A 57918-nucleotide genomic window follows, 5' to 3' on the forward strand; every position below is an offset into this window, starting at 1 on the left:
CAAGGGAAACTGATTGCGCAATCGCAGTCTTTTGCTTCGATGTGTGAAGCAAGCTTTGACGAGCCACTTCGTTTTGAATACGTGTACAGTGGAACTTAAATATTGTACCCCTTGTCCTGTGCAGCGAAAAAGCTTTTGTTCAACCGAATGCCAACAAGCAACACAAAATTATGCAGCATTTCATTTTCATTACCAATGCGAATAAGAATGCCTGAATTCTGAACACTCCTTAACATTAGAGTAATTTGTCAACAGGGAGATTTACTGCAGTGTAAGCCGAGTAAAGGGTAAGATGCACCGATTTCTTGCTGTAAAAATACACAAACTCAAGAGAGCGTCAATTAGCTATTTTGATGTACAAATTGAACGTTAACATGCTCCTGGAATATTTAACAGATAACTCATGCATGCATATATGAAATTAAATTACCACAACACAAGCGAACTGGATTCAATTTTTTACTACTAAAGCCAAACACTAATTTTTCGAAGAATTTGTTTGCCTATATACTGAGGAGGCAGAAGAGCAGGGGATGTCCCAACATAGAATGGCCTTATTATTGACTTAAAATTATCTGCCATTATTTCGTTAATATATTCATGTGTACAAATATATTATATGTTTATATATTGATTATTATTTAGAAATTTAGTGTATATGATTATTGTATGTTATATGACCTTTTGGGAGTCCACCAGTCCACGATTTTCCTAATAACATGCATCAGCTTGCAAACTCAAGATTTGCAAAATTCTGGTGATATATTTGACAGAATTCTGCGTGTTTATATATATTTAATAACTTCGGTAATTTAAGTTTGCAAGTTGCTGTCGGTGTCTGAAATTTCATTATCTTTCCGGCAAGTTTAAAAAATTTAAGCGAAACAAGTAGAACATTATATTTATATCGGACTTATAGAAGTCTTTCAATGTTTGGCACCAAATTTATAACTATAATCTTTGTCGTCTCCTTCTTTTCGCAGACGTTTTTATCGATACTTCAGGCAAGGCGAGAAATGCAAAAATCTAGTTCTTAACTTAAGTGTAACATGGTGCATGTTTTACCTTCTTTATAGTACTTGTATTCCTGCTGAAGCTGAGCCAGTACTGCACAACACAAGTTCATGTTTTCCATTGGTGAATTTCACCAGACCTTTTTGTCAAAACCATGGAGTTACTTTGTCGAAATACATATACCTGACCCCTGAAAATCAAGTGTCCAAGAATAACCGAGCTAATAAATACTACGACAGGGCTGTTAGGCTAGGCGAGTCTAAAATAAGCAGCTATTTTCGCGTGGACATCGCAACTGTAAGAAAGTGTTGTCAGGCTTACGCCGTACTACTTTGTCGCTTTTTTTTTCCACGTTGTGATCGAACGCAAAGCGTCTTTGGGAAAGTAAAGGTTTGTCGTCAAGCATGTCTTGAATTTATCGGGATGTGTACCAATTTCTGGAAATTCACGGCAACGTCTTATGCTATTCGACACCCGGATTTAAAGACGAGGAAGCTCCTCAGTTGCGAACTACAACCCGTTAGAAACGGTGGCGATGCCCCAGAATGTCATTACCATCAACTAACTAACTCTACAGGTACGATGTTTGCGTGGAGTTATAGGTAGAGATTAAAAAATCTTTCGAGCCTCGAAAAGGCAGAGACCGTTAACTTTTTCTGATACTCTTAATTAAACGAGGCTCCCAGGTCACGACTTTTCCGCGCTTTTCCCCAAGCCGGTGCGTAGCACCGTGCGAGGTTACTAATTCCTCCCGGAGATTAAAAATTACACCCGGAATCGGGGGAGAACATATAGCGGAATCATTGAGCACGAAAGAATATAGCTTTTCCATACTTATTTGTCAAAATGAAAAATTTTTTTCATGCACGGGTTATAGAAGGATGTTTTGTATCATTGCACATAACTTGTGAGAGTAAAACTCGAAATCCATCTCCTTTAAGGTGGTTCTAAATTTAAAACGATAATGTTGAGACGTAATTACAGAAAAGGTCTATTGTTGAAGCCAAATTTTACCTCCAGACACACGTGTTTTACCTCCAGACACGCATGTACGTTGCGAGACATTCTTGCAAGGCCCTTTTCAGGAGTGAACATAAAGGTGGAGTAGTACGCGCATCAAAATTGCTGCAACTTGCGACACAATCTGATTTCAACGCATGTTAGATAGAAATGTCGACACATGTTGCCTTGTGATTGGAAATTTATGTGTATAAACATTTTTACTTATAATTTTCGAATGCTTCCTGGGCTGCCTATGGTTTGATACAGATGAATTTAAAATTCTGTGGTTTCCATGGATGTTTTTATCGTACAAATGCTGTGGAAACTTGTACTTTATGTCATCTAAAAGATGTTTTTAGTGCTTGCATGCTGAAGTATTATTTTTGAAGTTTCAAAAAACCGGGTGTTTATTTGCATGGAAAGACTGGGCATGACCCCTAAGATTTGGCTTCAAATGTCATGGACGTTCGATCACGTTCAATGGTCATGGTGTTTGTACGCATGCGCGAAATTTCAACAGATAATGAACAGTGATATTGTGAATATTGTGATAATGAACGGTCTTCTACAACTTGCTGACTGGCTAAGATGAAAAGTTTGCAAACGATGTTTTTGAAAACATAAGATGAATTATTGAGTCAAATAAATTATATAAACACTGGGAAAAGATTAAAAGTTTCTCAGAACACAGAAGCAGTTGGTAAAATAGGAACGACTCGTGGTTTCCTTGAAGTGGTAGGTATGTGGTAGGTTTATTCAGTCGTGTATGTTGTAAGAATGCATTATTATTTTCATAAGTATGAGCTTGGTATGTCGTTTTACGAAGAGCTAACCGGCTAACCATCATCCATTTACTTTAAAAAGAGTTCTTAAAGTGTACTTTAAATTCAATAATCCAAAAACTACATTCGACGTTTAGTGCTTGCATGAGTTATTCAAATTATTTCTGCTGTTTTGATGTTTTGAAGGTTTAGCAATAATAGCAATGTATTACTCACACTTAAGCCGTGAATAACTTTATGCGACGTAATTTGCCGCAAACATCAGCTATCAAGTCATTTCATAATATTAGCTTAGAAAGTTAGGTTTGGATAGCTCACTGTCACTGAGGTAATATTTCGCTTCGTTTGAAATGGCGAGGCCGAGGGGTTGCTGCATGCATGTATTTCTAGTAGGATACTCACACAGTTGTGAGTAGATATGGATTTTATGTTCGATTGGCAAAAACAATATCTCACGATATGGACGACTAAATTATGAGTGACAAAAATACACACAAAGACGACAAGTAAATCAGCCACGGAAGACCATTATAAAAGCGAATATTTTTTAAATTATAACCTAAACAATATATTAGAATAAGTTTTACCTATCTAAGGACGTCTTTAAGTGTCTTCGTTTGTATTTCCTAAGTTAATTTCGTTTTATATACGAACCAAAAGCCATTTTGTATTTTCACAACAACAACAATAAAAATGGCCGGATAATTTTTGAAACTCTTTATGTCACTCCTAGACGTGACATACGGAAAATATCCGCATGTACTGTACCTCGAATGTAGTGGCGTATGAGGTGGTTCTACGAATGTTTTATTTCCCAGTAAAATCCATATAATAAAACTGCATATTTGCTAATTTTTATAGATGATACATCTGCACGTAAATGGCTGAACGGCACAGGTATGTATAAAATTATGCGCCGTCAAATGAAATTTGTATTAGCGAATCTAAGTACAATTAAAGAAGGAATTAAGTGTAAGTTTGGTAAAATAGTGAACCAATGAAAACTCGATTACTCGACTACACTATACTAAGTAGTGACTACTTCGCAAAACTTAAGCTCGAAGCATATTTCCTTTCACGGGATTATATTGCATCAAATTCCCAAAGCGAAAGGGCTAAAAAGTATTAAACAGCAGCTTTACTGAACATGAATTCGTATCGTTTTGCCAGGCTTTCGTGCGCAGAAAGTTTTCGCATCGGTTCGCGAACTCGAATAAAACACTGTTGCAATTGTATAAAAGACGCAAACCTTGGCCTTTTATAGTGTCAACCTACTCACACGTATGGGCGTCGTACTTTCCAGTTATTTCTTTTCCTTTGTTTTTATACAGATTGTCTTTATCTAAATGGCAGCAGTTACCATGGGAATATATCAGTAACAGACTCAGGCATTCCATGCCAGTCATGGACAGAGCAATGTCCACATCGTCACACGATGAACACAACATATCCAGAATTAAATCAGGCTAAGAACTATTGTCGCAACCCTAGAAACTCGGGAAGACGACCTTGGTGTTTTACTATCGATAGGAAGAAGAGATGGGAGTACTGTGATATCCCTAAATGTACATCAGGTAATTGTAGTGAATGAGTTTGGGTGTAGATATCGGCTATAAACAATACGCTGGCGTGTTTGCAGCTGTGATATACAAATAATAATACTGAATTGTCAAAAAACGTGCTTTTATCGTGTTTGATCCACCAATCAAGAAGGAGGTTTAAATAAGATTTTTTAAATTTCACGGTTGTCATCTGTTTTTTGATTATATAATAATTTAACTCGTTTGCTGCGCTCACTCGAAAACATTCTTAACACTTGAAATAAATTCCATATTTTCAAGCATCTATGTATTAATAATATTTCTATAGATTTAGGAAAATAATACTTACAACCCAAGAGTTGTAAAGTTTTTTCCATTCTGTAACCAGCTGATGTTACTTCCACTCTGCAATCTAATTGAGCGACAAAAATGTTTCTCCCGAATGATAGAAAATTAGAAATATTAGCTATCGACTCATGTGAGTTGTTTCGTAACACTGGCCGTAAATACATAAGATTACGACATTATGTTTCATGATATAAGCCTTGCTCTGGCTAACTCAGGAAATTCTTTGCTTGGTTTGAACTATGGTTTGAATTAGCGAGAGGTTCATGCATGTATACTGATAAAGGAAGCTCTCTTTGACTTTGTTTCAGTTGCTGGTAGTTATGGCAACTGGTCAATGAAAAGCGCCTGCAATGCGACCTGCGGTCGTGGTTTTGAAACTTGGACACGAAATTGTGATAACCCAAGGCCAAAATATGGTGGACGAAACTGCAGTCATTTAGGAGAGCCGGTTGAATACAGACCATGTTGGACAAAATACTGCCCAGGTACGATGAAGTTGTAGATAAGCAACAACAAAAGCACGCTGGGACAGTAGATCAGAGGGTCGCTTTAATCTTCTGCAGATTAACAGAGCCTAATTTTTTATTCCGCAACGGCATTTTTTGTATTTGTATATAGTTAACGGCGGTTATAGCAAATGGAATTTGAGTATTCGATGCAGTGCTTCATGCGGAGAGGGAGTGGAAATATGGCGACGTACTTGTGACAATCCAGAACCTAAATACCACGGCCGTGGATGCGGTGGGATCGGGAACCCGACTGAGATTAGAAAATGTAGCAGAAAACCATGCCCAGGTAAGCCTGAAATAAACATAACTAGTGCAAGGTAAAGTTCCACCCAGACGAACGATATTTTATGCCAGGCAAGTTAGTAAGTTGAAAATTCGTACAGGATGTTGTGCTTTTGCAGCGTCAGACTGCATATTATATACTGCCGTAAATATCACATGTTCCATTTTACAGTTGACGGTAATTACAGTAACTGGACAAAGGCGTTTCCTTGTAGCGTCACTTGTGGTAATGGTGTAGAAATATGGATACGGAAATGTGATAATCCTCCGGGAAAATATGGCGGGAACTGTGATAAAAGAGGGTTAGCTACAGAAAATAGATCATGTGAAGAGAAACCCTGTCCAGGTAACGTTTGCAACGAACGCTTTAGCTCACTATATGAAGAGCTTGAAGTGGAAATTTCCTTGCAACAACTATATTGTATAGATGTTAAAACAGAAACAAGCTGGCTAGATTAGACGCACTATTTAGGGGGTTGTCATTAATGAAAATGGCGGACCCCTTGCATTGTAGACTATATACCTATCGTTTGTTCAGAGGCAGGTGCAAATATATCCCTAGAGCTGGAAGACATATAAATATGAGTTAGGTTTCATTTAAATTGGTGATTTAACTCAAATAAATAAACCATTTCTTGTTTCTATTATATACTTCAGACACCGTCGACTCCGAAGTGATTGGCCTTATCGTTGGTGTTGCTATCATGTTCGTCGTAGCTGTTACAATTTTCATTTTTGCTTTTCGAAAAAGTCAAAATAGAGGTAAGATCCGAGTCATTTTTTTTCTCTGTTGTAGTATTTACAGTCCTTTCCGCCAGGTTCAACATTGTCCTAGCTCAATATTCTTAGACCAGGTTACCTGTACGATAATTACCTGATTATTAAAGAGGTTCAATGGGTTCAACATAACATCAAGAATTATTATCAAGCGATGCGGACAGGTTAATAAGGACAGACTGAGGCTTGATAATTCTAATTATGTACAGGGTACCCTAAAATAATGAAAACGTTATTTGCTCGCGTTTATGTTAGTTTCAAATTATCGCTCCCTTGGAACGTTGATGCCTTCGCCATTGGTGTGACGCCAAACGTGGGATATGAATATTTAACGCAGGTTATGACGTAATAGCGTGCATAAAAACCGTATCGCAAATGATTCTATTGTGAATGTTTCTAGCCTACCAATACAAAGCCTGTACGGATGAGATTGATTCAGGTACCAATAAACTGCGTGTATTGTGCCATTTGTTACGCCTGGCAATTCCCACAGAGGTTTATAATATGACAAATTGCATAGTATAACTGCACCTGATAAAAGCTTGTTCGCTGAAGATTTTTTAAATCTTCTTCTATGCATCAAGCGGGCATATATGCTTCAACTTCCTACACACTCCGACACTCGAGGCACAAAGCCAAATTAATTAAAATAGTAGATTATAGGTACGACATTAGCAATTTTGCATGCATTTATGCTGCGAGGAACCAATCTGTTCAAAGTATTCCGTATCTTTCGTTAGGATCTTTGTATTACGCCCTTCTTCATTTTTCACACTCCCGCAACCCTCGACAGCTTGAGATGAACAGCCTGTCAGAAGAACGATCGAGTGCGCTGCAAGTAACTCGTTCGACATCTACATACCAAAACATGACAAGCGAAGGGGATTCAGCTTCGAGCTCGCGTGGAGTCGTGAATTTTGGGAATGATTACGTAAATACCCGGCCTTCTCGAATCTCGTGGTACGACAAACTTCAATCATTTCGACCATTGGCTGTTGATTGGCTTCGAAACGCGTGGGGTGATGTCGACAGCTCAGGCCGTCATGCATACGACGTCATGCAACATAATATATGCAGACAGGTTTTTGTGCCATACGACAAGTTGGCTGCGCAGCCTAAATCGCCTGAAAGTGGGACTGGAACGAGTACTCAAACGTACAGCCGAATGGAAAGACAGTCAACAGTCCTATTTCCCACAGGTAGTTAGTTCTCCGACAGGTTTTTCTTGACCAATCACGACATCAAAATATTTTTTCTCAACCAATCATTGTAGGCCGCGTCACAGCTGCATTTTAACTTCATTTTAATTTGCCACCGAAAATGGCAAAGGGCCTCGAACATGTACCATGACGTAACCTGCAAGACTAAATCTAAAATCGCACGCTTATAGCACATCACGGTCCGCATATTGTTGCCACACGCTATACATTTTCACGGAGCAGTAAACGACAGATGGCAAGAGGCAAGTTTTATCTTTATTTCATTTACATTTAATTTGAAAAACTATACGCTTCATTTGACAATATACGCACATTTGGTACAAAGTTTAGCATAAATATTTTGCAATGAGCCGAAATTTAAACCACCATTTCCACGTGAAGTAGCCGAATCATGCAAATATATATTTGTAGCTAAGCTTGTACCTAAATATTCGATCTTAACAAACTTCATCAAAGAAAATGTAGAACATCGTGTATGGAATGTATTCGATCGTTTTACCTGATTTAAATATTCTAAATTCTAATAAATATACGAGTTAGTGCATTCTTTGAGATTATATATAACAGTTCGCTTCACACAACTATCTAATCGGTTATTTAAAAGTTCGCGTTTACGACAATACCAAACTCTGCTAGAAATTTTGAGATTGCCTATTCCCGCGCCGTCCACATATTGGAACAAGAAATAAATAAACGTTTTTCTAGGTTGAATCATTTAGATGTTATCAGCATAACCATTGTATCCATTTGGTTGGTTACCAGAGAGCCGTCTTAAATCTTCATCGTTCGCCCCCACGTACACAGTATAAGGACTGCCAGGCACATGTTCCTCCGCCCACTTTACGCTGATATCGTACCGACCAGGTTCCGTCGGGTTATATCGGACACCGATGTTCCTGTCCTTGGTGTTTTCCCGGAACATTTCCACCTTGAACGCCCCTTTTGGCCCATGAATTTTGATCTTGAGCGTGCCGGCCCCGGCTCCCTTTGTCTCCACCATGAATTTCCCCTCGTAGTCATTAACGACGCCATGTTCAAGACCCGTGCCGTGAGCTACGACCTTGCTTGCGTCTGGTGGCATGGTCACTTTCACCACAAATGGGCTGCCTTCCACAGGTTTCCCTCCCCATTCCACATAAATTAGATGTCGACCTGTAATCGAAGGGTGGCATATTAAAAGAGACGAAGCCTTGATAGGCAAAAATTCATAACTTAGCAAAAAAGATAACCATCTGGGTGTGTTGGACGAAAAAGTGGCGCTAAAAAGTTAGCGACGTACGACCAACATACCTGTTTCTGTTGGATAAATCTCCACACTGTATGTACCGTCCTTATTATCGTAGGCTGCTACGTCGCAATCCCTACTTGGACCCTGACATCGGACGACCAACAGCCCGGAGCCTGAGGATCCAGACACTACAGAGAAGACCATTGGTCGACCAACCCAGCCTCCTTTAGTGAGAGCATCACCACGCACGATACACTGCGAGACTTCAGAATGACCAGTTATATTTACTTTGAAAGGACTACCAGGGACGTTCTCGCCATCGAACAGCACGTGCAGCACGTATGCGCCAGGAATGGGCACAAGATAATGGCAGTCGTATGTGCCGTCGTATTTGTTCTCAACTTCGACGTCCGTCGTATATTTCACTCCTTGAAGTTTTGCCGTGATCACCCCTTCGCCTGCATCACGACAGTCGATATTGAATTCGCCACGTTCGTCTACTTTGCCTGGGATAGTTAAAAAAGCCCTTATAAGACCTTACTTCCTGTGTAAGAAAAATTTATTCTTTCCGTAGAGACCTTTGTTTCATGCCAATACACCACACAACTAACCTATAGAAAACTAAGTTCCTGACACTTACGAATCCTCGTTAAACTTGGAAATATTGTTTTCAAAACATTTTTGCTTATGTTTCGCATATTTTTCAAGATGGAAAACGCTAAGAGGTAGTGTTTTCCCAACAGCAAAAAACACTTGGGAAGCACGGAATGTTTTTGATGAGAATCAGTTTTGTTTTCAAAATAATGCCTTTCCATGGATCGAAAAGCAATGAGAAATGGGGAGAGACATCACAAAATAAAAATTAAATATTGATAAGCATTCCAATACCCAAACAATACTTACTTTCTTTGATTCCTTCACCGTAAACGACGCATTTTGATGCATCCGCTCTCACATATGCATCTTTAACGAAGGCATTCAATGCATGACCACCGACCAGGCCACCACCATAGAACATCTTGATGATGTACTCTCCAGACACCGGCGGAATAAATCGGAAATGGTACAAGGTATCTGACTGTCGGGTGAAGCTGGACTCCACTGCCACATCCCCTGGTCCAGCGATCTCAGCCTCGAGCTCTCCCTCGCCAGCACCTGGTAGGACTTCCAGTGGGATTACCACCTCCTTGTCGACGACCATGGCATTTTGGGCCTCGGTCAGGCTCGACATTTGTATCAACACCTTGCTGGGATCTGCAACTTTTACGATGAAAGGACTGCCGCGGACGTTGATGCCTGCAAACTTCACGTAAATCTTATGATCGCCAATTTCCATCGGCGTGTAATTGACGACGTACGTATCTGGCTCGGAGTCGGACAATTGCAAGTCAACAGGGACAGTCTCGCCGGAGGGTGAAACAGCCGCGATCTCTAATTGACCTTTTCCAGCACCGTGAAGGCTGACGAGGAATTCTTCTCGTTCGTGAAGACGAACTTGGTAAAGACCTAAAATGGGAGCGACAAAAAAAAGACAATTCGCATATCTAAAACGTGGAGGAAAATGTGGCAGGAAACTTTGCATCACGGATTATCAAATTTGGCGAGTTGCAAGAGACTCAATCTGTTTAAAAGAGTGAGAGTACTAAATCCAATCATATGCATACACCAAAGCACTTGGTAGCTTCTACTGTAAATTTCTACTTTTTTAGAATGTTTCGTAATTCGTCGAAGCAGGCTTTCTAGACTCTCACCACTACTCTAAAACACTAATCAAACGTTAAGTTCTAATATGTCTGGCATCGTTTTCTTGCGTCTTCTCGCATCAAATGTGGTATAAAAGCTGCTGAAAATAGTAACGACCACCCTTATTAATCTGGCTGTTATTTACCTTCGCCGTGGGCAACAGCTTTTCCAGGATCAGCAATTGTGGTTGTAAATGGGCTACTGCCGATTTCTTTGCCGTTGTAATATACTTGAATAGTGTATTCGCCAGCTTCTGAGGGCAAAAATGAAACTTTGTAAAGAGTGTCGCCGATTTCATGAATGTTAACGTTCACCTTGTCATTCGGCCCTCGACCAGATGCGGTCAACGTTCCACGACCAGCATTGGATGTGTCGACGTTAAACTCAACAGGCTTGTTCAGGAAGCCTTGTTCCATTGCCTCTAAAAACGTAAATATTTACTCCATGTTACTTTAAATGATATTGAGATCGCTTTCTATATAGCTTTCAGTTGCTATATAAAGTGGTGGCAGAATAGCTACATACATCTAATGGGGTAATCTAATAAAAAAACCTCACGATTACATTGCCAAGCAAGCTTAAGCTGTTTTGCAAAAGTCGTAGATAGAAATATATTTGTTGTACTACACATACATACAAAAATCGTGTGTTCGGGTTCTTAAAAGAATTACTTTCGCTGATTTTTGTAAGATAGCCCATAAGAAAGTTTCCTCCCACCTATACATTCTACACATTTTTTTGCAGTGTACCTGAGCTACCGTGGTAGATTATTTCCCTTGATTTTCTTGTAAATTATTACGAATTTAAGTAGGCAAGTGTCATAACAAAAATCGTACAACCGACGACTCGGCAACAAAAATCGACGACTCGCAGCAAACACTAATCACTACCTGATTCACAGATTCAGACAATAGGCGTGCCAAATCAACACCCTGTCAAGTTAATAGCAGCAGTTAAGGGGCAACTAAAGTCTAATCACCCGTCCTATTCATCTGGTAACCTAAAATAGACCTTATTTGCCCGGTACAAACACCTGATTACTACCAACCTCTTTCTGGAACTACGACACGTTTCGGATCGCCGACCATAACCTTAAATGGACTCCCCGGAACCAAAGTGTCTCCAAAACGGACGTCGACGCTATGTTCACCGACTTCGGTAGGGACGAATGACACCTCGTACTTTCCATTCGCTTCGTTTATCTCAGCTGGAATGGTTGACGTTGGACCATGGACGGCAACCGCTAGAGGCGCGGTGTGCGAGCCAGAAGACGATACCTGAAACTCTGTTTTGTCCCTGTAAACCGCACTCTGTGTAAAATAAAAATTACAATCCCACATTACAATCGCTAACAATTCTCACTTATTCGTCATCAATGAAGTGCATTGATAACAACGAGAGCAATCAGTGCTGATGGAAGGGCGGTAGCGGCCAGTTAGATAATACTAAGATAAAACAAAATTAAAGAAATATGGAAGGAAGAAGCGGTTTAAATATGCAACTGGTGTATATCTGGGGCCGATTGTTCGAAAGGCGTTTAGCTTAAACGGTGGATAAGCCAAAGTTTAAAAGCGCTCTCATAGACCTTGCGAATGACTGAGCCTGCATCTATGCATTTAATATGTACTTCCATTAAAAATTACATCTAAATATTTCAATATAACCAGGGAGCAGCGTGGCAGCGTCTTCAAACAACTTAGCATCAAATGTGCTATAACGACTGCCTAAAATAAGAATGTAAATTTAAAAGTGTTTTGTCTAAACATTTCAGCTAAGTTGTTCTGAATAAATAGATAATTTTGTTTTCCATTTTGAACTTATCCACCGTTTAAGCTAAACGCCTTTCGAACAACCGGCCCCTGGAGTATAGATTGAGGTAAGCTAAGTGTTCCCAATGCAACGTCATATCATATTCAAACATACTTCGTGTTTAGAAGAGCAACTAGGGGTGTCGCAGCAGCTCCTACTCGTAGTTTTCGCGCCAAGCGTGGCTTAATTGATAGCGAGGACACAAACCTTTAATCCGGCACCTGAAATCGCAACTTCCGAAACATCTTCTCGTATAGCTGTGCGGAACGGACTGAGCGGTACGTGGTTGTTAAGATGGCGTACACTGATCACGTGGGTGCCGCTTTCCGTTGGTAGATACGAGCAGTGCAAACCAACTCCGGTCTCCTCGCATGTCACCGGAACTTTATTACCACTGGGACTTTCAACGGAGACTTGCAAGTTTTCGAAGGTCATTCCACGGTTGGCGACAACGTCAAATTCAGCTGTATTTCCTACCATTCCATTTCGTAAGGCAGGCCCATCGACCTTGAATTGATTCGAGTTATCCTGCACCTTCACGCCACGGAATTGCAGGACATAGGCCATCAAGCTCAACTCATCAATATTCCCTGATACAACGTCTTTGGTGTTCATCGTTCTTTTAATATTGACATTGCGTTCAACAGCATCAAAACACATGTCGACATTTTCGGCAGGTGACTGCTTTTCAAGCGCTTCCTCGTAGTTAGGGATTATTCCGGGGCAAACGCTCTCCGAGAATCTCACCAGGTTGACGCCGTTCGACCAGTCCGTGTTGAAATTGGTCACGCGAAGGTTTGGAGAAGAGTCATTGACGAATCGTAACGTGGCTTTTTCGCCAGGAGAGCCGACTTGGGTAAAGTATGACAAATACGTCATCATACTAAGTTCATCCTGGAACTGGCTCACGACCATTTCTGGGGAAATAACTTGCGGGATACCATATTTCTCTTCTGCCATATTCATGCATCTGGTTACGGTTTCTTTATTTTCCGAAACCCTTAGGTTTTTGTAGTCGGGGTAGGTGCCAGGCTCTAGGAATTCCATGAGACCTGCGAATGCTCGCCCGTCGTTCCAGTCGGAGGTCAAATTCTTGATTTCCACGTCAGGGGCAGCTGCTTGCAACCACGTGATCAACAGGAGCTTTCCGGAGACGTTTGAACTGCTACTGATCTGGTAATGTAAGATCATTCGCCAAATGAGACCAAGGATCAACTTCAGGTTGCCACTGTGTACGTCTTCAGGTCCTAAAAACGAGATAGCATGCTGCTTAATATGACCGTTAATAACGGCCGGGAACCTTACATAGAACTATCAACATAACTGAACTTTTTCTCCCTCTCTATATATATAATTGCTAGAGCCCTCCCACATGCAAAATTGCTTTATCAGGACCATTACCTAATAAACTGTTTTGGAAAGATACAAAATTGTGGTAAGTTCAAAGCTATTTCAAACTGAGGATCGTGACAGCATTTCCCTATTTATTGCGTACTACTTTCGCTTCAGTAACCTGGTTTAACCCGGAAACAAACTTTGCACAACTTCCAGCATAATTTCCATTGCAATTTTTTGTTTTGTTGAATATAGTTCAGGACGAGATATAAAGGGCTGTATTTCTAATCGAAAAATGGATTTCCATTTCCTTGGTGTAAGGGCAACCAGTCCATGGTATTCCTTTTCTGCAATGGTATTATGGATGTAAACATGCAATTAACCGAAAGCTCCCAAATTCTAAACAGTGACGTGCTTATCAGTCGAAAGAACGTTTATGGGAACTTACGAGAGATTGAAAGAGTCTTATCTAATCACAAAAACATTTGCTATTGTTGCTTTGATAAAAATTATTGCTCCGAAAATGGCTTATATCACGGCACTCATCTCGGTTAATTTGATTTTGTTATTAATCGTTTCTGTTATAGACTCAAAGACATCGAGGTCAAGGACGTTTATATATACTTACTCCAGCCTACATAAACAATTAACCGTGCAATATTTTGCAAAATGTATATGACCGACTTTATACCACGCTTTTTAAGCAGCTCATGCACTAGCTGGATACGTAATTTCTTTACTATCGTATGAGTATGACGTATTTAAAAGTTAAAACTCTGAAATTTGTTTTGAGAAAAGCACACAGAAATGCCGCCTAGATGCCGAAAGAAATTGTTCGAGAAAAATGTCGGCAACACGCTGAAAGTTATTTAGGCGGATGTAATATTTCAAGGACAAAGGGATCACCTTTAATCTTCAAACGCTTTTACATAGTTGTGTTCGGTCATTTTTTGTTAGGCATGCAGAAACTATATTTTCCTACCATTTTATAGGCTCCTGAGATGAGCGTTATTCAGAACAGAAATTAGCAGAATTAAGCAACTATAGATTCTAGAACAAAATTTTGCGTTGGCTTATTTGTCCAACACCTGCAAGGGTTTTTCAAATTTCTTTTCAGGGTGAAAACCTTTGGGGAGAGTTTAAGTTAATTAATACGTATTGTGAGTATTTGATTCATTTGCACGTCAGCGATGGCATTGGTTGGCACAAAAACATTCGACCTAAAATCGGTATACATGACAAACGAGTTAAGACAATTCTGGAAGGTCAAAACAAATCATTCGGTCGACATTCCAAAGCCCTCCTACGCTCAATAAACGAAGCTATTAAAATATTAGAACATCGATTTTTTTATACTGAAACCACATCTAACCGCGTAGGTTTAGCTACTCGTCCGTCCCTTCGTACATTAGTCGTTATATCTTATAATGAACGAAGATTTTACGAGAGAAATTAAATTAAAAGGCCCAATATTAGGCGAAAAACAACTGAATTAAAATTTTATGGAAAGCAAAATTAACTCGTCCAAATGCCAAGTATGAAACCCCTGCCGTGACATGGACCAGTTTAGCACAAGATATGTAGGCTTATATAATTGTACGAAAGAATTTAAAATAATATTTTCTCTATACCGTTGAACAAATACGTCAGTATATTGATAGCTAGGGTCGAAGAAAGCTGTTGTGCCTTTTAATTCGCTTTTCAGAACGAGCATGAGAAATTTTTCGTGACATTTTTATCGCAGGCTTGACTGAAGCCTTTAAATAAGAAATATCTTGGCATACACCCCAACTACCCAAGCAGTGGCGAGCATTCACGATAGCGAGTGTTTTCTGCATAGTTTACAATTTCCTTAAATTTCCTGTTCGGATAAAATTAGCCATCAAAACCAAGGAGACAGTTTCAAGTTCAAGTAGCTACATCATCAAAACAAAAACTGTGTAACAATTCATATGCAGGGACATATTGTGATACAGTCTCGACTTAAACTCAGAGCTAAGTAAAGTGTGGATGTCTCAGCTTTAAGACTTGTGGTCCAGCCACAAACCACAGGTAAGTGCATTAAATTCGGCTTATATATCTATATGCAGTAGAATAGCATTGTTTTCCAGGCGATGTTAATTAGGCAAAACCGACTAAAGACTCTTAATCATCTAATACGTGTTGTAACATGCACGTACCGCGGTCAGACGGTCACAAATTCATATATATATATAGGCTGGCCTACGAGCCAAATACTACATACATGCATGCATGCGAATACATCACACTTATGTCTTACTGTCTATATGTACAGAGCCCTTTTGTACATTGAGTGTCACCGACAGTGTATTATTTTGAAACCATTGGCATTGGCGTTGCAATATTGTATGACAAGGCACATCAAATGTGGCAATTCATTTCAGTGTGTATTGTCAAATTGGCATGTACAATATCAAATTACATAGCAAATATTTTGTTTACTCTTGTTTAAGCAAGGCCTTTGATACGTGTATAGCTGAAACTTACCTATATTGACCAATTTAATTCCATCGTAGACGAGGACATCTAAGGCCATTTTGATATTGTCCAACTTCTGCGAGAACACTTTAGGATTGGATTTGTACCTTCCAGCCTTCTTGCCTGAGACGACCTCGACAAGTTTTATCAAACGGACGCCGTCCTCGAAAGTTGTGGCCAAGTCGTCGATAGTTTCATCGGGATAGGCTCTTCGAATGTTTTCGCGTGCCCAGTTCGTAAATGTTGTCTTCTGAAGATTCACCCAGTCGCCTTGGTTCGGCCCGTCCGCGACGCTGATATGGGCATTGACTGAGCCCTGTCTCATCTCGCCTTCGTCGTAAAGATGTGTGTCGTAGTGAGAGTCGCGCAGACGCTTCTTGTCTCTCGAGTCGCGGTATTGAAACTCTAGATTTTAGACGAAATACCACGGAATGAGCGTATATATTTCACGCAGTCGCCTTTTCAGACCAACTGCTGGCGAATTCAATGCATTCTAGTTTCACATGAGTGCTTGCGATTTAAAGTGATAGGAATCATAAATGCAAATCGTGTTGTTGTATGAAGAGGCGGCGCTGGAAAGCTAATGTGTATAAATGCTTGGCACCTGCGTCTGGGAACGAGGTTGCTCTGTATACACGCAGGCTCGGGTCAGCTCAAGGTTAACTCCGCAAATCCTTTCAGTATCGCGAAAACAAATCTCCTGGTCAAAATTCCACTATGATAACCAATTCATGTATACAGACTGACCAATAACGAACTTAACAAACTTCACTTATTGCTCTAAATAATTTAATAATATTATTCGTATAAGTTTAGGCTTCGTATGTAAATTCACGCATGCAGTTTTTAATGCCTGCAACATGCAGTAATGGCTGCTGAACATGCAGCTAGAAATTACATTGCTTTGCACGAAATTGCACCACGTTGTCGTTGTTTTGCCACAAGATTTACTTGTAGTATAAAGTGAATTAGGAAAGTGCCAAGTCTATGAACTGAACAAATACGCCCGGCTCTTGTTAATGCTGTATTCGTTATTGTCTACAGGCAGTTATATCGTTACATAAGTATCGAATTTCTACCCGTTTTGCAATTATAATTACGTTTTATATCGTATGCAAAATAGGCCACTTTTCTTGAACGTTAACACCTACAAATTTGATTTTAAAGGCTGTTCCACAAAAGACAGACGCTAAACAACTTTAATTGCTGTCAGTGGCATTTTGCACTTGAGTTGTGCATTCGAAATGCAATTTTAAATTTAAATCTTAGGAGAACTTTGAATTGTAGGTTTCGTTTCATTATTTCTATTTTCAGTTATAATTCATATTATTATAATTCAGTGGAGAAGAAGTACAGTAATATAACTAGTAAATATTGTGATATTGAACGATATTTAAACTCCTTCGATTCTATTTAACAACTAGCATCCGAGTTTAATTCGAGTTAAGCGGTGTGAATGGACGATTTGAAGTAATAAATGGTATACGAGCGAACGTTTATACCGGCAGAATAGGTGACGCCATATTGCCAGTCCGATAGTAACCTAAAAATCCGTACTGTATTATACTGCAATCAGCAATAACTGTGTTATACAATGCAGCAATTATACTCTATACAGTCTGAACACAGCCTCGATTAACTTCGCTGGGAACTACATAATACAGGGGTATTAATTATATTGGTTCTGAAAGAGCAAACAGATCATTTAGGATGTCTGCCTGGTTTAATTTAACTCTTACCAGAATCGCCTCAGTAGCTATGTCATTAAATTCATTTTAGTAGCTACTGCCTTTAACGTAGAACAAATGGCTACAAAGTACAAATTAAGTTGCTTTGCGCTAGAAATTCCCGAGCAAACACTGTGGTTATAACTTATAAAGTATAATTATTGGACTAATGAGACCATGATGCTTTGCTAGAATCATTGCTAATTGCTTCATTTAATATACATGCCAGGCATTCTAGTCTTTGTAATTAAATAATGCAGGTCTTAAATGGTTATCTGGGTAAGATCTATTGAAACATACTAATAAAGTCTGATATACTATGCCGCTTATGTATTGTGCCGTATAACGAACACATATATATGCTAACGGAGACGTTTTTAGCGACATCGCGGGCGGAGATGGCAGGCTTGGGTACATTTGGTGTATAGAATCTTGCGTTTTGACTGATACCAACATCATGTTTTTTCAACTAACGTGGTGGTAGTTTTTGTTCTTATACCTAAACTTCGTGTACGAGGCGTCGTTATGTCATCGAAGTGATCGAACGTTCTAGATTTAATTGAGATGAAAGAGCTGTTATAATGATAGGCAGGCAGGAAATTACTGAAATTCAGTTTACAATTTGCGATTCGTCAACCGATTATATAGGAATACCGAGAATTTAATTTGGATTGGTATAATACTGATCGAGAAGATTGGCGTAATAACGTAATAAAAATTGTTTCACAAATAGTACGTATACATACGGGTTAGCTATAGTATATGTTACTAATGTTAGTGTCATTGTTATTCAAATTGTGTGATCTTTCTTGTTGAAATCGATTATCTATAAGCATGAGATTTCCCAGCTTCGTAGAAACCTCGGGCGTGCAAATCGATGACAATCCTGCTTATATATATATATATATATATGTTCGTTAATCCTCTCATGCTTCATTATTAATAACTGCTTTAAGTTTTGACTATTTTGCAATGAAATTATGTCTTATGACTTATATAAACGCGTATTAGAGAAGTGCATGCATGTTGGCAAAACAAAAAAGACGGGCAAGTAGGTAGAGGGAGATAAATTTTACCATGTCATGCTATGATTCGCCATGCCTATACTCTATAACCGTACCTCGTTCGACTTGTTCCTGCCATGAATAACGATGCGATGGCTCTCCGTTTCCTTCGTCCCATGTTTTTCGCCTCTCGTCAGCTTCCCTTCGCATGGCTCGCGTCATCTTTCGACGTGACTTCGACATTTTTTTTTGTATTTGACAGAAAAATTACTATTTTATGTGTATCCTTGGGTATACGTAGCTACTTTCACATAAAGGCTTCGCATTTGGTTTTCCGTTTATGCCTAATCAGAGTATTCGTAAAACAATAAACGCAGAGAATAAACGGATATGCAAAAAATTAAAATCAATATCATTCTTATTGAAGCACACGATGTGCATGATCATTGTTGGTATATTATGCTTTGATCAGTATTTCATTATTCGCTTTATTCTTTATCGAAATAGCAATAGCCCGTTTAAACAGGTGTATAAGTGGTGAAGCGGGTTGTCTAGTTCAGTTCCATCTTGTTGGATGCATGTGGTGCCAGTTGAAAGAGGACTGGAAATAAGACTTGAATGAAATTTTCATACTTTTGAATGAAAATATGTGCCGTAGTGCATGGCAAAGAAACGATAGTCTGGTTTGCTGAAAGGATTCCCAGCATTCTGTAAAGACTGGAAATTCTTTCTACGAATTTTCAATACTAGTGCCCAGTACTTCTCAATTCTCATTTATCTTAGATTGAGGCAATCAAGGCATTGAACTGGTCGCATTTAGATGGCTTGACATGGAATATACGGGTTGCTGCTTGAGTGCCTCAAAATGAATTATGAAGGAACGTTTTTTTACTGTTATTACTGCGATTTCGGGAAGTGGGATATATTCGCAAGTATCATTGCACCATAATTAGTAGAAGTGTGCATGTCCAGTATATAGCTTCATTGTATCATATTGTGGGGTCTTTCTGCCATATATAAATTCGTTTTATTGCTATTGGTTCTTAAGTATTGTCGTTAACTGCTTGGCTAAACAAATTAAGGGCACAATAACTTTCATAAAATTGCGGGCGCTTAAGTTAGAAACGGTCAGTCGAAATTTTCGTTTGCTCATGAAACACGTCAAACACGTCAAGCGTCAAACCCACGCTGAGATCGATGTTTTCCTGACGTCACAACTTCTTCGTTTTGAAATACAGTGTGTCCAAAAAGTGACACTAGAAATTATCTCGTTATTTTTTAACCTCTTAAACGCGCTTATACTGTGTTACTACAGACTCCGTTTTGTCAGTTGAGCCATGGTTTCTGTAAGTGGACTTTTATTGTAATCATAGTTATTTAAAATTCAAGAAGCTGATGTCTATGAATCTGTTGATTCAGCGTAGCGCTCAGGCATTCAAACTAAAACAATACTGAGATAATTTCTATAGTGTCACTTTTTTGGGGGACACACTGTCTACCATCTGCAAATATAAACCAACAAAGATCCGAGCACGTACACGACATTGTTTAGCAACAACTCATCAGACATGGCCTTTTGACGGGTGAGCTTTTTTTGGTTGGATCTACAATGTGGAAAATTGCCGGTCCTGAAATGTCGTCCGAACGCCTTTATCGGATTACTAATGTTGTGAAAATACGAAAAACGGTTTTTAAATTTTCGGCTCCAAACATATTTTTTATAAAACATCGTTCAAGTCAGCTATATTTTCCTTTGCGCATGCGTAGTAAAATACGTTCTAAATGACAGTCCGTGCTTGAGCAATTGTTATGTAATTGCGATCATTGACTCATTTTTCAAATAGTAATGAAAAAAGCATCTTAGTTGGCAAAAGTTTGTTGTTTTTTTTCGGTCGTTTTGCAGCGTTTTTGATGTTTTCATTCAACGCACCGCAAGCGTATACTTAAATTTTAATGGTTATAATATCCGTGCATACCAATAGTTCTTTGCCTTAAACTAATGAGTAAGGAAAATAACGATCTGGGTGACGCCAGATCTACGCCCAGTAATGCGTAAGAATTTCTGAAGGGTAGAGGTCGCCCTTGGATAGCCCGCTTACTTTCGCGGGAGTCCTTGTTGAAGCGATCTCCGTAATAGAAGAAATAAAGGAAATTTCTCTACTGCTTTGGTTCTTCCACAGAGAGAAACCCAATTTCCTTTCCGGACATTATTTTTATAAAACACCGTTCATGTCAGCCATATTTTTCTGCGCATGCGTAGTAAAAAACGTCTTAAATGACAGCCCGTGCTAGTGTAATTATTATGTAATTGCGATCATTTACCTATATTGCAAATTAATGAAAAATCATGTTAGTTGACAAAGTTATTTTTCTTTTCGCCGTTTTGTAGCATTTTTTATGTCTTCATTTAAACGCACCGCAAGCGCTACCTGAATTTTAATCCTTATATATCCTTGTATGCAATAGTTCTTCGCCTTAAACTAATGAGTAAGGAAATAACGATCTGGGTGACGCCAGATCTACGCCCAGTAATGCGTAAGAATTTCTGAAGGGTAGAGGTCGCCCTTGGATAGCCCGCTTACTTTCGCGGGAGATCCTTGTTGAAGCGATCTCCGTAATGAAAACATAATGAAAGAAAAAAGGAAATTTCGCTACTGCTTCGGTGCTTCCACAGAGAGAGAACCCAATTTCCTTTCCTACCTAACTGAGAATTCGTTTATGATTGATCCAGTGTGCTCAGTGTAAAAAATCCCAGGCCGTTCAAAAACATCTTGTTTCTCTTCTTGTTGCATTGTAATCAGTTCTTTGATTTTTATAGTCTACACGGATACGTAATGTATAAATGCTTCTCCAGTTCGTGCAACTGACCGAAATTGAATATGGGGCAATCGCGAGTAACAAAAATCCAAATATTCACCTTTGACAGGAGTGAAATAAAAAAGCGCTTCATGGGATAATTTAATTATTGTTATCAGCTTCAACTTGACCTGCTCTGTATTTAATTATTGTTTTCAGCTTCAACTTGACCTGCTCTGTATGCGAACCACAACGGGCTCAGGCTAACTAGGTTTAGCGATATATCCTAACGCCCACACAATATGGCTTCCCAAGACCGCATCTCCACATTATTCAGACATTTACACAACCGTTACGAGAGAGGAATTTGGCAGAGTGGTAAAACACGTAAACTTAGATACTCTATTTGGGATGGCTGGAGACATGGAAGATAAAGAAAATGCGTCGAAAAATCTCGAGGTAAGGGTGTGTTACTTCCCTTATTTCAGCTATTCATGCAATGTAGGGCAAGACACAGGACAGAGTGAGATCGCTAACTAGGCAGATGTTGTGACTTGTGACTTTTTGCCTTTGTGTACTGTAATCCTCTGAATGCGATGATCACCAAAAAGGCTCTATGCATGTATTGTGCCTTTTAAAGCTCCTGTAAGGATTCACGTTTTCCCATCTTTCACCGCTGTAATAGTCCGATTAAAAGTGGAGTTACTCGCCTCAGCATCCTTTTACATACACATGCAGCTCGCGCGAATACGCTGATTTTGCGACATTGGCGATGCATTCATGAACATAGATACATAAACCCCTGGGCCGGTTGTATCAAGGCTGGATAGAGCTATCCAACGGATAGTGATTTTTTCAACCGTTCTGAAAATGCTTGAAAAGCGACAAAATTTTATCTTTAGGAATACTAAGATTTAATCAAGCTATAGAAAACAGCGGATGATTTTAAAGCGATTGAAAAAAAACCACTATCCGGTGGATAGCGCTATCTGGCTTTCATACAATCGCCCCTTGATTTATAACAGCAATCACCTGAATTGATGTAATTGCACGGAACATTCGTAAAGCCTGGTTTCCATTCAGGTCGTAATTGTCGTGCACGTCACGTCATTAATATTTCTATACGTGTATGCAGTCGTTCACAAGGACATTCAACCAAAGAGAAACAAAGATCCGGACTATTCCACATCTGCGACAATAACGTGCTCACGAAAATTACGAAAATTACAAAATGAAAACCAGGCTTTAAGACATGCCAATAAGAAATTATGACAAGTTCGCGATCTTGAGCAGGTGTACGTAAACGTTGTAATCCGTAACAAGTTTCAGGTCATTTCTATCTCTATATAACTAGCCTCTATATACATGATTTCTATCAACGTAGAAACTAATTGAATAAACTGATGTATATCTGTACTGTATTTAGTGACCAAATACGAGGATATTTTCTATAGTGACCTTAATTAATGCATTTTACCACAAAACGATAGCGCTTTGAATGCATGCGTGAATGACAAATTTGCAAATTCAAAAGGACGAACTTTTGGCTAAATTGGATTTAAGAGTCCCGCGGACATGCAGCAAGCGCGCCGATCACAGGACTGAGACTCAAAGCATTTGTATGGGCACCAATCTACTAAAAGAAGTATATTTTATCGGCTACAAGCACCGGTTGTGCGGTTATAATTCAACTTTGAATTATTTATTAGCGATAAAAACGTAAAATAAACATAGAAATACGACGCAGGATGCATGTCATCAGTATAAACCAATGCAGGATGTCGGCATAGCGGAATGAAATATGAAATTTTTCGTTTTGTCGAAATGAGAGTGCGTTCGATTTTTTGGCATTTATGCCTCGGGTGGAAATGGAAATAGAAAATACCAATAATAAATGTTGAACCAACTTCTACAGATGCACAATTTCTTTTTACTTACTGACCTCAAATATAAATCTGGGATTTAGTTTAACCAAAAGGATTACCATAGCTATGTGCATTTTACGTGGGTTCATGCACAGAGGGTATAAACATCGACCAACAAACACAAATTAATTTATTTAGCATCAATTGCAGAATGTGGGTGAAATTTGAATGCTTTTAAGTCGGCTAATATTTAAGGAAAATCGTGGTGCCTGGCATTAGACTCCTACGTTGGCTAACCAGATTGTTTTACAAACATTCTTTCTCATATACACCCGCCTTCGAGTCCGAAGGTTTATATAGGGCCCCGTCTCTAATAAGTCAATAGTTTTGTCGCAGCAAATTCTTTGATAAAATGCAAGTAGAAAAGCAGTAAGCGGTATTTGCCGGTATTTCCATTGCAAAAGGTTACAAATGCGCATCCTTTTTGTGGGCGCAATGTTTTTTTCACATATATCGTGCAATGACATGATTTTCAAATCGGGAGGGTTCATCGGTAATTCAATCCCAAACATACTACTACGCAAAGCGAAAAGTGAAATTAAAATTTACGAGCGCCAAAGGAGTGCTGGGAAATAAAGTAAACCAATGTACGAACAACCTACATGCATGGCATGTGATTTTCACCAGACAATTTGACAAACTCGCGTTTGCTTATTTTCCCCCATATGTTACAAACATTAATGTGTCACTCTACAGCTACCGTTTATCTTAATGCAAAAAAAATATGTCTTGGTATTAAATCTATGATTTCAGTACTTGAGAATCATTATCGAGAAATTTTTGCAGGAATCATTAAAGATAATGCCATGCATGAGGAAATCAATAACAATTCTTGCTACTTGCTAACCTCTCTAAAGGCGTCTACACGATTTATGACGATCCGCCGTGCAACTCATGTAGCACTTATATAAATATGAATACAAGGGCTGGTAATTAGGGTTGCGAGTTCAAGTGCTGAACACATTTATTTCTAATCATGAAATGATTGAAGTTGCATAAAGTCTAAACGGCACAAACAAAGTTGTAATTTAATTTTGTGGGTGATAATTGTGTTCGTCAGCACTATATCCTTTTATATTGAACTGGGAGGCAGCATTATATACTTGCCAGTGCAGTACAGCTCATTGAGCGGAATAGATAGCCTTGAGTGCATGAATACAGTTGTCGAAGCTACTAGTTTTTGCGGTGGGATAGAAGCTGAGCATGTTGTTGTTATCAAATCAGGCTGCACGGTAAAATATACTGAGTCCAAGGCCGAGCATTAATTAATATAGCTTTAATAACGTAAGGAGTAAGTTCGCCAAATATTTATTGTAGTGAATACAACTAAATTATATTATATACTTAATTTAAAATGTCGCCTATAATACAGCAGCTGTGTATCGTTATAATTTACATTATACAGCAAAAACAGAGGTAGTCCAATGCGAAGCTTTTCCCACACAAGAGCATAGGGGCAGGACAGTCTCTTTTATTATCGAGGTCGTGGTGAGCTCAGCCAAGTGACATCGTCTAGCTGTCGTACGCATAATTTTAAATGGTTTCATTCTGTTGTATTTTCTAAAGATGCTAACAATTATCATTTAATTAAATAGTTATGCAAATATGATAATGGTAAGAAAGATAATGCCCGATTGTTTTTAAACCGAAAGGAAATGAATATGAATTGAAAAGTCTAAATGAATGAACGGTATGAACTATGCATGAAAGCGAAACATCAAGCTAATAACCATGTCCATGTACTCACTTGTGCTGCTACAGATTGACAACGAATTTAAATTTAAGATTCATTCCCACAGTTCGCCTATATAATTTTATTTAAGAGGAAATATCGCCATGATGTACAATCGAAAGATAAACGGCACACTTAACTTCATGCAGCGACTTTTGTTCTGGTCAATATGTCTCCTCTTTATATTGGCTGTATACTAACTTGACACACGAATTGGGAATATGGCTTGATATTATACATGACACGGCATATAAAGCCATTCACACGTGCACGTGAATTGTGAAATAAAGACTTGCGGGCGAAAATAAAACCTGGGAACATGTGTCCTATTAGAGCGAACCCGAATACTGTGCAGGTAATGAGGCAATTCAGACCCGAACCATCCAGCTTGCAACACACAGAAGTAGTCTTGATCGAATTTGGAGGCCTTTCAGTATAAATGCGACAAGTTTGCTAGCAGTAGCTTTAATATTTTTACATTTCTGGACAGTTTTGTGGTACTGCACTTAATTTTGTGGTATCTATCGACTTCTAGTAAATTACTGCTTTCAAGAGATCTAGCCGGTTCATTCGCGTAATTCCTTGTCCCCGCGACAAGAAATGTGTAACGATATCACGTTTGGATTATTTTTTTAATGTAAAATTAAGACATTAAGACATTTTTCAATCGTGTAAAAAGTTGACAGTAGGTACCTATAAAAGTATATTTGACGCCTGTCAATATGTATTTTGTTATTCCAAACAATCCTAGAATGCTCCGTGATCTCTCATTTTTTTCTGGAAAAGCTCATGCAGCGAAGCCTTCTAGGCAAAACGTTTCTGCAAAATGAAACCATGTGATGGTGAGCAGCATTTCGAGAGTTCTTTCCTGCTAGCTCATTTTAAACAATAGGCATTGACAAGTGCTTTTTTCAGACTCCCTGTCGGCTGTCGCAATCAAAAAGCTGTATCTTCCCTTCGAATTTGTAATTTCTCCGAGCTGGGGAGGAATTTATTATGAGCCCCTTCCCCCCAAAGTTGCGATAACGAATAAGTATAACCTTGCCACCATCCATATGCACAATGACAAGAAAATTTAAAATAAGAATATATACTCGTACGCATAATAGCCCCGGGTAGTGTCGCAGCCCCTCGCAAGAATGATTTTCATTGTCTAAACTTTACAATACATTTCTGTTTCAACTAATAGCATAGCTTATCCAATTATCAAAAACATTATCCAATTGGACGAAAGCTTCCGAGAGCTGCGACATGTCCCATAATAGCTCCTGCCATAATTACTTGAAGTTGAATGTTTGATGTACTACTCAGTGAAAATAACCCTAAGTATTTCTGGACGAAATTCACCCTGATTTCAGTAATTTGGATTTTGGGATATTACAAAAGGGAAAAGGACCTGGCAGCCTGGCAGGCGCTTAGGATTTAGGAAGTGGACAGCCAAAGGCAATGAAACCTCTTTCCCAAGTGCTCTTAAGAATACGCCCCCTTTCGAGTACATACAAAGCCGCAAATAGCCATCCAATCACAACGCGCACAACTTCGAAATAATCGTGCTCATATATATCAACTCATATATTTCAATATTTATTATTGCTTTTCAACAAAACAAAATTTTACGCACAGGAAATTGATTTAAGTGCTCGTATACACATTCATCAGCATGAATATTTTTAGCATGTCATCATCGCGGGCTAAACGGTGTTATAACATTATAATTCCGTGATCATTTCAGTTCTACTTTTATCGGCTTTTCCCCATCCTTGTCTTGCCTATTTAGTTTTGGCGTCAAATTAATTTGACTTTAGACAGAGCAGGTGCCGCGGCAGCTGGACAATGCTATTTATCGACGCCTGCCAATAAACGTACAGCAATTCGCCAAACATGCGTACTCGCCATGGAAATTGATTCCATTTGGGGCTGCGCTTATATTACGGGCGCGAGGTAAATACGCGGTCTACAGAGTAACAATAACAACAATAATAACATTCGCGATTGTTTTGGTAGGAAGAGGGGAACGCGGACGAAGAAAGGATGATCAAGCGAAAACTCGGTTTAGAATGTGGCGTGAAAAAGATTACGGAGCAGCGAAGTTTCGAAGTCCGATATTTCGGCAGTACGATGCTCGTGGAGCCAGACATGAAGCGAATCCGCGAGGCCATTCGACATTTGATCGGTGATATTATAGTGAAGGGCAAGGAACGATCACTACCAAAGGTTACCGTACAGATATTGCAAGATGGACTTCACTTGAAGGAGAAACAAAAAAAGTCGGAGGAGAAGGTTATACCGATACGCAAGCTATCCTACGGCACGGTTATGAAATCGAATGTTCAGCTACTTGCGTTTAATCATCATATGGATAAAACACCGCCGAAAATGGAGTGTTTCGTTGTCTTGTGTGAAACGGACGAGGCACTCAAAGAGATTGGACTGGCGATATACAGCGCTGTGCGAGAGCAGCATTTTCAAAGCGTCCGAGAGCTTAGAAAGGGATCGCGACCGGGCTGTGTGTTGGAGGAAAAGGAAGCCATTAAGTCCGTCGAGAGCGCGTGTGAACCCGCCGCGACTGACGTTAGCCGTAGCAATCTTAGCGAAAAGGCTTCCCCTCACGTGAACTTTGAACTTCATGATGAAGCCGATCAGTATCTTTCGTTGCCCGATCTCTCCGACAGTCAGAACGAATCGGATTTGCGAACGGCTTTGGAGGACATGTTGAAAGTTGTCGAGGAAGAGGAAATGAAAAATTGTCTAACGAGTGACGCGAAATGTGAGTCATGAAAACGATAATTGTGATCTGTGAAGCCGTTGACTAGTACGTGTTTGAACACACAAGCGCTGGTTTCATGAAATTGATTTAATTTCTTGATATGATTTTGCACAAAGAAAATGTTGTAATAATGCGACAGAATATGAGTAGTCTACGATGATTAAGAGAATGATTTAATATCATTAATACAGTTGCACTAAAGATATTCTATTTGTACAGACTACAGATTGCCGAATGAATAAAGCTGGCTTTTACGGCACTTTCCGTTCACTGTTTTAATATGCTTGAACAATAACGCTAGCTTAGTCCTCAGCGCGAGTTTCTTCCTCTGTCTTCCACTCTGAATGTCCCGTCTGATTTAATGGTGATTTTATCAAGAACGTAGCTACGTGTGTGAATGTCCCTGCACGTGCTGCAGTTCGCTGATATATAAATGAATTTGCACGACTTTGGGAAAATTTTAATATATTGCCTACACTGATTAACATATAGAATAACAAAAGTATAAAAACATGGAGCTTTCACACCCTTTTCATCAATAAAATTTTGTAACACCTTCCGGTAATCAGTCAAAATGCATGCAATCTTATTAGTCGGGCAGTGCAGGTAATTATTCGTCACTTTCTTCATTAGTAAACGAGCTGTATTAATAATTACACTTTTTCTGGCCAAATGTATTTTGAACATGCATTAATAGTCGAAAATATAGATTTCGAACAATTAAGTTACTGTTCACTTCGCAGCGAAAACATTGAACAGAAGTGCTGGTCGTCAAGATGCGATCCGTTTTTTCAATGCATCCAACTGACTAAACGGTGATTACGAAGTCTGAAATGATAAAAAAAAAGTTAAACATAAATTAAACATCAAGTGGTCAACAAATGGATGAATAATGCTTGGTGGCGGCTGCGGAAATTGAACTTAGCTATATAGTTCTAACTTGGACGTCAAATTTGGTGGGTAAAAGTATTATAAATGCTCCGAAATATGTTTTGCAGTTTGAAACTTGCACACGGTAAAAACAAATTGTCTGAATTAATAATCTTGTGTATAAACCTAGCTACAATTCTAGACAAAAAACACGCGAACGCTATTTATAATGGCTGACTTTAGGTCAATCAATTATTTTTTCGCATGCACAGTCGTATTGATCCCTTGTTAAAATGTTTTGTTAAAAATTGTTTTGTTAAATTGTAAAGTCAATTGCTAAATTGCCATTACAAAGCTGCCAGATCTTTTTGATAAGCTCTCAAAAGATTGCAGATCGAGAACTTTTCAGAAGGAAATTAAAACTTGTTTTGACATATTGTGTACAGTGGTATTTTTATTTCTGCGGTGTGATGCTTGTCCAAATGTTTTTTAACAAGAGGAATAGGTAAGCCAAGTTTTAATTCTTTAACATTTTAATGAGGTTCTCTAAATTAGGTTTTATATTAATTTGTAATCACTCGTGTGATTTTGAGTAGAATAGGAGTATTAACTTATTAAATAGTACCGTCCTATTGGCGTTATCTATTCTCACGAATAGGTTAATTCTCTTGACATTTCAAGAGATATAGAATGATAGAAATGATAGAATATTATATCCAGCTGCACTAAGCTTAATGCAGTAGATGCATCATGCATGAGAATTGAGAAGAAGATGTTTGGACGCCTTCAATCAAAGGCTCAGACGTGCGAAAAAGTTGAGGCCGGAATTTTGCCGAGGAAACCTATTAGTAACTGCTAACTACCCAATTTTGAGCAATGATTGTCTAATATGTGAAAGACATGGTTTAAATTTTGGTAGCTATAGTTGGCAGAAGTACCTCCCATCCTCCTATTTCTTTTCGGTGGCTTCAAAAACGTAATGCTGTATGATGCTAAATTAATATAAAACAAAAACACGCGCCGGGAACGAGGCAGGTCTACCGTCTACGACGATAAAAGAAAACATCTCTCTGAAACCAAGACGAAGCATGTACAACAACCAATCCTAATACCTTGCTTTTACAGTTTACCAGCAGTTTACCTTTAGACACAAATCAAGGGCGCATGCGTGGAAGCGGATAAAGACCCTGGGTACGAGTTTTACCAAACTCTAAGTTGTGACTCACAACGCACACTACAATAAGTCTCCAAACAGAAAGTCAACTTTATTTTCCTTCGTAGGATTGTTTAGACAAGACATAAGATTCTTAGCGATAACATTTATTGAAAAAAAATGGGCGATGAACATACACAAGCGTCTGCCATTTCAGGAATCAACGATCATGCATCCGAAAATCCAGTCACTCTTCAAGAAGGCAACGTGCTCGAAAGAGACTTGGAAAATTTTGTTGTTGTGGGGTCTGATCCCTCCGTTAGCAATGAGGATAGTGAAGGTCCAGGGCGACGACCAAAAACCGAGGAAGAAATGAGGGAATGTAAATACTGCGAGTTCAAAGCCAAAGATTGGCCGGTAAGTATAATAAAGTTCTTGTCACTTTTTGTATGTTGATTACAATTGATTGATTCACTCAACCTTCTAAATTTGATATTTAACTTAAGTCAATGACTCAAGGTTAGAGAATTTTGGAGTGCACAGATCATCCCAGTTTAGTATTAAACTCCTCAGTTTAAACTAGTTAACTTCTCTGTACCAGTCCATTAATTGAAACCAAGGCCACTGTTATGGTAAAGTATTTGATGATAGATCCCCTTGTAAATCTCTTGTCAATGAGCCCTGGCATTGATGAATATAACACTTTCCCAAACAAACAAAAATAAACTACTAATATATACATACAATGTTGAGATAGTAAATAGTTTTCCTCAAAGAATGCAGCAATATGTAAGCCTAAATTCCATGACTCTTCCCTTGTTTATTCTCTTAGTAATGAGAATAACACTTACATCTTGATTAAAGATCATTTGACTTATGACATTTAACTTAGCATCAAATGTTGTATAACAACTGCCTAAAATAGACAAAAACACTTCTCGACATTTGCACATTTTTATCAATTTTTATCAACACATGGCTTATTTTTATCAATTTTAAACTCCCATTTTAAACCTATTTCCATCACCTGTTTCCAGAATTCAGGCATTTAAAATGAACTTTAGAAAGCATAGGCGTACGAGGCGGGGGGCCCCCAGTTTAACCAGAAATATTAATTAGTCGGGCAATTTGTATTTACGATTCGGGCAATTTCTACTTAAGTGATTTGGTCTCCACACTACATAAAAATATTTGAGAATGCTCAAATATGGTAGAATATATATGCTTGCAGCTTGCGTAAACCCGAATTAAACGAAACAAAAATAATTGAAATAAACATGCTTTTCCGTATGTGCCACTGACTACCCTATGTGCCACAACTGATTGGCGCAGCAAAACTCACCATGTAGTTACGAAACACTTCTATCATTTTGTAAGTTTGTAACTTTACTAACTTTTATGGCAACTGTACATAATTTAATCCGAGATTTAATCGAAGTTGGGGAAGGAAATCATGTCCTTTATGCACTAGATAGACCTCAGAATCCTGACTTTATTTTGCAAAATCTAATGCGGAAAATGCAAGAAATCACATTTGCGGGTCACTAATTTTCAAAAATTCCCCCTCCCCGGACCCCCCTAGTGGGGCTCACGCCTTCGGCGTTCACATCTCGGCTCTCCAAAACACTGACCCTGGCTACGCCGCTGCCTAGATTCAGCAAAACGATTTCCCCTTTCCGATTACGTGCTTCGCTATGAGTGGAAATCAAATTGCCTAAATAATGTGAAGGCTGTTAAAGTTTCGTCGTAGTACCCAAGCAGGAAATGGTATTTCAGCGTTTGTACGTTCTGGGGGAGCAGACCCCTGGACCATCCTTGATTTTCTCGGTCTTCGGCGCTCGTCAGGCAGACTATCCCGCCCCCCCCAAAATTTCTAGGCCTGTACGCCTATGTTAGAAAGAAATTCCATCGCTGCATTTTGTACAAGTTTATAACCTGATGATTTCCATTGCAATAGAATCCTTATGTTGAGGTCATAGATTAATATGAAGGAAGAATTAATACTAGCTTAACTTGATTTTTTAAATGTTTTGCATGGAGAGTGAAGTCGTATTATAGAAGTGATGTGATCTATGTAGCTTGCATACGTATATATGTCTTAAAACTGCATTGAACCATATTTTTAACCTTAGGAATTTGCAAAACATGTCTTCAAAATTCATCATATCAAAAAAGTGGCTGAAGCTTATAATATAAAGTTGTCAAAGGATCATCCTTTCACTTATGAATGTGATGTGAGTATTTTGGTCATAGTGCAAAAAGTTTGCTGGGAGTCTGCACCTCTCTGGCCTCACTGTGACCAGTCAGTCATGTTTCAGAGTTTTATGAAAAGTTGAAAAGCATTTATTTTCGTTGTGCTCTTCTTTTTAATATGTTATATAAAGAAATATAATATCTACAGCAGCTAATGTGCTCAAAATTCAAAACTCAAAATTTGAAGATACTACTTTTGGATTACAACAAGGATGAGTACTTGGTCCTCACTTTCTTTACTTAGTATGTCAACAGAATTTCAATAATTTGTTGAAGACACTAACATAATAATATAATAATAATAATAATAATTACCTAGTAAAATAAACACAAGTTTATTAGAGCTGTCTAAAAAAATGCTGTCTAAATCTATATCATTATTGTTTTCAATTAATTTATCATCTGTTAATTTTTATTCAGTTTCTTAATTTAATTAAATTTTATAGAACATACAAATTTTTTATTAGAATAAATATTGAACTAGGAAAATTAGTTGGGTCTTAGTCTCTTAGATGTACATGTACAGCTGGAAGGAGAATCCCAAAATTAGTAAAATCAGAAAGGTTTGCAAAATGTTGTAAAGTATGAAAACTATTGCTGTGTGAAATTAGCAAATTTTGTATAAGCCAGTATTATGCGCAAAAAAACATTACCACTTTTCAAAAAGTTATACTAATTTGGATAAAATTTGTCAAATTTGCATGCAATTCTGAAGTTATACAAACAGATTTAGACAGCATTATTTTTGACAGCTCAAATATACTTCTATTTATTGTGCAAGTTAATTGTTATTATACTTAAAATAGAGTAGAATTGATTAGAGCACCCAAATGTTTATCGGCTTCATAAATGCTTTGATAAAAACCTTGGCAAGTAAAAAACCACAAAGTTTGTCTTTTCAATATCTATTTCCATTTATTGTTTGGGTAACTTGAATCAAATTCCAGATTTTTGAAGGAAAATAATATGTTAGTGTCTTCAGTGATACTAGTATTGACAGAAGAAATAGTACAATGTAAACTACTAGATCTTATATACCTTATATACCTGTACAGTACATCTTGGAAGAAAAAAGATAAAATGCACACAATGCTGTATGTACTATACTTTTTTATAGGAGAAGAAGAGTGATTGATTGATTGATTGAATTGATTGATTGAATTTAATAATCGTAATTTGCAGTTAGTAAAAACTGAATTATATACGATATACATAAAAGACACCTAAAGGTATATACATCCATAAGTTTAACTAAATCTAATATATAATTATCTTACAATTATAACAAATTAGGCTATTGTTCGAGACTGTTAGCGATTATGAAGGAGTTCTTATACCGATCAGTTCGAATTCGAGGTAGAGAAAATTTTCTACATCGTTTTAGGGAATATTTACAAATTTTTTCCTGAGGAACTAACGAATTTAATTTATGATCTCTAAGAGTGCAATTATAATGTATGTAAAGTAATGTGTGCAGATTAAAGTCAATTTTTCATAAAACTCTGACACATGGTTACAGTGAGGCTCAGGAGGATCTAGCCCCCCAGCAATCTACCATACTTTATGCCTAAGTTTGATCAAGTACTGTTAGCATAGATATTTAGATAAAGTGGTTAAATCCAAAGTTAGTTGAATGTAATATTGATTATGAAATTCTCCTTCACTTTGAACTCTCTCTTTTCTCCTGCCACTTTGTCAATATAGCTGTAATTTTTTTTCTAGCAAATTATTTTATTTATTTAATTTTTTATTCACGTGTATATGTATCAACTTATTTATTTAAACTCTAATTTTCATAAGATATGTTCAATCACTTGCTGTGGACATCAGTCTTTTAATGCACACATGTTGGGAACAAAACATAGAAAGGTAGGTTTGTTTTACAATCTTTAGGTACTGTAGTACCGAATTAAATGCATCAAGAAATAATTTTTTTTTGAAACTGAAATGTATATATAAATATCGTGCTAGTTTTAGCATTTGATTCAATATTACCAATTTCGCTTTAAGCATATAAGATTTTCAAGATGTAAAATGGTAGCAATGATGCAATGCTCATTATGGCTAATCTTTTTGGTTTTTTGCTACATTTAAATGTATGTTCTTCATATTTCTTGTGTTAGGCATTACAACTGAAAGCTATGGGCTTCGAAAAATCTGCCGGAGGTATTAGCTTGTACATTCATCCTAGTTCATTTGACTTCAATTTCTAAGGATTTAAGAAGGAACGTGAGGGATAGGGACGCAGACAGATAGTACTTCGTAGCAATTTGATGTGGCACATTTTGTAATGGCTAAAAATAGCCCAATACCCCCGAGGGTTCGAAACTTCACGGTCGTTCGGAAGCTACATAATCCTTCATTTTCTGTTGACATGTGTCATAATGAGAAACTTCTCATTTTTAATTTTTTGTGCCCAAATTTTAAATTTTAGGGGGAAAATTGAAAAGCAGCCGGTTTCCCAATACGCAAAATATGAAGCTCTATGACAGGCCTGAGAAATCTGTGAAAGACAAAGCAATTGGCTCACAGATTTTTGCCAATTATCCGCAGCCTTTGATAGGTAGTGTAATATGTCATCATACTTATTCATATACCGTGTATTTACGTTTTTTAAATTTAGCAATTCATACGGCACTATTTAAAAGCAATTATCCCCGTACATTTTCACAACTCCATACATGTAGTCTACATGACAAGTTCGTGTAAACTACATGTTGGATGAAAATGCGCTATGGTCATTTCCAACGTGCATGCAGAGTGATTTGAACAACGTATGTCATTTTGAAAATAGTACACGTAGTACTGCAATCTATTGAACTGAATGACGTAAAATATGAAAAACTAAATCTGTACACTGATATTACTGTGTTTATCTAAGCTGTACTGCCTAACCAAACATTTTATACTGTACAGTAACAGTATATGGTTTACAGTGCTTTAAACGATGGGTAGTGTCTGGCTGAAACCTTTTGACACTCCTGGCTTTGACGCACTGTACTAATCAAAGTTTGGTGTGCAGAATAGCTGCATGCACATACTTAGTTCATCTATCCAAATTATTAATCGACTTTAATCGAATTTGGTTTTTCGGGTATTAGTTTATTGAAAACAATGAACGGCTACGGTAAAACTCTTTTCTACTACCAAGACCAAAGTTTTTCCTTGGTTGTGGTAGCAATGAATAAACTGCATCTCAATGATTGTCACCGACATTTTCAATTTTTTATCTGGCTTGAGATATAAATTGAAGTGTTTGTGCATGTTTTACTTGCATATACTGTAACCTGTGCTATATATACTTCGACCACCCACACGCAGGGCTGGAATACGTGACAGAAGTCCAGGTGGCTGGACAAAATCCACGCTATGAATGCTCTCTATGTGATGCGAAATTTGAACATGATCTCAAGTTTCCTCACTTGGTTGGCCAAAAACATCGTACGAATGTCTTGGTAAGTTCTAACATTGTATTTCACCTTGAGCTTTTGTTGAAAAGCGAGAGGTTGTTTACCGTCATATTGAATATATGACCTTGGTAAACTTGTTGCAACTAATATTTGCACTGGTCTTGTAAAAGACTTGTGCCATAGCGTTCGAAAATTAATCAGATCTGCAATTTGTCTGTCAAAAATGTAGCTTTGATTATGCTGTATTTGTTTCAAGCTGACCACAAGTACAGCACACCCTATTGACAAGTTGTAAAATTTTTTGTGGAATCGTCAGACTTGTTAAATGGTCGTTCTGATACCCTTGTACATTCTGCAGGTCATTACTTGTATAAACATGTGCATGTGCAGCAAGTTGCCCTACTAATACTCACTGGTCGCAAATCACAGTTGGATCGCGATACTGCTATGCATGTATCCAATGCATGCAGGAGCTCAGACGTTTTTTGCGGGGTATTTAAATTAAACGACAAAATTGTTGTGAACTTTGTTAAAGTTACATAAATATAATGCCTAACTGACACACGTCGGTTAAGGTTTTAAGAAATTGCACGAGTCGTTCAATAGCAGGGTCAAAATTAATCTTTTCAGTTGTATAGCTACAACCGGATTAGTGGGTTTGAATATTACTATTCCCATGCACTGACGTGTTTTTAGGATTTAATAAAATCATTTACACCTTGAATTTTATTTGGTAAACTGCCAGAGGCAAAAGTGAAAAAGCATGCAAGTTTAAAACGTCGACGGTAAAGAGTTTTATACAACCAGCCCCTGAAGATGTTCAATCAATTAGGGCCCGGTTAATATATACGTCTGTCGTTTTGATATGCATCGGTGTCTGCGAATCGTATCAATGCTGTGTGTTGTTTATCTAGAAAATCAAGCGGCCTGGTTTTGTAAAAGAATTGCAACCGACCACAATGAAACGTTCTGAGCTCACCGCTGCATTGTTAAAAGAATCCTTAAATTTGGAACTAGCAGAAGGACGCCAGGAAGTTAAAGTCAGGGTTGAGAAGCCGCCCCCAGGGGTTCGCTCACCCACAGGTTAGTGTTGTTTCCACATATGCACAACGACCCACGCAGACCTATATTTTTCGTAACACCTGTTTCGACTTTCGCGTGTTAATTCCGAAAGGAAAATTTCATACCTTTGACAGAAACCTTTCACGGGTAGCCAATCCTCGCCGCACCCTGCAGTGCATCCCATATTTTCCATTTTGTGTTGAAATCAACCTTAAACTTTCCTATTTGTAGAACACGCTCAGTTGTGGGGCCAAAGCGGCAGGCGTGGTGGAGCCGTGGGTATACGCAGAGGAAGAGGAATTGTTTATTCACAACGAGGTTCATTGAATAGGAGAGGAACATCAAACCCCAGGGGCAGAGGATATAATTTGGAACAATACAATCCTCACCAACCCCCTCAAGGCGGCTCTTTTGGCATGAATAACTCGTTGGACTATGGATATGGTTATTTTCCTCAAGAGCCCTTAAATTATAACATGCCATATAATGCAAGTTATAATAATGATCCTAACTTCAACACAAGCTTTCCGCAAAGGTTAGTTGCATTAATAGCATGTGCATACAAATATCTACCGGTGGTAACTAAACATTGCAGTTTAAGACATAGAGAATAATACATGGATGCGCGGAAATATGGAATTTATTTCGAGTGCATGTTGAGAATAGTATATTGAACGAGTGAGCGCGCAGCGAACGAGTGAGGTATCATTATAAAATAACTGTATATAACGCGTGTTCTGATTGGTCGAAGCCCGTATTTGGATCAGGCCATCCAAACACGGAAATTAAAAGTTTTAAAGAATTTAAATTTAAACCCAGGCCTTGTCGTTGTTATTTTATAAAACAATTTTCGGCTCGTGTTTCTCTCCCAACATTCCCGCGTGTTTGGATCAGGCCATCCAAACACGGAAACCATTAAGTAATTGTATATTCTTAACACGAGAAATAAATTCCATATTTTCAAGCATGCATGTATTTCTTTTTTTATTATGTAATAAAAAACAGTTTTTTGGAAATTTTTTCACCCCCCTGGGCGCGTATTCGTGATTCCTGATTGGTGAGTCAAACACGAACATTCCCACATGTGTTATTATCGCTTTTCACAATGGCGGATTCGCCAAGAAAACGTTGCATATTATATAAAAATGCTGGTAATAATGAGGGTTACCTTGAACCAAACGGATTACAATTTCACTGAATCTCTGAATCTGAATGCTTTTGTTTGTGTTCCATTCAAAATCGTTGTATTCAATTTTATATCATGTCATTTTATATTTTACAATCGTTATATTTCAATTTTGCATTGATTTTTTTATTTATTAGCTCGTTTTAAATATGCATTTAATTAATATAGTTCTAGCTTTGAGGAGGCATACACTGAGAGTCAACCTCCAATGTTCAGCAGGGGATATTCTGCACCGCATCAACCACCTGAACAAACTCCGCGAAGAGTGGAAACAAATATTTCGCCGAAGGTCAGAATAATTTCTTTCAAAGAAATCTTTCTTCGTTACCTAGTCATGGCCGAGGTCTATCAGATGTAGCATGATGCAAAGTAATGCAACTCTGGTAGTGTAATATATATCCTGGCCACGTCATTAGCACGTATACCACATGCTATCCTGCATGCTTTTATACACTTTTATATAGCTATATATACATGACATGCAGAAACTTTCTTTTCAGTGACAGACTTGTTTTATCGAAATTTAAGTATTACGAGTATATTATTTTAAGAGTTAAAAGGTCTTATTATTATATAGAGTTCGTTATCGTCCGGTTTAGCAAGCGCCTTTGGAGATTTGGTAAGAGTATATGCAGGCATTCTTTAATGCACTCGCTATTCAGTTGTATAAATTTGTATCTCGCCCAATCAAATTGCATAAAGTTATTTAAATCAGTAAAGGACGATTTTTATTTATTCTATTCTGTGCATAAAACATAAATCTCTAAATAATCTTATCTTTTTTTCCTTTCAAGATGGGCTTCCTGTTCATTTACATTAATTTTCATTATTTTAACAGACTAAACTTGTAAAAAATGACGATGACGCATCTGTTGCTCTTCAAGTTTCAAATGCATTGACTCAAGCATTGCTGCAATACAGAATGGTTAGTTTATCATATTTACATGTTTACCAATTTTTTAGTCCACAGAGTTGTTTATATCTCGTTTTTTCAACTTGCATCCCAGGTACGATGTGTACATTTTAATACTTTAAAAGCAGTTACTATATAAAACATAGTTAGGTGTGGTGTAATGTGGTGTGGTGTGGTGTTAATTGGAGCTGAATAATTTCGATAAAAGAGTAAATCCTTTTATTTGTTCAACCATGCGTTACTAACCGCACCGTTGTTATAAAAGATGATTTATATATTTTTTGATGAATCGTGCAGATGATGGTTCTTCGACATTTTCGATTAAATTGCTCCTACCTTTTACCTCGAAGGGAGTTACTTCGGGGACTAAATCTTTTTTTTTATTTCAGGATGATATTAATAGGCTGGAATCGGACTAAAGATAGCATGCAGATACAGATGTTTGTGGCATGTAGTGGAAACGCACATTTGACATTTCTCTGGACATTGTAAACCGAAGAAAGATTTGTTGCTATTTTTAGTTATTTAAAGATACATTCACAAACAAGCGCTAACTTTGTTGTTTAGAGTTTAAACATATATTAAATGATATATGTGAAGATTGTAAGTCATAATGGAAATAATATGTTTTGGTGCATGTTTTGCACATTGATTTAATCATTTTGGATATTTCAAAGTTTATGAGCAGACGCCCCCCCCCCCCCAGCTCCATGTCGAAAGCCAACAGGGATGTGTATGTTCAGTAAATCTTAAATACGCGAATTTTATTCTTGATTCGTTTTCAACCCTGAGTCAGTGTCAACTGAAACGATAAATCGGCCGCCATCTTTGAAGCCAATTTGAACCGAAAGGGGTACCAGTGCCAATCCCTTCACAGTCAACGATGTAGAAAGGGGCTGCCACTGGTACCCATTGCGACTTCAAATTGCTTGAAAGATGGGGGCCAAGACTTGCTTCAAATATACCAATCAGATATCGTTCCAATCCAGGGTTTATAGAGTTTACTGTCCTGAGGTCATTGCTTTCATTATATGCGTTTACGGTTGCCAGATTTGTGAATATTTGAGGGCAAATTGTCATTAGTATAAGAAAACAAAAGGCAAGACAAAGAGAACAAAGGGCCATTGTAGCAGACACGTTGGTCATATTCGGCAAATTTTCTCCCGGTAAAGAGGGCTCAGTTTTTCAGCGGTCTTCGCATAAAAAATTAAAAGCTTTTCGTTTTACGCCTTGCTCTCAATTTTATGTAAGTTGTCCGCTGACAATATGAGCCTGCACGAGTGGGAGAAACTTAGCTAAGTTGGACCAGCGTGAGAGATTGGCCTTCAAAATTCACAAATCTGGCAATTGTGGCTTGAATAAGTTTGGTTTATACGAATATACGTTTATTACGCGTAATCGTCCAGGTGAAATATTCGAATATGCTTCGTTAGTATAAGATCTAATAAAACTGGACGTTAATAACATGTCATAAGCAGCACATCAGTTAATAGACTGTAAAGTCTGACATGCAATTGAGACGAGTATTCGATTATTCGGCCGTCAACTTGGGAAATTTTCTGGTTCAAGCAACTCGTTTCACATTGATTCCCGGCAGATCATATCGCAATTCCCATCAGAATTCGAGGTGAGGTATATTTCTTTCTATTTCTCCTAATTTTAGACACTGAGAAGCAGGCTGTAGTATTGCATTTCTCTGTGCGTACAACATTTTATATTTCTCGTGTCAACTATAATGTCATCCGCCATATTGAATTTCCAAATTTGGTACGGTTATGCCTGCCCTTACGGTATGTGCATAATTATATTTTTGTTCAAAGGTGCGTGGTAACTCCTGACCAACATAAGTTGTTACCTTAATTGTTATAAGGGGAATTAAGCGAGTTGTTGAATCATTTTTGTATTATTTATATTTTTTTTTGGTGCATTCCAACCGAGCCTTCCATTCCATTACAACTATAATGTTATCCGCCATATTGAATTTCCAAATTTGGTGCGGTTACGCCTTAGTCCTTACGGTATGTGCATAATATATTCTTCTTCAAAGTGTGTGGTTCATCCTGACAAACATAAATTATCACCTTAATTGTTATAAGGGAAATTAAGCGAGTCGTTGAATCATTTTTGTATTCTTTATATTTTTTCTGGCGTTCCAACCGAGTCTCGCACAGAAAGCCTTTACTCAATGGTCGCAATATTTTATTTTTGTGAGGATGCACCTTCCATATAGGCTACGTGCGTATAGGTCACTTCACTTGTAGTAATCTAAAAGATTTTTAGTTCGAAATACCTTTTTTGCAACAAACAAGCTAGTACACTATACTCACCTGGTCGAGTCACTTGTTCTTTCTTCATGCTTTTTCTTCAGTCCAATGTAAAATGACAATCCTAAACTATAAACTAAGAAGCCCATTTCATCTGGCGCCTGGCCGTTGTAATGGTATCCTGAGGGCTGATAGAATTTGCTACCTCTACGGGCACCAATTTTAGCCTGCCATTAAATTGACTGTATATAGTGAATTGAATTGACGGGCCATAGTTGTGTTAAAGGTAAACGTGAACCATCGCAGAAGCTCAGCATTGATTAACCGTCAAGGAGCAATTAGCGTACTGTCAGAGTGAATGTTAGCTTTTACTCTATATGATAATATAATTGAATATATAGTTTCTGTCAGTTTGGAATTAGCTGTCACTGTAATTGTAAATTTATTTTCAGTTAATTTGTTTCAGTTCCCTAAACAAAATACATGTGCCCGGGCCGGCCCCTTAAGACCCTGCATGGTCCCCGGGGTAATGACCCCGTTTTCCCAACACTCTGCACGCTACTACAGGCAAAAAGACTACGGGAACTAAATCTGGAAAGGCAGTTCTTGTATGGGGATGTTCACTGTAGACAATAGCTTTTTGGGCAGACTCGCTGGGCATAATTTATCGTAGAGATAAAATCACACACAAATCAGGTTCTCATAATAGTGCAGTGTATTTTTAGCATAATATTATTAAGGAACTTTAACACAATATCAATTAATAATTTTTCATCTAGTAATAATTTACAAACGCTAAATAAGTTCAACTTCATTCAAGTTGTTTTTTTATGAATTTTTACCAAATGCAACTGTTCCCACGTCACTTAAAGTAACTACAAACAGTATAGTATATATGTACACATATAAATAATCATATATATCAATCCCAAATTACGCTACATACCGTAATCAAAGAACAATAAAATAATTTCATAATATAGTTGTTAATTTTATTTACTCTTATGACAATTCCTATAGTTTGCCGTAATAAAAAACATGGCGTCATGTCGATTGTGCAGCCATTTCAGCCATTTACGTTAGAAATGTTAAACTACATTACGTCAACACTTGTGTGGAATATGAGATATGTTCCCTTTAACTTCACTTCGAAAAATACTGTTTTAAAGATCGACATGCCGCCTTCTTTTTAATTATGGCAAATTAAATTAACACCACAATCGAATAACGTACCTGTAAATTCGCAACATGTATAAATTTTAATGAGTAAATCTAGTTGAGCACAAATTAATAGTGACGGTGCTCGTGCCAAGAGTAGCATGGCTTACAGTTTAATATCCTCTTACTTTAGACAACTTGTTTATTTCGTCGTTGATATTTATAATCAACTACAATATATCTGACCTGCATATATAGTCAAAGATTACACAGCTAAAGGTGTTGATAGGTGCTGATCCCTATACCGTATAGGTGATGTTACTTAATCTCACAATCTGTATTGCTTTCATATCATCCAAACATTGAAATAACGCGCAAATGCACATTACAGATAAGATAGATAAGCGCTAGGTGGTTCCTATAACCTACGGTACCCTGTGGTCTCTCAAACCATCAGTTTGAAATTGAAAACTGATCGAATTGTGGGCTGGAGGTCTTTCCAGTCATTTTTTGTAGATTGTACTGCTTCTGCAATTGTATCTAGATGCATTTGCACAGCTAAACCCAATGCTATAGTAATAGATTTCTAGCTATGACATAATATGTCGTGAAAAACATTTAGCTATACTAAAAAATGCCCAAAAAATAAAAATATAGAAATATTCTAAAGGCTATTCGAAAGGTGTATGAAATATAAATTCATGGTAACCAAAAATTAGGTTCTAAAATAATGTAGAAAAATACTTGTCTGAAAATAATCTATATGTACTACTAGTGTATTAAATTATACTACATACGGCGATGGACATAAGCCAAAAAATATATAAGCTCAAGCCTCGATAAGTAACCAAGCGTTGGTTAAAATGGCGTGAGGTGAACACTGATCTCATTTGTGTAAACCATCGAAAGTGGAATGTGTAAATATTACAATATGCCAGTATATTAGTGGTTTTGTTAAACCATATAGTCGATAGAATACATGGTTTGTATGATAGCCGATCGATATAAACTAGGTTTTTGCAGCTAAATATGCTATGCTGTATTTTATGGTTTGTGCAGCTAAATGTGCAAGTTGTAATATTTTGACTAAATTCGAGCAGTACGTGAATACAATTTCACCGAATCTTCGAACCAAGTATTCTATTGAATATCAGTTAAACAGAGTTTCGGCTGACTTTATAAAACGTTTGTGACCATATATTCGGAAGTTTCACCAGATTGTGGCTGATTACAAAAGCTCATGATAATCTTGAACAATCCCTTTTGTAAACAAAGTCTCTGATTGGTTTAGAAATCTATATGTGCCAACCGCAGTACTTAAACGTATTTTCATGATGAACTTCTGAACTTCGCCACGAATGTTTGAACTTCTGAACAACCGAGTTATCGAAGTTAAGAATATTTTCGTCAAAAATTTTATGAAATCAGCTGCATGTGAATGTTTATGTCGATCCAAATATATACTGGCAATACTTACGGTAAAATACTTCCAAAGTATAAAGAAGGTAATATATAGAATCTAATCAGTTATCTTCATTTAAAGATATACGAATTTTGTAATGATCTCACTGAGATTTTCTAACGTTTTAACAAGCATACAAGAAGTATAAACACTATTTAGTAATGCTTTTTGGGCATAAACATGCGTTTGGCCCCCTCGCGTGAACTTAAAATGAGCAAAACGTACTTATATAGGCGCACATCAAGTTTCCACTGATCCGATAAATTTGGAAGTTAAAAAGTATAGATACACGAATCTTCGGTGTATGGATAACAAAGCTCCCAAGTGAATAGACCTTATGCATAATGACGTATCAGGCCGTGACGCCTGCAGGGAATTCTGGTCTTAATAGTCTATTTAGACCAGCATCCCTGCAGGTGTCACGGCTTGTTACGTCATTATGCATAAGGTCTATTGGTTATTTATACTTCTTCATTTTGTTCAAACGCAAAAGCGACTAGCGGCAGGAACGAAACAACAGACACAATTAGCCTTTCTCACGATAAGAAATATCTGCCATTTTAAAGTTAATATTTTTGCATGATTTAATTTATAGAACCAATAGCAAACATTTATTATTTTTAACGTAAAATGGTTTCAAAATTTCATTCTGAAAAGTGTTCTTTGTTTACTTTTAAACAATTACGTCAACCCATTAAAAGAAATATATGTGAATACCCAGAAAACGGTGGATATTCGCTATCGAGAAAGGCCAATGGCAACGCATGGACGACTTGCGCTTTAGACTAATTTTATAAAATTTCGCAGCCAAACTTCGCATTTGCACTAATTTAAGTAAGATCTGTCTAGCAGTGATGATTTGTTTTCTTCTAGTTACTTCCATCAAAATTTAGTCTACAGCGCAAGTCATCCGTTGTCTACACAAGTGTAGTGTCTGTCGTTTGGCTTACACAATCGGCGATATATGTTGCAACATCCTCCCTTTTGATGTTGAGGCAACACTTATATAATTTGTCGATCGTGGACGAATTCTTCGTCTGCCATGCGCAAAGCATCCTTTCGGCCGCAGTTGTTTTGTCCACTCCGAAGTTGGCGATTTCCTCGTAAGTAAAATCGCCAAAATTCGCCGCTAGTTCTTTCCAATTCGGCCTACCTTCAGGAGTGAGCAGCTCCACGAGTTTCATAAGAAAAGAGGCGCTTTGACTGCGCAGGAGCTGGCCTGTAAACAACAATGTACCAGTCAGTATTCAATGTTTTGTTCAAGGTATATTGAATTTCAATCAAATTGAATCACACGGGCAGAGGCGTAGCCAAGAATTTGGGAAAGGGGGCCAGCAAGAACCTATGTGGGGACAGGCCGGCAGTGCGACTTGGGACAAGGTTTGTGCTGAGTTTTTGCACTAATGACGGCATAACAATTCACTCACAGGGGCCTAAAATTTTTCAAGGGGGATCGAGCTGCCGGGCCTAGCTACGCCTCGGCATACGGGACGGTTCCTGTAAAGAGTTTGGCTTAAACGGTGGATAAGTTCAAAATCGAAAACAATATAATTAATTTCCAGTACATATTTATTGCATAAGATCTACGTTCAGTTGAAGATGAGCCTATGTATTTAAACTTGGCTTCGAACAACCTGCCCCAGGTTAACAATCTTGTCTAAAACTTATTCCTATATAAAATATCCCTCCTGTATGCAGCGATTATTTTACCTGTTTGTAATTGCTTGTATCGTCGTTGCCGTGGCGCACCGCCGAGTAACCCTTCTCCCTGACATTGTGGGTAGTTTTTCTTCGTGCACCAGTAAACGATAAAACCCACGGCGAGGAAAAAGAAAATCAACACCACCGCTGTTACAATGAGCAGTGTCAGGTTCGTCGACGAGGTACTGCTTTCGTTTGTTTCTCCTGAAAAAATATTCGCATACCATGCGTCAAATACCCCAAAAGCGTTGAGTACGAAATCGCGAATGTAATACGAACAAATATTTTTTCCAAAACGTTTTCTTTACCTTTAGTTGTTCGCAATGAATGTATAGTTTTAGTTCTTCTGGTTGATGCTGTCAGTGTTGTGGGACCGTGAGTCGGACTTTTTGTCGTCTGCGGCACCGCATCACACAACGCGTCCTTTGTGGCAATACATTTTTCCAAGTATATTTGGCACTTTGTGCATGGAAGACAAGTGCTGTTCTTATTTTCGGTCATATTAGAGAAATGACCCTGAAAAGGATAAGCATGCATAGAAAATGGTTAAAATTGTTGTCACAGGATTAAAACGCTCCTCGGTAGTTCGAAATTGCCAGGCTTATGTATCATCCTATTTTCATGACAAATAACAATGTGAATATAGAAATATGAAAATATGATTCAGAGTAAGGGAGTTGGGAATTACGCATGTCAGTTCGGCATGTACGTATATATACATTAGTGTATATTATTGATTGACTCGCTCATTCATTTAGAAAGTCAGTAAATTACAGCTAAAGGGGAGGGAGAAAGTTTGAATATAAATGTATAAATTTTGACCTTACACAAAATTGATGCATGTGAAAAGGAATATTTAGTTATATACACATGCAAAATACCTTTTGCACCTACCTCAGGGCACACTTCACATTCCGTATTATGCCGTGTCGTGCAGGTCCTAATAGGGTATTCCCCTTCCCCGCACGTTTGACACGGCATACAGGCCAAAAAGTTCGCGTTGTAGTATTCGAACGTCGGACAGTCGTCACATTTCTCTTTAGAATTGTATGAATTCATTACGGTGCCGAACTAAAATTGAAAATATTATTAACTTTATTCATTTATATGTGAAGGAAATCTTAAAAGATCTACGTACTATTCAAAATACGAGCGGCCGATCTGTATGGGTATTTACAATGGCGAGTGCGTAGCACGAACCATTGTAAATCCCATCACAGATCGGCCGCGAGTATTTTAACGTGCTTGTTAAATGAGTAAATTAAGCTTAATGCATATTAGGGCATGTGTGTGACAAAGTTATGGATACTAATTAAGATTGGTTGTATCAAAGTTAATATAATTAACAATTCATGAGACCTTTATGGAGAATTACAGATGTATTATACATGTGACCAAAATACTGCGCATTGATTGCAAGTTAGACTCATTAATTATTCATTAATTTCACAAATGTATATAATAAAATTATGCCTTTCATGTTTCTCTTATATATGTATTATAGGCTATATAGTCAGCTAGGCTAGCGTTTTCATACGTATTTTGGCATTCTGGGAAGGAAAAATGATCGGTTTCAGCATTTTTTTGAGAATAATACAAACACATCTTTTGAATCAAGTCAAAGCTATCTAAGTCATTTTGTCAGTACAAAATACACCATGTTGACCGTGAACATTTTCGAAATTTCTGTTAAAGAAAACGCGAAACTGTTCATCCCAATCAAAAATTATTTTTCTCTTTTTGCAAAAAGGTAGCGACAATGACTGTCTTATAAAATTTAGAGGAATCCAAATGTCCAGCGATCAAAAGTTAGAACAGAGTTTAGACGTGAGAGTTTTAATCTTTTGGCAGCTAGAATCTATATAATGAACTTCCGTCATCGGCTAGAAAACTTGAATCTAGGGTTTTCTTTAGAAATTCTTAGATGAACGTTTTTATCATACATATGCCTCAGTACTATATTAAATAGTAACCACTCAGTTTTACGCCAGCGTTAATTTATTTATAATATTGGATTATTGGAAAAAGATTTATTTATACTTACTTCGCAGGAACTACATATTGTGTTGTTGTAGGGCGTACAATGCTGTTTTACATAACTATGCGGTCTACACATATCGCAGCATAGACCTTCGTGTTTGTATTGCCTCTTCCCGCACAAGCTGCCACGAGCAGTCGCCAGGATCGCCAGTAGAAACTAGAACAACAAAACATCCATCAACGTTGATTTTTATTGGTATAAGTCGGGTGAATCGAATGGGGTGAATCAAAATTCGTTACGTTATACCTATTTCGGGGGAGGGGAGGGGGGGGGGAGGAGTGAAAAATAAAAATAGATAGGGACTTCCATCGGTCAAGTAGTTTCGTAATACAGTAAATAACGCTTCCATGTATCGCAACAACTTCAGTACTTTACAACAGATCGTCTAACATAACTATCTTTACAATAGACCTTATGCATAATGACGTAACAAGCCGTGACGCCTGTAAGGAATTCTAGTCTTAGTATAATAACGGCGGGAAATTGTGAAGTTTTAATTTTCCGCCATGAATACTAAGACCAGAATCCCTTGCAAGCGTCACGGCTTGTTACGTCATTATGCACAAAGAAAATGTAGCAATTTTGGTCTCTCGAAAACGTTTTCTTTTGTGGATCGAAAACATGCCGATAAGACATGATTTATATCCTACGAGAAGCAATACTCCGTCTAGCCTGCTAGCATTTCTGGCAGCTTTGATTGAAAATCAATATGACTTGATGCAATTAATTATAGAAGGCTATCAGCATTGCACACAGAGTTTAACATCGAATTGGACAGTTCATGCACATGTAAGTAAGTAAAACTCTTGACCACCTTGACAAGCTGTATGAAGCAGCTATATGGTAGCTCAAAGGAATTTTTACTCACCAAAAGTGGAACCATTGACATCATTAAATCCTATTTGTTTCCTAGAAATTCATAAAAAAGAAAAAATATTATTGTTTTCTCTTGCACATGAGTCCAAGCGCATTTCATATGGGGATTCTTTGGTGCAAAATATGAGCACATAAATGTAATTTGGTTGGATTGGAATGCTTGAGATTTACTCCGCGCCTAAATATGCATACTTTAACTGGTATGCATGCATGGTTTTCTACGAAAAGCGTCTTTTTCGATGGGGCATTTGGACTATAGCCGGTCGGGTTCATGCGCATACTATTTGCGCGACAAAAATGTACGCCTGCATGATGATATGATCAGTCAGCGAAAAATCCTGCATGAGAGTATTATAAGGGTTCATTTTCTTGAATAGGAAATAAGTGTAAAAATAATAGTCTGTATCTCCTAGCTATTGTGGAAATGTAGTTTATGACGCTAGAAATAATCATCATCTTTGCACTAAATAATTGCCTCTTTTTGGATAAGTTTGCATCCACAGTTAATTTGTTATTTGTCTTACGAACGTTTACAAAGATTTTCAGTTTATATAATGCTGTTATCTTATATGTGCTGAACAATTGACAATAACTAGGAATCTATCGCCTCCGCAATGTCGCGAAACCTCCCCACACTGTGGTGATATATTAAAGAAAGAAGAGCTGAGTAAAGTATTATAAAGATATAATTAAATGTAATATGCCAGCTTTTTCTTGCGAGTCATCGTTTTGTGCAGTTTCGAAACGTACTTGGTTGTGTTCAAATATGTCCTCTTCAAAAAATACCAGAAATGAGCGGTCATCGAGCGAATAAAAAATTAGCATTGGATGAATGTTCTCCAGAATAAATATTTTAAATGTGAATTCTACCCACGAACAATCAAATTTAAAAGATCCAGTTTTCTAAGGAAATGTTCACAAAATCGATAAGTTCGTCTAGCACTCTCCCCTCCCACACAAATTTCAAACATTTCATATGTCAGCTTAAACATCCGCTTGCTACACGCTTGCTGCTTAATATTAAATCTATTCCAGCATGTATATGCATTTCTAGATTTTTTAAGAAAGAATATGCGCCTCAATTTATAACAGTTTAGACTATTGATGCATGTTCTTTTTTAACTATAGGCAATTAAAGTAGCTATAAACATACCTTAAATTAAACTGGGTAAATTCCTGAACATTTGTTTATACTTTATGTATATGATATAATATTGATGTACTGCAATATTATTGTATCGATTTTGATATATGAACTGCGATACTATTGTTGTAGTATTACTAGTATAGTATACAATTTTTAACCTACTTTGTTCGACCGTAGCTTTTTGCGACTATATAAATCAATGGCGTTCGTTTGCAGTTGTAATTTTGTTATATGTGCATGACTGCACGACTAACTTCTGTTGTCGTGACTGTGCCTATATTGCTCATACGATTGGCGAACAAACTGGACAGTGATTCAATTTATATTTTATTCCGACCTGCTGTTATAGTTCACAGACTTTATAATAGAGATTTTCAGGTATTTTTCACAGCACTCGTGACTGGTAGAAAGTATGGTGTCTGACTGGTAGAAAGTATGGAGTTACACTACTAGTTACACACAAGCAAGGACCAAGTTTATATATACATGCAGGATACGAAGATCAGTTGGTCATATAGTGTTTTCTTCCATGAAAATGGTCGAGCCAATACTATATCCAGCATTATATATAAGTCGGAAGTGTTTATGTCTACATTTTTAATATTGGCGACTATGTCTGCCAAGCTTATATCAACAATAAATGTGCCAGCATAAGCGTACAGCATTAACAGTATACATGCATATACATTGTACTCAAATCTCCATAATACACATATACTTTATATAATTAATCGTGGCGATAATATATATTTAGGAATTCGTGCATATATAGTACAATATAATTTAACGAGGTATTTGGAATGCCGGAACCCTTATAGTCGCGATATAGTGATCCACCTGCTTTATATACACGTATCACGCGATCGTTCCCATTTTTACTTTCCACTAACTTAAAAATCACAATGAACCGTTTACGCTGTGGCCATTTATGTCCCCCATTAGCATTAAAAAGAACTCTCTATGTCATTGAATGTGTAGCTATATCATTATACTTTAACGAATGTCGATAATGTTCATCAAGTTTTAACTAAGAGTATCAGAGACTCTTTGATTCTTACTCTAATATTCCAAAGGTCATTCACACGTTACGTATATAGTTGTGAACAAGCGCTGTATAATGCAGTCAATGCTTTACATGCATGGCAATGCTTTACATACACTTGTGCACGCGAATTTCGCTGATCGGGTGAAATTTAAAATGACTTTGTACGGTGTGTTATTCGATCAGATACACCAGGGTAGGAATCGTATACGATTATTGTATATATAGTGCATGTAAATTAGCCGTAAAGTCTCTTTCAAATATATTATTACTTTTCGATCTTAAATCATATATCTATATAGTCAAGCTCAATTCATGCGTTGCTCCTGCTCAACTGAAGAGCTCCTGCCCAACTAAAAGTTACCAGCTCCTTCGACTTGTTGATATCTCGTAAGATGTTTCTATAAATATATGTATAGGTATTTCATATATATATGGTTTTATGCCAAACTTACCGCGAGTACTTCGCCAGAGCATAAATATATGGTACTGTATCGATCCGCCGATGTTATACGCGTATATGGCTGGTAAATATATATGTTGGTCGAATGTTTACACCTTTGGGCAGGTGTTATTTAACTGGGTGGCACTTCTAAATCGAGCGTGTTTATAAATGTACCAATCGCCAGTGGTGATCAGTTTAACGCAAACAAAACAGCACTACCTCGCCACGGAATTTCTCTCGGGTTCTGACCGAAGTATGACTTGATTAGTGGGAAATTACGAAAACGGGAATATTATAAGTGGCATTCTAGATTTAATATAACGCATGGCGTTTCCGGTGCTTATAGGGTAAAAAAGAGCATGAATATAGCGTCGAAGTCTCTTGAGCGTAGATAAATGGTCGGACATAAAAAGTAGTCTGAGTTAAAAAATAGCTGGAGGTATTCAAAAAATGCCATATTTACATAGTTTGAGCTTCTATCGATGTAGGCGGTTTGAATAGGTTAAAAACGAGACCAAAACCATGGCAATGTTCAATATATATCCGAAATAGCTGCATGTGCACAGGTCTTAAATGTATATTCAAATTTACCTCGGTTAAAATTTCGCTCTTCTTCTTTGTTGTGATCAAAAGTATCTACCAGAATTCCTCAGCGTTTCTCGATGTTTAACAAGTTGGAAGAATCTTTTGAATGTAAGCTGTAGACGTATATTCTACAATAATCACCCTCTTTTACGTTGTTTTTTCCGGCCCTAAGTGCTTCGGAATATTATATCGTGATAGAATCAATGTTTATCGGCAATTACGCCATTTTGCTTTTCGGAGGAATTTAAATTACAATGAATAACCCCCTAATCTATTGAATGACAATGCACGTGCTTCTGTTTCAAATCCTGCGCGGAAATGCAACTCAAGATTGCATAAAACTTCACGTACAATTTGCTTCAGCATTTGTAAGCATTTCTAATGGTTTGAAAAACTATGTTTCTAAATCAACAAGGATAGACGAGAAAACAGCTTAATGGCGAAAACGTGTAAATTATATAGCGGAAAAGGATTTCCACATTTTGTTTAACGACAATTATATTAGCAGCGGGGAGACATGCTCCCCATGGATTAGATTTGAATGGGGAACAGGCAAACGCATAGTTCGGATTATATTTCTGATTTGGTCAGTCTCATGCCGACTGGTTATATTGTAAAGCGACGTTGTTTGTGAGAATATGTACAGTTATCTGTATGTTATTTCATTTGTTATTGAAAGGTCGTGGAACCCCGAAACCTGCAGCTTTGAAAATCGTCGTAATTAGACTATTTGTTTTTCGATCCGCGATCATTGTATTTTATATAGCAGAAAAACTTCAAGGCCGAACGTACACACAATCAGTACTCGCGTGTACGGCCGATGGAATAATAATTAAATTGTATAACGTATATACATATATATAAAACTAATTTTATTATTCATATACATTCAAAATAGATTAGGTTTCATGGTGTGTTTAGACATTTAATGAGATGCCAACACTGTAAATTTAAGGTTGTTTCAAAGTAGCTAAAAAATGTTATCTATAATCCTAGTTGGATCGGGGAGTGCATGCATGAATCTCATCTACAAAATTTACAGCATATATAGTTATATGTATTATATATATAGATAGTGAAATGGGGGGTTATGTAGTTACCTTAATCAATTTCGCTGATGCATATATATGTACATCTATACATCATCAAGATACAAATATGCATTGTATGTATTAATTACCTACTTCTATATCATTTTAAGATAGCAGATTGGTTAATAGGCCTTATCTGTGAACAACGGGCAGAATTCATATAGTGCACCGAAATGACTAGAAATTTTATACGTCAGTATATATTTACAATGGAATGAGGAAAGCATATATTTAGCGTTTGGAGAGGAATGTTACATACTATAGAAAAAAAATACATTGGATATGCTATACGTATTATCACCTATATTCACGCGCACTACGTCTATAAATCGATCGCGAATATTGTATCAACCCATAGTTTGAAGTCACCATATACAGTAGGTGCATGCATTGATATAAATAACTTGATTTGGATGATTGATGATTTGAATTGGATGAATTTATTCGCCTCTCTCTATATCTTGCACTGCATGCAAAACATATACACTATAGAATTTAGCGTGCATCGTTGCTAGCAGATCATTGGTATATATTTATTATACATCAGAGTTCGCCATGCAATTAAGGGAACAGAAACTTTATACACTTGATATACAGTAAAATAACATGCACGGTGTTAATTCCCTCACTGAAAAACGTCTTGCAATTCCTGCAAAAAGTAGAATGCTTCCTGATTTAGGTCTGCCATATCCGACTGATATAACCGAGATTTTGATAAGTTTTGATGCTAAAGGAGTATTGCTAAATTGCATAGTTAATTCACTTCAGTATACAGGTTATCATACATTTGTTTACATAGGTAAAACGAAAGGGCGTGTTATCCACAAAGCATGCACTGAGGAATTGGCAAGAATTCTGTAAATTTTATACTTGTACTGTTGTACAAATAATCGTCTAGGCCGGCGTGGTTTTATACGAATATAGTATCACGTATCAGTTCTAACTACATGCAAAAGTATGCCCGATAGATGATTTCTGTATGATTTCTATATATAATAACAGGTTTTGAACAAGGTTGTCAAAGCATGTTGTAAATATTGTATGTATATATATAGATTATATCATATATATATATATATATATATATATTATATATATAGATTATATCATGCCTTCTATCCTATACAAGCCCACGAAAATGTTTTGATTATAGATAACTTTAAATTCCACTTCATGAACTAATTATGATCTAGTTACACTCTGCCATATTGCCCATACAGTGTATAGCAATCGTTTGCATGTAAATATAGCTATAATATGTATATGTATAATGCTAGTTTGTTATATAGGAAGAAACCATGTGTTTTCTGATGTTTTCTCAATATTCCATGCTTTCGTCTTTGCTCCTGGCAACCAATCAAGTTTTTTTCATTCTTTTCCTGTATTATACAAATCTATATGCCTACACTCTACAACATGCAATTGCAGATTAAAGTTAGTTCAATGGTGGAAATACTTGAAAATATAGATATATATATAGGCAGACCTTTTTATTGTTATTTAGCTAAGATAAATACATGGCCATCATGATCACGCATGGCATCAGGCCAAATTCAAAGGTAAAGTAAAAGCAAAAAATTAAAGTGTTTATAGTTCAGAAAAACTTCCTGCATAAATATAAATGGCAAAACTAAACTTATATTGAAACTAAGCGAATACTTTATATATCCAAATACATATATATACTGATATATTTTTCAACGAGAGTCAGTTGCTATACTGACTTGTTCAAATAATTCAGTCTGGTCTTCCAAATTCATGCATGTTAAACATATTAATTCAATACAACTATACAGTTCATTTATATGTCCCAATATCGCAGCATGTTCGCCGATTTGAACATATAATTCACCATGCTATTATTGAATGAGCTGCTAATTGCGTTCATGCACAGGCATGTGTACGGTTAAAGGTATCTATGTTCAATATCATATTGTGTTATGATGCACCCTTGAAACAAAGGAGCTATCCTATATATTGCGTGGATCAAGTCGAACGCCTCAGCCTGCTTTATTGCATGTCTATACAAAACCTAACCTCGGGTTTTTTATCCCGCATTATAGAATATTGACTCTTCAAAGTCGAATATAGTAACTATTCTTGGACCGTACAAACCTTGTTTTTAAAAACGCATTATAGCAACATCAAATCTAACGCATATGAGACGGCATATACTAGCTTGTTTCATCTGATTTCGAGACTATACATCGCCATGCATGCGTTAGCGTGCTGTATATTATTAGATTTTTAGATTCATGGAACATGGATTTTATACGAGTTACTTTTATATATTCCTAAGGCTAAGGTGTTCTATCTATTTTGAGGGAAATCGATCGCCCACTCTAGTTTAGAATCCCCGCGTCCGAGTGGTGCTACATGGTATGATTTTGAAAATATAAAGTGTACGCGCGCATATAACTCCGTTTGAAAACCAGACCGCTTGCAATGCCACTCTGCCATTATAGTGGCTATTATTATATACGGTTTACTGGTGGATGAAATCTGAAGATCATACAGTTTACTTGCCATGAGATTTCACTGCATGTCTCTCCTTCTTTGAATAAGTATATATGATGTCTTTGACTTTGACTTTGTGATTCTCTTTCAAGTCTCGATGACTGTTTAAATACTCTTTGAAAATTATCTCGTTTATCATTTAATGTCTATAACGTGGTGAAAACTGTTTAATTATCGTGCAATTTACCCAACCATTTATCTGTATACACGCACTCAAATGACTCAATCAATTTCCCAAAATTTATGTACAACAATGCACGCCCGAGACCTCATTAGTTTATCGCTGTTTCCTTCGAGGTTAACGCTACATGCTTCTTCGCACCATCGTTATATGCACTCAAATTCAACATCAGCCTTTATATTAATCCTGCCTTCGCCCGGTTATACGCCTGAAGATACGGACGACGATATTGTATTGTTTTCCTTTCCTTCGTGTTGTCGTTTATATTAGTATCTATACCATCTACAGCTATTAACTTTCTGTCCGGCACGTCCTAGCTTCGGGCTAGCCCACCTGCATGATGTTTGGACGACTAGATTCTTTATATATGTATATACACCGAGCAACTCTAAGCATACAAGTGAAGATTGTCGAGTATATTAGTATGTTTGAATTACACAAACTTTCACACTGGCACCACGCATGGAACGGTCACAAGGAAAAAGTAAACAAAACAGCAGTCTACCACACGGCTTTAAACTGATGTTAAAATAACAAAAGACTGCGTAGTTGTTGCGAAAATCGTCCCTGGAAAACGTGTGAAATTTGCATCGAAGTAATTGGTCAGTAAGTCTATTATATAGGCATATATACTGGCCGATATAGGTACCACAGGTATCAATGTTGCAACTGAAATAAGCGCTGGTTCCTCTTTGACTATGGCCTATACTAGGAAATAGTTGCCAAGTTTTATATAGGCAATTTGTAAGCGGGTAGACGTACCTTACTCCGTTGAAATCGACTTGATGTATTTTCTCGACTTAATGCCAGTTTTAGGATCCTCAAATGTATTTCACTTCTATAAAATATACGTGAGCGGCATAACTTCTAATACGGGTTTTGAGATCGCCCCTAAACCAATGTCGCCGTCAATTTTAAGCCAAGCATATTATTTGATTAATATATTTTTTAAGGTTCGTTTAAAAATACACGACTTACCGCATAATAGTCACAGCTTTCTATCATAAACCGCTCGCAAGTCGCGCGCTCAACACGAGCAGAAGTTAAATGGAGTACAAGCGCGGAACTGCTGGAATCACTCAACGCGATTCTGACCAGCGTATGCATGAGATGACCTCATTGTCTCATGTTTTGTCAATATTGTAACATAAATTGGCAATTTGAATAATATCAAGCCGATACACTGTCCACAATGTCAACGAGTTCGGCGTGAAAAATGCGCACGTTTGATGCTTTCAAGCCAATAATTACGCACTTTGGATTTATCGAATGCTTCCAAGAGTTTGCAATTATATATTAAAGTATAAGATTCATTGTTGTGTGGCTAAGGATAATATGATACGTCTCAAAAAGGCAACTTAAATCGAAACAAAGAATCGTGCCCCAACGCGTTTGCACAAAAAACGTGGTCCTGGCATCTGATTGGCTATTTTGGACGGGAATCCTTAAATCGGGCGGAGCGTACGATCAACAGTTGACAAATAATGAGATGCTTTCGAGAATATAAATTTACGAAAAGTCAAAGGCCATCGTTGTTATTAGTCTATTGTACACATCTGGAAACATACATGCAGATTAAATTTGCTTTGATTTAAAATAAAGAAACAGCCGAAGTTGAGAGGTTATTTAACAATGTCGATCATTGGCCGATCAAGCTGCAAAAATGTGGAATTCAATTTTAAGTGCTGCCAGGCGTGTGGCCCGTTGTGCTTGGCGCGTGTGCAGAGAGAAGAAATTTAAATCACCGCTATACGTCGTATATGAGATAGCTAATGCAATATAGAGCTTGTATATATAGTTGTAAAAATAGTAAGTTCATTGTTGTTTTGATAGTATAATTTGATTTCAACAGGCGAATATTCATACGGGAGTATATGTCTATGTAGACTATGATATAAGGCTATGTATATTTATATATTTATTTATAGATATATGATTCCATTTTTACCGCGGTTATGTATATATCTTTAAATTTTTACAAACACTATCAGCTTGACAGTTGCCATACACCTTTAAGGCATTCTGCCTAAAATTTAGCAGTTGAGTATAAAAAGTATTACATAATGTGAAATGATGTTCTTTATGTACAAAATGCCCAGTAAAAACAGTATTCATTCTACTCTAACTCGTCTGTTTTGTTTAAAATCAAATACACTTTAATGATGCACAATATGTCACAAAATGCGAGACAAAAATGTCAAAATGATCCAATCCAGCATTCAAGGACAACTGAGTATTATTCGTATCTTATATTTCGACTGAACTTCGATGCATGTATACCTCAGTTATTCCAATAATCTTTCAACATGAAAAAGGAGTACATATATGTTATATGCTTTAGCTCGTTCCTCGTCGTGAACGCGCGAAATATAGCCCTTGTTTAGTCCATATGCGCCTTAATTATGCCATGCCCATAACTATAATAGCATGCATGCACCCTTACACGTTATACTTATAGTCATACCTCGGGTAAATTTTCACCATATATCTTGACAGCTAACCTTAAGAAGGTATATCCAGC

General features: G+C 37.4%; 5 protein-coding genes and 2 non-coding genes across 9 annotated transcripts; 5 read left to right on the forward strand and 2 right to left on the reverse strand.

Annotated features, from left to right (window-relative positions):
- Nucleotides 1-4865: 4865 nt before the first annotated feature.
- On the forward strand, nucleotides 4866-7374 carry LOC114543403 (mucin-like protein). The gene is made up of 7 exons (XM_028562395.1): nucleotides 4866-4929; nucleotides 4996-5172; nucleotides 5306-5482; nucleotides 5651-5824; nucleotides 6136-6240; nucleotides 6996-7093; nucleotides 7333-7374. The coding sequence occupies exons 1-7, from the start codon at nucleotides 4866-4868 to the stop codon at nucleotides 7372-7374; spliced, it is 837 nt and encodes a 278-aa protein (XP_028418196.1).
- A 348-nt stretch (nucleotides 7375-7722) lies between these two features.
- LOC114543401 (filamin-C-like) lies at nucleotides 7723-16653 on the reverse strand. The gene is made up of 7 exons (XM_028562393.1): nucleotides 16099-16653; nucleotides 12463-13502; nucleotides 11495-11756; nucleotides 10592-10867; nucleotides 9607-10209; nucleotides 8766-9209; nucleotides 7723-8627 (listed from the first exon to the last, which is right to left on the reverse strand). Exons 1-7 carry the CDS (start codon nucleotides 16412-16414, stop codon nucleotides 8191-8193), a joined length of 3378 nt encoding a protein of 1125 aa, XP_028418194.1. The 5' UTR covers nucleotides 16415-16653; the 3' UTR covers nucleotides 7723-8190.
- A 4153-nt stretch (nucleotides 16654-20806) lies between these two features.
- LOC114543405 lies at nucleotides 20807-20951 on the forward strand. The gene has a single exon (XR_003690026.1). It is a non-coding gene; the product is annotated as a U12 minor spliceosomal RNA (small nuclear RNA).
- Nucleotides 20952-21290: 339 nt separating this feature from the next.
- Nucleotides 21291-21435, forward strand: LOC114543406. The gene has a single exon (XR_003690027.1). It is a non-coding gene; the product is annotated as a U12 minor spliceosomal RNA (small nuclear RNA).
- Nucleotides 21436-27011: 5576 nt separating this feature from the next.
- LOC114543402 lies at nucleotides 27012-28701 on the forward strand. Its single transcript, XM_028562394.1, has one exon. It carries the CDS (start codon nucleotides 27305-27307, stop codon nucleotides 28049-28051), a length of 747 nt encoding a protein of 248 aa, XP_028418195.1. The 5' UTR covers nucleotides 27012-27304; the 3' UTR covers nucleotides 28052-28701.
- An 8486-nt stretch (nucleotides 28702-37187) lies between these two features.
- Nucleotides 37188-39514, forward strand: LOC114543404. The gene is made up of 5 exons (XM_028562396.1): nucleotides 37188-37323; nucleotides 38143-38263; nucleotides 38552-38593; nucleotides 38813-38899; nucleotides 39277-39514. The coding sequence occupies exons 1-5, from the start codon at nucleotides 37205-37207 to the stop codon at nucleotides 39304-39306; spliced, it is 399 nt and encodes a 132-aa protein (XP_028418197.1). The 5' UTR covers nucleotides 37188-37204; the 3' UTR covers nucleotides 39307-39514.
- Nucleotides 39515-41843: 2329 nt separating this feature from the next.
- Nucleotides 41844-56633, reverse strand: LOC114543399 (tumor necrosis factor receptor superfamily member 16-like). Of its 3 annotated transcripts, XM_028562389.1 has the most exons (8): nucleotides 56376-56633; nucleotides 56160-56235; nucleotides 48382-48422; nucleotides 47517-47669; nucleotides 46367-46543; nucleotides 45781-45988; nucleotides 45482-45676; nucleotides 41844-44990 (listed from the first exon to the last, which is right to left on the reverse strand). In XM_028562389.1, exons 3-8 carry the CDS (start codon nucleotides 48403-48405, stop codon nucleotides 44689-44691), a joined length of 1059 nt encoding a protein of 352 aa, XP_028418190.1. In that variant the 5' UTR covers nucleotides 48406-48422; nucleotides 56160-56235; nucleotides 56376-56633; the 3' UTR covers nucleotides 41844-44688. The 3 variants fall into 3 exon arrangements, with proteins under 3 accessions (XP_028418190.1, XP_028418192.1, XP_028418191.1); XM_028562391.1 differs by lacking the exons at nucleotides 56160-56235; nucleotides 56376-56633 and adding an exon at nucleotides 51615-52220; XM_028562390.1 differs by lacking the exons at nucleotides 56160-56235; nucleotides 56376-56633 and adding an exon at nucleotides 51034-51519.
- Nucleotides 56634-57918: the final 1285 nt, after the last annotated feature.

The sequence above is a fragment of the Dendronephthya gigantea genome, unplaced genomic scaffold (genome assembly GCF_004324835.1).
Source record: "Dendronephthya gigantea isolate DGI-Jeju-01 unplaced genomic scaffold, DenGig_1.0 000452F, whole genome shotgun sequence".
NCBI lineage: Eukaryota > Metazoa > Cnidaria > Anthozoa > Malacalcyonacea > Nephtheidae > Dendronephthya > Dendronephthya gigantea.

Bases quoted from the DNA above. Each gene is read 5' to 3' on its own strand.
- LOC114543403 (XM_028562395.1), top strand. From the start codon at position 4,866: ATGTTTCATGATATAAGCCTTGCTCTGGCTAACTCAGGAAATTCTTTG. The intron at 5,173-5,305 runs GTACGATGAAGT...ATTTGTATATAG, and splicing joins TTGGACAAAATACTGCCCAG to TTAACGGCGGTTATAGCAAA. The intron at 5,825-6,135 runs GTAACGTTTGCA...TATATACTTCAG, and splicing joins TGAAGAGAAACCCTGTCCAG to ACACCGTCGACTCCGAAGTG.
- LOC114543401 (XM_028562393.1), bottom strand. From the start codon at position 16,414: ATGAGACAGGGCTCAGTCAATGCCCATATCAGCGTCGCGGACGGGCCG. The intron at 11,757-12,462 runs GTTTGTGTCCTC...TATTTTACACAG, and splicing joins TTTCAGGTGCCGGATTAAAG to AGTGCGGTTTACAGGGACAA. The intron at 8,628-8,765 runs GTATGTTGGTCG...CTTCGATTACAG, and splicing joins GATTTATCCAACAGAAACAG to GTCGACATCTAATTTATGTG.
- LOC114543402 (XM_028562394.1), top strand. From the start codon at position 27,305: ATGATCAAGCGAAAACTCGGTTTAGAATGTGGCGTGAAAAAGATTACG.
- LOC114543404 (XM_028562396.1), top strand. From the start codon at position 37,205: ATGAATAACTCGTTGGACTATGGATATGGTTATTTTCCTCAAGAGCCC. The intron at 38,264-38,551 runs GTCAGAATAATT...ATTATTATATAG, and splicing joins AAACAAATATTTCGCCGAAG to AGTTCGTTATCGTCCGGTTT. The intron at 38,594-38,812 runs GTAAGAGTATAT...TTATTTTAACAG, and splicing joins CAAGCGCCTTTGGAGATTTG to ACTAAACTTGTAAAAAATGA.
- LOC114543399 (XM_028562389.1), bottom strand. From the start codon at position 48,405: ATGATGTCAATGGTTCCACTTTTG. The intron at 46,544-47,516 runs GTAAGTATAAAT...TTTCAATTTTAG, and splicing joins CAATATGTAGTTCCTGCGAA to TTCGGCACCGTAATGAATTC. The intron at 44,991-45,481 runs GTAAAATAATCG...TGTTGTTTACAG, and splicing joins ATACAAGCAATTACAAACAG to GCCAGCTCCTGCGCAGTCAA.